The 67,294-nt window shown below is 43.9% G+C and overlaps 1 protein-coding gene and 6 pseudogenes across 1 annotated transcript; 4 read left to right on the top strand and 3 right to left on the bottom strand.

Annotated features, from left to right (window-relative positions):
- Positions 1-11,980: 11,980 nt before the first annotated feature.
- On the top strand, positions 11,981-15,385 carry LOC100410216 (PML-RARA-regulated adapter molecule 1-like). Its single transcript, XM_008991024.4, is given in 7 exon segments — positions 11,981-12,268; positions 13,248-13,721; positions 13,919-14,397; positions 14,399-15,048; positions 15,051-15,102; positions 15,104-15,210; positions 15,294-15,385. Coding segments are annotated over 7 exon segments (2,142 nt in total).
- Positions 15,386-18,271: 2,886 nt separating this feature from the next.
- LOC100409504 (peroxynitrite isomerase THAP4 pseudogene) lies at positions 18,272-18,804 on the bottom strand (annotated as a pseudogene).
- Positions 18,805-18,825: 21 nt separating this feature from the next.
- Positions 18,826-19,338, top strand: LOC100410577 (F-box/LRR-repeat protein 5 pseudogene; annotated as a pseudogene).
- A 4,317-nt stretch (positions 19,339-23,655) lies between these two features.
- Positions 23,656-24,154, top strand: LOC100410941 (glutaredoxin-related protein 5, mitochondrial pseudogene; annotated as a pseudogene).
- Positions 24,155-31,075: 6,921 nt separating this feature from the next.
- On the bottom strand, positions 31,076-31,984 carry LOC100411295 (hematopoietically-expressed homeobox protein HHEX pseudogene; annotated as a pseudogene).
- On the top strand, positions 31,774-33,665 carry LOC100894527 (tuftelin-interacting protein 11 pseudogene; annotated as a pseudogene).
- Positions 33,666-33,825: 160 nt separating this feature from the next.
- On the bottom strand, positions 33,826-36,083 carry LOC108590286 (guanine nucleotide-binding protein G(I)/G(S)/G(O) subunit gamma-5 pseudogene; annotated as a pseudogene).
- Positions 36,084-67,294: the final 31,211 nt, after the last annotated feature.

Raw genomic sequence — 67,294 nt, forward strand, 5'->3', positions numbered from 1 at the left:
CTGTTCCTGTGTCAGATTGCTAAGAATGATGTTCTCCAGATTCATCCATGTCCCTACAAACGACATGAACTCATTGTTTTTGATTGCTGCATAGTATTCCATGGTGTATATGTGCCACATTGTTCCAGTCCAGTCTATCATTGATGGGCATATGTGTTGGTTCCAGGTCTTTGCTATTGTAAACAGTGCTGCAATGAACATTCGTGTGCATGTGTCCTTATAGTAGAATGATTTATAGTCCTTTGGATATATACCCAGTAATGGGATTGCTGGGTCAAACGGAATTTCAATTTCTAAGGACTTCAGGAATCACCACACTGTCTTCCACAATGGTTGAACTAATTTACACTCACACCAGCAGTGTAAAAGTGTTACTATTTCTCCACATCCTCTCGAGCATCCGTTGTCCCAGATTTTTTAATGATCGCCATTCTAACTGGCGTGAGATGGTATCTCAATGTGGTTTTGATTTGCATCTCTCTAATGACCAGTGATGATGAGCATTTTTTCATATCTTAGTTGGCCTCATTTAGGTCTTCTTTTGTAAAGTGTCTGTTCATATCCTTTGCCCATTTTTGAATGGGCTTTTTGTTTTTTTTCTGTAAATCTGTTTGAGTTCTTTGTAAATTCTGGATATCAGCCCTTTGTCAGATGGGTAAACTGCAAAAATGTTTTCCCATTCTGTTGGTTGCCGATTCACTCTAGTGACTGTTTCTTTTGCCATACAGAAGCTGTGGAGTTTGATTAGGTCCCATTTGTCTATTTTGGCTTTTGTTGCCAAGGCTTTTGGTGTTTTGGTCATGAAGTCCTTGCCTACTCCTATGTCCTGAATGGTTTTGCCTAGATTTTCTTCTAGGTTTTTTAAAATGCCAGGTCTTATGTTTAAGTCTTTAATCCATCTGGAGTTAATTTTAGTGTAAGGTGTCAGGAAGGGGTCCAGTTTCTGCTTTCTGCACATGGCTAGCCAGTTTTCCCAACACCATTGATTAAACAGGGAATCCTTTCCCCATTGCTTGTTTTTGTCAGGGTTATCAAAGATTGTATGGTTGTAGATACGTTGTGTTGCCTCCGATGCCTCTGTTCTGTTTCATTGGTCTGTATCTCTGTTTTTGTACCAGTACCATGCTGTTTTGATTACTGTAGCCTTGTAGTATAGTTTGAAGTCCGGTAGTGTGATGCCTCCTGCTGTGTTCTTTTTGCTTAGAATTGACTTGGCTATACGGGCTCTCTTTTGCTTTCATAAGAAGTTCATGGTGCATTTTTCCAGTTCTGTGCAGAAGGTCATTGGTAGCTTCATGGGGATAGCATTGATTCTGTAAATTACTTTGGGCAGTATAGCCATTTTCACGATATTGATTCTTCCTAACCATGAACATGGAATGTTTCTTTATCTGTTTGCATCCTCTCTTATTTCGTTGAGCAGTGGTTTGTAGTTTTTCTTGAAGAGGTCCCTTACATTCCTTGTAAGTTGTATTCCTAGGTATTTTATTCTTTTTGTAGCAATTGCGAATGGCAGTTTGTCCTTGATTTGGCTCTCTTTCAGTCTGTTATTTGTGTATAGGAATGCTTGTGATTTTTGCACATTGATTTTATATCCTGAGACTTTGCTGAAGTTGCTTATCAGTTTCAGGAGTTTTTGGGCTGAGGTGATGGGGTCTTCTAGGTATACTATCATGTCGTCTGCAAATAGAGACAATTTGGCTTCCACCTTTCCTATTTGAATACTCTTTATTTCTTTTTCTTGCCTGATTGCTCTGGTTAGAACTTCCAGCACTATATTGAATACGAGTGGTGACAGAGGGCATTTTTGTCTAGTGCCAGATTTCAAAGGGAATGCTTCCAGTTTTTGCCCATTCAGTATGATATTGGCTGTTGGTTTGTCATAAATAGCTTTTATTACTTTGAGATACGTTCCGTGAATACCGAGTTTATTGAGGGTTTTTAGCATAGAGGGCTGTTGAATTTTGTCAAATGTCTTCTCTGCGTCAATTGAGATAATCATGTGGTTTTCGTCTTAATTCTGTTTATGTGGTGAATTAAGTTTATAGACTTGGGTATGTTGAACCAGCCTTGCATCCCTGGGGTGAATCCTACTTGATCATGATGGATAAGTTTTTTGATGAGCTGTTGCAATCAGTTTGTCAGTATTTTATTGAAGATTTTTGCATCTATGTTCATCATGGATATTGTCCTGAAATTTTCTTTTCCTGTTGAGTGTCTGCCGCATTTTGGTATCAGGATGATGTTGGTCTCATGAAATGATTTGGGAAGGATTCCCTCTTTTTGGATTATTTGGAATAGTTTCAGAAGGAATGGTACCAGCTCCTCTATGTGTGTCTGATAGAATTCGGCTGTGAACCCATTTGGACCTGGGCTTTTTTTGAGTGGTAGGCTCTTAATTGCTGCCTTGACTTCAGACCTTGTTTTTGGTCTATTCATAAGTTCAGCTTCCTCCTGGTTTAGGCTTGGGAGAACACAGGTTTCCAGGAATTTATCCATTTCTTTTAGGTTTACTAGTTTATGTGCATAGAGTTGTTTGTAGTATTCTCTGATGATGGTTTGAATTTTGTCGAATCTGTGGTGATTTTCCTTTATTGTTTTTTATTGCATCTACTTGGTTGTTCTCTCTTTTCTTTTTTATCAATCTGGCTAGTGGTCTGTCTATTTTGTTGATCTTTTCAAAAAACCAGCTCTTGGATTTATTGATTTTTTGAAGGGTTTTTCGTGTCTCTATCTCCTTAAGTTCTGCTCTGATCATAGTTATTTCTGGTCTTCTGCTAGGTTTTGAGTTTTTTTGATCTTGCTTCTCTAGCTCTTTCAATTTTGACTATAGGGTGTCAATTTTGGATCTCTCCACACTTCTCATATCGGCACTTATTGCTATATATTTTCCTCTGGAGACTGCTTTAAATGTGTCGGGTATGTTGTGTCTTCGCTCTCGTTGGTTTCGAAGTACTTCTTTATTTCTGCCTTCATTTCATTGTTTATCCAGTCAACATTCAAGAGCCAGTTGTTCAGTTTCCATGAAGTTGTGTGGTTCTGAGTTAGATTCTGAATTCTGAGTTCTAGTTTGATTTTACTATGGTCTGAGAGACTGTTTGTTATGATTTTAGTTGTTTTGCATTTGCTGAGGAGTGATTTACTTCCAATTATGTGGTCAATTTTAGAGTAGGTGTGATGTGGCGCTGAGAAGAATGTATATTCTGTGGATTTGGGGTGGAGAATTCTGTAAAAGTCTATCAGGTTTGCTTGTTCCAGGTCTGAGTTCAAGCCCTTGATATCGTTGTTAATTTTCGGTCTGTTTGATATGTCTATTATTGACAGTGGAGTGTTAAAGTCTCCCACTATTATTGTGTGGGAGTCTACGTCTTTTTGTAAGTCGTTAAGAACTTGCCTTATATAACTGCGTGCTCCTGTATTGGGTCCATATATATTTAGGATCATTAGCTCTTCTTGTTGTATCGATCCTTTTACCATTATGTAATGGCCTTCTTTGTCTCTCTTGATGTTTGTTGCTTTAAAGTCTATTTTATCAGAGATAAGAATTGCAACTCCTGCTTTTTTTTTTTCTCTCCATTTGCTTGGTAAATCTTCCTGCATTTGTTTATTTTGAGCCTTTGTGTATCCTTGCCTGTGAGATGTGTTTCCTGGATACAGCACACTGATGGGTTTTGGTTTTTTATTTAATTTGCCAGTCTGTGTCTTTTGATTGGTACATTTAGCCCATTTACATTTAGGGTTAATATTGTTATGTGTGAATTTGATACTGCCATTTTGATACTAGCTCGCTGTTTTTCGCATTAGTTGATGCAGATTCTTCATTTTGTTGATGCTCTTTATCATTTGGTATGTTTTTGGAATGGCTGGTACTGGTTGTTCCTTTCTATGTGTACACCTCTTTCAGGAGCTCTTCTAAAGCAGGCCTGGTGGTGACAAAAATCTCTGAGTACTTGCTTGTTTGAAAAGGATTTTATTTTTCCTTCACTTATGAAGCTCAGTTTGGCTGGATATGAAATTCTGGGTTAAAATTTCTTTTCTTTAAGGATGTTCAATATTGGCCCCCACTCTTTTCTGGCTTGTAGCATTTCCGCCAAGAGATCTGCTGTGAGTCTGATGGGTTTCCCTTTGTGGGTGACCCGACCTTTCTCTCTGGATGCCCTTAGCATTTTCTCTTTCATTTCAACCCTGGTGAATTTGATGATTATGTGCCTTGGAGTTCCTCTTCTTGCAGAACATCTTTGAGGTATTCTCTCTATTTCCTGGACTTAACTATTGGCCTGCCTTGTTAGATTGGGGAAATATTACTGCATAATATTCTGAAGAGTATTTCCCTGCTTGGATTCATTCTCTTCATCACATTCTGGTACACCTATCAAATGTAGTTTAGGTGTCTTCACATAGTCCCACGTTTCTTGGAGACTTTGTTCATTCCTTTTTGCGCTTTTTTCTCTAATCTTGGTTTCTCGTTTTATTTCATTGAGTTGATCTTTGACTTCTGATATTCTTACTTTTGCGTGGTCAATTCAGTTGTTGAAACTTGTGCCTGCTTCGCGAAGTTCACGTGTTGTGTTTTTCAGCTCCTTCAATTCATTTATATTCCTCTCTAAGTTGTTCATTCTTCTTATCATTTCCTTGAATTTTTTTTCAAATCTTTTTTCAAGTTTCTTAGTTTCTTTGCATTGATTTAGAACATGTTCTTTTAGCTCACAGAAGTTTCTCATTACCCATTTTCTGAAGTCTGATTCCATCATTTTATCACACTCATTCTCCGTCCAGTTTTGTTCTCTTGCTGGTGAGGAGTTTTGGTCCTTTGTAGGAGGCGAGGTGTTTTGGTTTTGGGTACTTTCCTCCTTTTTGCGCTGGTTTCTTTTCATTTTTGTGGGTTTATCCACCTGTCGTCTGAGTAGTTGCTGACTTTTCTATTGGGTCTCTGAGTGGGCACCCAGATTGTTGATGATGAAGTATTTCTGTTACTTAGTTTTCCTTCTAACAGTCTATCCCCTCTGCTGTATGACTGCTGAGGTCCTCTCCAGGCCCTGCTTGTCTGGGGTACACCTGTAGCAGCTGCAGAACAGTGAGGGGTGCTAAAAGTTTCTTTTTCTGCTATCTTTGTCCCAGAATGATGCCCGCCAAATATCTCTCTGATTAGTTTTTTTTGAGGTGACTCTCTGGATATACAGGGTCAGTGAGCTGCTTGAGGAAGCAGTCTGTACTTTATAAGAGTTCAAGTGCTGAGCTATGAACTCCGTTGATCATTCAGGGCAGTTAGGCCAGTAGGTTTAAGTCTGCTGCTGCAGAACTCATAAAACCCCTTTTTTTCCTCAGATGCTCTGTCTCGGGTAGTTAAGGCTTTCTTTGTGAGTATCCATTCCACCTCCCTGCTCAGCTAGGAGGCAGTCTAGTCACTATTTGCCTGTCGAGCCTCTGCCCTGCTGCCGCTGGCTCCGCCTTGTTGGCAGAGTATCTCTGTTATGGTGGGTTGCCTCAGCAATGGCAGGCTGCATCAGCAATGGGAGTGTACCTCAGTAGGGGTGGAATGCCTCAGTAATGGCGGACGCCCCTCCCTTACTGAGCTGCACCATCCTGAGCTGCACCATTCTGGGTTCAGCTGTGCCTGCAGTGAAACTCTCAACTCCGAGCGTTTTGAATCACCATTTTGTTTGTCCCTGTGTGGGTGGGACCCGCCGAGCCTGATCACCTGGCTCCCTGCCTCAGCCCCTTCTTTTTTTTTTTTCTTAAGTAGAACAGTTGACTCTCTCCCAGGTGTTTCAGTCGGCTGCTGATACGGCACTGGGATCTGTGTGATTTCCCATGCAGCACCCCACCGCGCTGGCTCAAACATCTCTTCCCAGTAATCTCCTGGTCTGGCTCACTGTCCAAGTCCCGTTTAATCAGATGGATATGCTAATCTGCCCTCCCACATCTCAGATTGCCAGTTTAACAGGGCATCCAGACCAGTGCATTCTGTGCAAAGTGCCACTGCATTGTGGCGCCAGCCAAAGTGGCTGCGTGAGCCTTAACAGCTGCACTGGTGTCCCGTGTCTCTCCTAAACCGGGGAATTTTTCCGTTCTGTGGGCAACAAAGATCCTTCTAACAGGAAATGCAGATAGAACTCACCCTCTGCGTCTTCACTGAGAGCTGCAATCCTGATTTGCCTCTACCGTGCCATCTTGGCAGTCCCCTCCCTCAATTGAATTTTTTATTGCACATAACTCAAGCTCAATAATCTGCATTGTGGTGCTCAGAGCTGAATCAGTGATTATCAGTAATTTGCATCTGGCACTTTCCTCCAACCAATCCATGGCACTCTATTCTTCCTGCCATTACTAATTTTCCTTCTAGTTCTTCAGTCTTTGGAGACACATAATTTTATTTCAGCCTAATGGTATCTATCAGTTAGACACTTTTGGTGGTAAATAACCAAAAACTCAACTCATGCTGGCTTGAGCAATGGAGAATTTATGAGCTTAAAAAACTGAGAAGTCTAGGGCTAGTGGTAAGGCTTCAGGTTAAGTTTGATCTAGCAGCTTAAGACATCAGTAACCTCTTAGTTGGTTTTCTTTCTTTTTTTTGAGATGAACTATTTCTCTGTCATGCAGGCTGGAGTGCAGTGGCATGATCTCAGCTCACTGCAACCTCCACCTCTCAGGTTCAAGTGATTCTTCTGCCTCAGCCTCCCAAGTAGCTGGGATTACAGGTGTGCACCACCATGCCTGGCTAATTTTTGTATTTCTGATAGATATGGGGTTTCACCATGTTCCCCAGGGTGGTCTCTAACTCCTAACATCAGGTTATCTGCCTGCCTCAGCCTCCCAAAGTGCTGGGATTACAAGCGTGAGCCACCAAGCCCAGCCTTAGGTTTTTTGTTTTTTTAATATTTCAGGTCTCCATTCTGCTGATGAGATAGCATGTTTGCTCTTGTAAATCCAAAACAGGTCTAGCAGCATCCCAGGCTTCAGGCTTCAGACTTCACTTTTCTCCAGTAGAAAGAAAACCAGCATCTTTTTACCAAGTTGTTCAGGACTGAGGATCATTCTGATTGAACTGAATTAGGTTACATGCCCATAACAAACCAATCGCTGTGGCTAAAAAGACAAACTGATGGAAATGGCTACATCCAGATTACAGACCCCATCCCAGGGATGGGGAGGGGCTTGAATCATTTAGATTCCCAATTGAAATGGGGGATGCCAGGAAAGATTTGGAAGAGGTGACAGAAGCTTGGAAAGTACACTTTATGGACACTTTTTGGAATCTTTTTCTTTTATTTATTTTTGAGACAGGGTCTGGCTCTGTCACCCAGGCTGGAGTACAGTGGTACAATCTCGGCTCACTGCAACCTTCACCTTCCAGGTTCAGGCAGTTCTCCTGCCTCAGCCTCCTGAGTAGCTGGTATTACAGGCACATGCCACCCAATTCTCTAATTTTTGTATTTTTAGTAGAGACCGGGTTTCTCCATGTTTGCCAAGTTTTGCTGGTTGTTAAAACCTCTATGTTTTTGAGTAGGAAAATATGCACAGGCAACTCATATCATGATTTTCTCATACTAAGGAAGACATATAACCATGAAAAAGTCACTACTTACCCATAATATTATAAATTATAAATTTATAAACAAACCTAATTACAATGAATTAAAAGTGGTCTCATGTAGGAAGTGTGCCTGACTTACTCAAAACTTACCTAGGGTTGGGTGCAGTGGCTCACACCTGTAATTCCAACACTATGAGGCCAAGGCAGGAGGATTGCTTGAGACTGAGTTTGGACCAGCCTGGGCAACATACCAAGATCCTGCCTCTACAAATACTAGCTGGCAGTGTGGTGCATGCCCGTAGTCCCAGCTAGTTGGGAGGCTGAGGTGGGAGGACCACTTGAGCCCAGGAGGTCAAGGCTGCAGTGAGCTGTGATCATACCACTACACTCCGACCTGGGAACATAGTGAGACTGTATCTCAAAAACAAACAAAAATATGTGTAGGTTATTCTGTATGGGATAGATCAGTCATACAAAAACATATGTAGGGTATTCTGTATGGGATAGATGAGAGATGGCAGAGCATTTCCAGTGATAACCCAGGGAGCCTGGGATCAAATTCCCATTCCACATCTACACGTTGTGTGAGCTCATGTTTCATTCATAACCTCTCTGTGCTGCAGTTCTTTCATTCATAAAATGTCAGCCAATAACCAGTCAACTACCTAACAGAGTTGCTAGGGAGAAAAAATAAAAACAGATATTGACATGAGAAGAGCTTAAAATGGTGCCAGAAAGTGCTGAGTATATATTAGCTATAAATTATATACATATATATGTGTGTGTGTGTGTGTGTGCTATTATTAGCAGTAGTTAAGAAAAACATGTAATTGCAATTTTTCAACAGTAAACTAACAATACCTTATTAAGTGGTAAATTAATAAATATCATATTAATATAACAATATGAAAGCTAGAGACCGCTCACCTGAGGCACTAGAGACAGCTCATCTGAGGCACGGATGAACAAAAAACAGAGAAAGGGGGCCAGGTGCAGTGGCTCACACCTGTAATACCAATGTTTTGAGAGGCCAAGGGTGGATGACAGCTTGAGGCCAGGAATTTAAGACCAGCCTGGGCAACACAGTGAGACTCCCATCTCTAAAACAAAACAAAACAAAAAGAATTATTTATGCATGGTGGGGGGTGCCTGCAGCTCTAGTTACTTAGGGACTACTCAAAGCTGAAGCAGGAGAATCCTTGGTGCCCACAGGATTGAGGTTACAGTGAACTGTCATGTCACCACTACACTCCAGCCTTAGCCCAGAGACAGTGACACCCTGTCTCTAAAAAAGAAAATTAAAAAAAGAGAGAAGGGGTAATACTCAGGGTGTAAACCAAAAATAAAATTCTAAGAACCCCCACAACCATCTGAATGGACCCCGTCCTCTCTTCCAAGGTCATTCCAAAGTTAACCTGAAAAACTAGTTCAGGCCATAATCACAAGAGGGAGTAGGACATGCGTCATCATACCCTCCTTCCTTTTGGAATTACTGATAGAACAGACATTGAAGTCTGATTTAAAAAAAAATGTTTGCAATCTATTTTCTCTGAAGTCTGCTATCTGAACACAGCCAATAGAAGAAAAACAGGATATCTGAATACAATGGGTGGACAGTATCAATATCAATATTCCTGGTTGTGGTATTGGACTGGAGCTTAGTAAGATGTTACTATTTGGGGAAACTGGGTAGAGTCCACAGGATCTCTCTGCATTTTCTTCCCTTCCTTCCTTTCTTTGTCTCCACAACCCCTTATGGTAACCCAGACATTCCTCTCTATTGATAATAACTCAACCAATTGCCCATGAGAAACTCTTTGAATCCCCCTATGACTTGGAAACACTCCATGGCTTCCATGTGTCCTGCCTTTCTGGGTGGAACTACTGTACATCTTACATGTACCAACTGATACCTTACGTCTCCCTAAAGTGTATAAAACCAAGTGGTGGGCCAGGTGCTGTGGCTCATGCCTGTAATCCCAGCACTTTGGGAGGCCGAGGCTGGTGGATCACCTGAGATCAGGAGTTTCACACCAGCCTAGCACACATGGCAAAACCCTGTCTCTACTAAAAAGGGAAAAATTAGTTGAGTGTAGTGGTGCATGCCTATAGTCCCAACTATTCAGGAGGCTGAGGCAGGAGAATCACTTGAACTTGGGAGGTGCAGTGAGTGGAGATCACAACACTGCACTCCAGCTCGAGGGATACAGCGAGACTTCATCTCAAGAAAAAAAAGTTGTGGCCTGGCAACCTTGGGCACATATTCTCCGGATCTCCTGTGGGCTGTGTCATGGGCCATCAGTCACTCACATTTGGCTCAGAATAAATTTCTTCAGATGTTTTACAGAGTTTGACCCTGTTCATTAATTGAGAAGTTAAAGAAAAATATGAAGACAGGGACAAACAGAAATGTAATGAGAAAGGAGACAAAGACGAAGTGGACAGCACTGGAAAGCCAGGTGTGAATACTTGAGGGCAGGCATTTAAATGATTCGATAGCTCTGCCAAGCCTGTAGCTTCAAAGAGAAGGAACAAGTGTCTTAGTTCATTCCTAGAGTACAGAAGAGAGATGAGACAGGCAAAGAAAGAAAAACAAATGTCCAGAAAACAGACATAGGCTGTTGGTTCAGGATAGAGGGTTGGAAGCCAGCCGTCCCTGGCACAGGCCAACCTTGGGTTGAAGTCCTCACACCCAGCTGGGATCCCAAAGGCCTGCCAAAGAAGGGCAGATGGCTTGAGCTCAGGAGTTAGAGACCAACCCGGGCAATGGGGCAAAACCAGGTTTCTACAAAAATGGTGGTGGCGCCCACTGGTAGTCCCAGCTACTTTGGGAGATGGAGGTGGGAGGACTGCTTGAACCTAGGAGGTTGAGTCTGCAGTGAGCTGTGACTGTGCCACTACTACAATCTGGGCAATAAAGCAAGACCCTGTCTCTACAGTGAAATAAAAGAAGCTTTCTCTTTCTCAGCTACACCTGCAGGGCTGCCCTGGTAAAAAATATGAGATGATTTGTCTGTGTCAATTACATAGAAGAGGGACTGATGCACAGTCTATATAAGGGCTGCTTGTGATGGCAGAAAGAAGATAAGGGCAACCGGGATGAAGCAAAGCAAGAGGAAACAGACAGTAGAGACAGGGACACAGATGATTTGGAAACCAAGGGTTGGAGGCCAGCCATCCCTGGCACAGGCCAATCTTGGGTTGAAGTCCTCACCCCCGACTGGGATCCCAAAGGCCTGCAGCCAGCAGTGATGTTCTGAAAGCCTGCCCAGGATGGGGAAGCCCAGTTGCAAACTCTTTCTCAGCCCTGCACATAAAAGCCAGCATGGGTTGTCGAGGCTCTGTTGCCCAAGTGGAGACTGCTCTGGATGCCTCCCAGGAAACAGTGGACCACACCACCTGCCACAGCACAAAGCTCAGAGGGTGCACTGCAGGGAGCAGTGAGAGCAGAGGCTGAGGCGAGGGGACTGCCCCAGCTTTCTCTCCCCCTGCGTTTGCTGCGCCATTGAGCTCTGAGCATTGCCTCTCCTTGCGAGCCTGACCCAAGGCTGAGGTTGGACCTGTGGGCCCCTCTTTGGCCTCCCTGACGTCCCTCGCCTCCTGCAGGAGGAGAGATGTGGTCGACTGTCAGGGCTGTGGTGGATGCGGGGCTGTGGGTCCTGTTTACAGTGGGCGTGTGGCTGTGGGTCATCTTTATGATGGGCGCGGGGCTGTGGGTCTCGTGCACAGTGGGCGTGGCAGTCTTGGCACTGCCTGCTCTCACACTACTGCTCGCTGAAGCCCCGGACCCTGGCGGCGGCCAAGGCGTTGAGGGACCGCTACATGAGTGACTACCCAGCCCCTGCATCCCTGGGTCCCCATGGGCTCCCACACGTCCGTCCCTGTCTGAAGGGGTCCTGCGTCCCAGTGCCCAGCAGGTTCTACCTCCTAGCACCTCACATATGTCAGAGCCCATAAATCCCACCACTAGAGCCCCAAAGGCCCTGTCATCAGCACGAATGCAGGCTCAGGGCAAGTCACAGAAGGCGCCTTTGTGGGCAGACTCGACTCCAGGTTGGGGTGCAGGGCTTTGCTTGGGGAGCGCAGGGTACAATTCAACCCCGGTTCATGCCTTCAGTGAGCTCATGGTTCAGTGTACGACATGCACAACCGTATTCAGACAGTCCCCATTCATGTCCAGGAATCCCAGACAGTTAGGGGCCCTGGCGAGGGGGCCCATCTGTATCCAATATGTGCCGCTTGTCCCGCAGGAGAAAGAGGCGCTGAGCTGGGGCCACGCAACTGCTTCTTTCGCCCCAGGAGGGATCCTCCGCGGTTTTTGTTGAGGTCCCGGACAGGAGGCGGGGGAGGCATGGTAGATCACAGCCCCCTCTAACGTCCACGCGTCCCCCGCAGTCCTGTGCTTGGCTCTGACATGTGGCCTGAGGCATCGCGGACGCCCAGGCCATGCTTAGCTTCCTGCACTGCCCTGAGTCGCTCCCCGGCGCTGGTGGGATCCTGGAGCTACTGGCAGCTGCAGGGAGTGACGTGGTGGCCTCTGTGAGTGGCAGCCGTGCCCCGCCACCCCTCACCCAGCCGGCTTCTCTGCATCCTCAGGCCCACAACGAGCCCCAGCACTTTGTGAGTCTGTCCTGCTTAGCGGAAAAACCCGTCCAGGCCCGGGTTGGGTCCTCTGGGTATCCAAAAACCAGGGCCCGGTCTGCGGCTGGGGTGCCACTGGCAGATGCAGAGGGAGTGAGGGGCTCCATCCTTCGTTTTCTCCATTTGCCCCGTGTCCCCCCTCTGGCTCTAGCTGGCCTGACCCAGCTCCTCCAGGAAAGTCCCCAGGGCTGAGAAGGCGTCACGAGCCGCAGAGAGCTGTAAGTGCAGCTGGCGGGACAGGCTTAGCCTGCAAGGAGGAGCGGGCAAGGCAGACACTGGCGGGACTGGAGGGGGCTCCTTGGGAGGGAAGAGCCTGGCTCAGCCCAACCTGCGCTCCCTCCTCGGCTCATGAAAGTTTGTCCTGAAACAGACTTTCCCTACACAGCTAAGTAGCGGCTTCTGTCATGTAACTCTTGAAGATAACAGCATCAATTAAAAAAAATAAATAAAGTTGAAATAGGCCATAAGTTTGAGACCAGCATGAGCAACTGAGCAACATGGGAAGGGAACCCCGAGATAAGAAAAAAAAATCAGGCAGCCGATGGGGGACACTGAGCCAGAGACATCAGCCAGGACGTGGATCAGGAAAGTGCTGTCAGTTAGCATGTAAGCTTCTCCCATGGAAATCCCACCATGAATGCCTTGGGAGGCTGAGGTGGAAGAATCCCAAGGTCAAGAGATGAAGACCATCGTGGTTCAAATGGTGAAACCCCGTCTCTCCTAAATATAGGAAAACTAGCCAAGCATGTTGGCAGGTGACTTGTAGTCCCAGATATTGGGGAAGCTGTGGCAGGAGGAATGCTTAGTAATGGTAGGTGGGGGTTCCAGTGAGCTGAGATCCCACCACTGCACTCCAGCCTGTCATCGCAGCAATCTGAAAGGTCGAAGTGGGAAGATCTCTGGAGCCCAAAAGGTTGAGATTGTTTCGAGATGTCAGATCACACCACCTCCATCTGTGGTCCAAGCTACCCTGGAGGGTGAGTTGGAAGAATTGCTTGAACCCAGGAGGCAGAGGTTGCAGTTAGCCAGGATTGCACCACTGTTCTCCAGCAATTCTCCATGACTGGGGAAGCATCAGCCGGAGCCCAGCAGCCTGCCCAAAAAAACCCAAAAGCCTGAATTCAGTAAACTCAAGAAGTTACCCCAGCCTGAGCTAAGCGAACACCCCAAGAAGCCCCCGCAGCCTGAGTTTGGTGCAGTGTCCTTGAAGCCCCTGCAGCCTGAGTTCCCTGACCTCCCCAAGAAGGCCCTGCAGCCTGAGGACCCTGACCTCCCCAAGAAGCCCCTGCAGCCTGAGGTCCCTGATCTCCCCAGGAAGCCATCCAATGAGTTGACTGAACTCTCCAGGAAGTTCCCACAGCTGGAGGCCACTTCATTTGCAAGGAAGCCCCTGCAGCCTGAGGCCAGTGAGGCCTCTTTGAAGGCCTTGATGCTGGAGTGCAGTACGCCGGCCCAGAAAGCCCTGCAGCCTGAGCTCAGCCACCCTTCCATAGCCCCCTCCAATTCCAAATCCAGCACATTTTCCAGGAAGTACTGGCAGCCCGAGGTCTGCAAGACTACCCTGAAGGCCTCGCAGCCTGAGTTTAGTTAGTACCATTCCCAAGAAGCCTCTGCAGCCTGAGTTCAATGTGCACCCCAGAAAGCCCCCACAGATTGGGCTCTCAGGTTGGTGGCCTCCCTAAGGAGTCCCTGCCACAGGCTGAGTTCAGTGAGGTTCCTCAGACAACCCCCTGCAAGCATGAGTCTAGTGACTCCCTCCCCCACTCCCCAAAACCCAACTTCAGCACCCTTCCCAAGAAGCCCCTGCAACCTGAGTTCAGTGTGTACCCCAGAAAGCCCCCTCAGCCTCAGGTCAGTGGCTTCCCTAAGAAGTTTCTGCCTGAGTTCAATGAGGCTGCTCAGACACCCTTCTGGAAGCCTGAGTCCAGTAAGCCAAAGCCTGACTTAAATGTCTTTCCCAAAAAGCCATCCCAGCCTCAGCTAAATGACTTTCCCAAGAAGCCCCTGCAGCCTAAGCTTGGGGACCTCCCCAGGACATCCTCAGAGCCCAAAGTAAGCATGTTTTCCAAGAGGCTGCAGCAGCCCAAATTCAAAGTGCTCTCCAAGAAACCTCCACAGCCTGAGCCAGGTGGCCTCCCCAGGAAATCCGCAGAGCCCAACTCAATCCCCAGGAAGTTACTGCACCCTGAGTGCCAGGGGCCACCCCACAAGTTCTCACAGCCAGCCTCAGTCTGAGTTCCTCGGTGATCACCCCCGAAAGCCTCCACTCCCCAGCTCTGCTTCTGAGAGTTCACTGCCAGTGGCCATGGCAGGCTCCAGCTCAGGGTGCCTGCTCAACCCTGGGTTTGGAGTGGCTGGGAAACCCCACTGGAGGCCAGGAGGCCTTGTTCACAGTGGAAGGTCCAGGCCAGGCCTCGAACCCAGCCATCTACCCCAGCAGAGTTCTCTGCCCCCTGCCAGCAGCCTGGGACACCCTCCTGTCAAGCCCCCACTGCCCCCATGCCCCATGGATATACAGAGCTTTTGGAGACTCTCGGCAGCCTCCACAGAGCTACGGAGGACCCGCTTGGCTGCTGGGCTCCACTTCCAGGCCGGAGAGCCTGAAGATACCCCACAGGACCCAGGTGAGATCTATGAGCTGTATGACAGTGAGGAGCCTGGAGATGACTCCAGCCCAAGCCCCAAGGGCAGAGGTTTGTCAGTGGCCTGTCCAGATGAAGTGCCCTTGGTTCAGCAAGCTGCCAGGAGGCCACCACAAGACCCAGCACTCAGAAAGGAAAAGGATCCCCAGCCACAGCAGTTGCCACCCATGGACCCAAAGTTGCTGAAGCAGATGAGGAAGGCAGAGAAGGCTGATAGGGAGTTCCGTAAGAAGTCCAAGGGGAGATTGTGGTGCACACGAAGATGATGATCAACCCCAATGCCAAATGCATCACGGGGTGGCAAGCACCTTGGGATCTGGTGTGGGGAGATCCTGAAAGTGATCGAGTTCACTAGCAAGCACAAGATGCTGTGCCAGGATCCCAAGGGCAAGTGTGAGTGTACCTCGCCCCACAGCCCCAGGAGGCCACCCTGCCACCCTGGGCCTGAGAACCCACCCTGCCCGTTCTCTCCACAGATGGCTATGTACCCAGAACAGCGCTCCTGCCCCTGGAGATGGAGGTGTATGATGATGTTGACTTCTTGGGTTCTCTCAGCCACCTCTGGTGACTCACACTTAACCACACTGCACCCCTTGGACTACCCATTCTCCATCTTGATGTTGACATATAGCACGTGGCCTGCACAGGGAGGGAAGAAGGAACCATCAGGCAAACCCAGAGCTCAGCCTGTCTAGGCTCCACTCAGTCCCCATCACCTGATGGATTCTGATGGACAGAGTCAAAAAGGAGAGGCCCCAGGAAGCAGTGACTGTGGCCCTGGGCCCACACTGCCATATTCTGCTAACAGAGCCTGCCCCTGCCCCGGGAAAAGCCTACAAAAAAACACAAAGCTTCCCCAGGCCGGGGGGGGTCCCTCTTCCTTCCAGACTTCGCCTCTGCTGGCTCTGCAGCTGAGTGACACCCAGCAATGACCAGTCGGGGAGTGGTAGAAGCAACCAAGTGGACAGGTGTGTGCTGAGGACAGGGCAGTAGGAGAGGGCCCATGTGCCCTGGGGGAGCCAGGAGAACTCTTGAAATCTCCATTTTTGATTCCATCAAAATCACGTCTGGTTTCCACAAAGCTGAGTTGTGTCATGGGGCAGGTTTATGTCAATAGCCCCTCTCTCTGCTCCTCTGCTCCCAAGTGTCTTCCTGGCCTGACTCCCTTTCACCTGATGTACTTGCTATATCTCAGGATGACATTTTCTATGATGGGACACCAAATATAAAACTACATAAAGAAATAATGTATGGTCAGTTCCCTATGGTTTCTGTAAGTCATCATCATCTTGTAAATTCCCCACAAAGCTGTTCACAGCCACTGGGAGGAGGGGCCGGAGCCTGGTGGGGCCAGGTTCTCATGGAGGGAGGAGGTGGCCTCCTTTGTCCCCTGGAGCCTGGTCAGCCAGTTGGTGCTACTGCCGTGGCCAGCTGGCAGGCTTCCTTTAGACCACCGGCCTCAGCTCCGGCACCCCTGTTGGGTGTCAGTCAGCCTGAGAGTCGCTACTGTGCATCAGAACCTGCTTTGCATGTTGTGGGTATCTGTGAACCTGGAAGGGTTACTTATTTTGACAGATATATCACTTCGGGTCCTTTTACATTAAGTTTCTTTTCTTTAAAGAATGGCAAAAAACACCCCACAGCTCCCACGGTGAGCCAGTGATACTGCTGTGCCCCTGGCAACAGGGCATATCGATGACACCAGGCAACTGTCACAGGCTAGTATTTGCCTCATTCTGATCTGAGCCCCTGCATGCTGGGCCTTCAGAATTAATGGCCAGCAGTGGCAGGGACGATCCTCTCAGCCTGGGCACAGGCCTGGCTCACAGCCCTGTGCACCTGCAGCCTGGGGAGCTTCAGCCAGGCAGCAAGTCATGCCCTGCCTACTGCCCCTCCCATGCCCCACCTGGCCAAGGTGATGCTTCAGGGGGCATTGGGTAAAGAATTAGGAATGGTCAAAACCAAACAATACCTGCTCATTTACATTGAGGATTCCTAGCAGGAGACAGGAGCCTTAGGGTCCTGTTAAACCAGACGGTTATGAACCAAATGTCATAACAGGGAAAGGTGCCTGCTGTCTGCCTGGGTGCTTAGGAAAGTTCCCCATCACCCCTGCCACTCTATGATAGGTGCCCTGCTTCCTCCTTCACTCCAGATGCTCAGTCTCAAAGATGCTGGCACAGCCTGGCCATCTGAGGCACCAGACACACACACCTGCAGGCCCCTCAGAGGGACAGCAGTGGCCAAGAAGTTAGGAGTGGCCCTGGGAGATTCTACCGGTGCCATGCTCCTCCCCGTGTCTTGTACAAAAGGGTTGGCTGTGTGTCTTCATCCCCCACAGGAGCCCCATAGGTGTGCACTGTAGGACAGCAGCCCCAGGGTGAAAGCCTGGCTAGGGGGCTGCCATGTAGGTCTTCCTTTCCCCCATCCCCTGCCATGTAGCCAGATGTGTTCTGAGTGGGCAGCAAGGTCCCATGCCAGAGTGACTCTGCACTCTTCTTTCACAGTGGGCTCCTGGGGGAGCCTGAAGAAACTCCCTTAGGTACCCATGCAGGGCAGTGGAAGGCAGGGCAGGGAGGTACCCATGCAGGGCCATGGAAGGCAGGGCAGGGAAGGGCATGCACAGCTTCAGCACCCAGGCCTTTTTGTCAGACCCTGTCACCTGCAATGACTACTACTGTTAGGAAGAAAAACATTGACATAGAAGAATCTGGCTGGTTTTTAAATCAGGTTTTTTGATGAATCTTTTGCCCCCACACCTCCACCCTGCCAGCCCCCAGGTCCTCGCAACCTTCGTACCATTGGGATGTGTCTACTCAGGCCCTTGTGTGGCCGCGGTTGGGGGCAGCATCCTGCCCCTGAGCTGGGGGGTGGCTTTCGATGGTGTGGGCATCACTAGCAGGGTTGGGTTGGGGAGGGGTCCTTTGCAGTGAGCTATGTTTACATGACACAGTGTGCCAAAGTGACTTACTGTGGTTGCGTTATTTTTTAGTCATTGGGACTGTCCCACCCTCCCACTCCTGTTTTTAAAACTCACAATTTTTTCCTAAGAGCCCTTTGAACAAAGTGTGCCAAAGTTAGTTGTCTTCTCTGTAGTGGTCCTTTCTTATGTCTTCATAAAAGCTCAAATGATGGTATCTGTAAGTATATTTTGCAAATTCAAAATATACGTTGTTAATTTTTATTCCAGTTGATTTTTTAAAAGAACTGCTGTACAGAGCTTGTACTTTGTCCATTTTATAGATGGGAACCATCCTTGAAAATTGTCACTTTTTAAAAAAATAAAGGCCTTTTATTTGGTTTTTCTATGCCAGTACAGGACCTTCTGGACAACACTCTTGAGCCTGGACAGGCTCATGACCACACCCACGTCTGCTGCATGGACTGTCTGCTGAGGAGCTGAACCATTGAGATGCAGTAGCCAGGCCCTTCTGAGGGCTCCAGAAGCTCTAGGTTATGGGGTCACCTTCTTGTAGGTGACATGAAGATGTTGAGTCATTGGCTGTGTAGTGGTTGCCATGGAGACTGTCTGTTCAAGTTTGCCTTCAGAATTCAGCCTGAACTTCCAGGTAAACTGTTCCACATGGGGTTCCTTGGCAAAGGAGATCCTGGCGATGGAGTGGGATGTGATGCACAGCTCCTGCTCATTCACCTCACCCTCCTCCACCTCTACCACACATGTGTTCTGGGTGCTGACAAAGGCCACCTTGTTGGTATCGGGCTTGAGGCGGATGAAGCCACATTCTTTTTGCTTGTGTGTGTCGAGGTGGAAGGAGTTGAACAAGAAGCTCAGCATGGGCTGGGCCACATGCAAGATATGCATCTCCTCCAGGTACTGGAAGGGCTGCAGTGTGGGGTAGGTCCCAGCTCTGGGAGGGTCAGACAGCCAGGTGCCCAGCATCCAGGACAGTGGCTCCACCACCGGTTTCATCTTGGGGGGCTCCATCCCTAAGTTTTCTAAACTTCAGACACTCCTCAAGGTTCCTCAAGGTTGTTTTCTGCCAATTTCTTCTGAGAATTTTACTTCTTCTTATGTGTGGATGTTAGATGCAGAATATTTGGCTGATATTGAAGATGCTGTGGATTGGAGATATAGAAATGTTGAAAGTCTTTGTGTAATGGAAACAGCATCCAACTTTAGTTGTTCCACCTCTGGTTGTTATAATAAGAATATTGTTGGACTAAGGACTAGTATCTATTGTCAGCAGCATTGTGCTTCTCCAGCCTTTGCATATTTTGGTCACTCATTTTGTTGTACAGGGACAGCTTTAAGAACTATGTCAGCACTCCCGGAGTCTTTGGTAACGTGTAGAAAAGCATCAAGTACTAGATTGCCTAGGGAAAAAGACTTAATTTACTTTGGGAGTTAAAAATATGATCAGGAGACTGGCCATGTACTTCTGTTTCTCAGTTTACCTGGATGTTATCAGGTCACAGACCATGGTCTCAGGGTTTTGACTCTGGGAGTAGGGCTGCCTTATTTGTAGCACCTTAATCTCTCTGGTTATCTTACTATAACTGGTGCAGACCTGCAGTATTTAATTTCAGCATTTCCTTCTCTGAATGATGAACACTTTTACTACTGTGACTACATTAATGGTCCTCATGCTGATACCGCCAGTGGCTACCAGAATTTGCAGTGTGGTTTTTGAGCCTGCTGCCACTCTGACGAATGACCCTTGACTTCTGACCTTTGTCTACTTCATTTAGCTGAGCAGGCTTCCTTTCATGCACTTTACTCAGCACATTCTTGTGTTAACCATCCCTTTTTGAGCGTGACTTGTTTTGACCCCATTTCTTACAACCTCAGAAATCTTCATTTACTAGTGAATTGTGATGTTGTTTCTCTTGCAAATTATACTTTTGTTTTAGAAAGGGATTATGTCTTTTCAGAAGGGTGAGAATGGTCTTAATCAGATTTCTTTTAAATAAAATGCTTTAAAAAAAGGTTGCTAATGCCATGTCATTTAAAGTATTTCATAGAGTATTTTGGGTTTTAAAATCCATGGGGGTTGTTACTTCTCTTCATAAATTAACACTGTACCAAGCTTTGCAGATCTTTTTGGACATACATTTCTGAAGACTTATTTTCAAAGATAGCACATTTTGGAAACCAATCTTTTTTTCCATATAAATTTCCTTTTATTTGAACAGTTCTCAGAAGGCCAATTCAAACAAACCCACATTTAATATTCTTTAGGATTATAAAAAAACTATCTTCTGCATATTATCTCAGTGAGCTAGGAAAGCATCAATCCATAATTATTTTCTTCAAGGATACCTTGTTCTCACCACTGTCCCTATATCATCAGATTTGGGAGAGATTTTTAAAAATACCACAATCATTTGAAGAAATGTATAAATAAAATCTACGTTGAGGACTTTACCAAGTTAAAAAAAGTGACACTTTTTAAAAATACTTTTTTTAAAATACATAAATAAGTATTTTAAAAAAGCCCTCTATCCACATGGCCCTGGCTCACCTGTATGGAGGCTGACAACACCACAGCTCCTTACAGCCCTTCAAAAGGAAAAATGTGAGGTGACCTCAAAGGCCCATATTGGGTCTGGGAACCCCAGCCCTTTCCCCAGCTTGACTCCTTAAAAAAGAATTTTAGGACAACTTTTTATTGTTACCAGAGGCTTTTATCATCAGTACACAGTACTGACTGCAATACCTTTTTCAGACTGCAAAGGGAGCTCAGGATCCAGAAGTCATTAAGAGATATAGGTATGCCAGGGAGGTAGGGGGAGTAAGTTCTAATAGCTTAACATAAAACTGGGGTACTTAATTTAGTTATGACATGTTACAGACTCAAATCGTAGAGCTGCCCCAACATCTAGACAGTCTCTCTTACTGATTATAAATGAGTGAAAACTAATCAGTTACAAAAATTTAATTTCAGTTGTTACGTATATGTTTCTTTGGTCAGCACCAGGATATATTAACTTTCTCACAAATTCTTTGATACAAGTGTCAAAAATGCTTTCAACAAATCTAAGTGTCATAATTACATGCAACTTTTAAGCATCACTTTAAGGTAAACAAAAATGAATACCATAATTTTAAATTAAAATTTGAAATGAGACACAAAATCAATCTGGTAATACAGGAAATTTTTCTGTTGCTCTCATTAATATGGGACAATATCAAAGTACCCTTTTCAAACTAATTGGAACTTGAATCATGGCTGTCACACTGAAATAATTTGCTCATTCAATTGCTAAAAAAATAATTTTGGGGTTTCCTATTCAGTGAAAATCAGAATACAGATCAACATGCATAAAGTTCACTAACTATTAAATGGAGAAGCAAACAAAAGCAATGGAAAAATTAAATCAGGATGCTGAGGGGGAAACAGGTTTGCTGGCTATGAATTTCAACTCAGTTTTTGACGGGGCAAGCTACTTTACATTATGGCAGAAAAAAAAAGTGCAACCGACATACCACAAAGTGATTTTTTAAGTTTTTTTTTTTTTTTTTTTTTTTGAGACGGAGTTTCGCTCTTGTTACCCAGGCTGGAGTGCAATGGCGCGATCTCGGCTCACCGCAACCTCCACCTCCTGGGTTCAGGCAATTCTCCTGCCTCAGCCTCCCGAGTAGCTGGGATTACAGGCACGCACCACCATGCCCAGCTAATTTTTTTGTATTTTTAGTAGAGACGGGGTTTCATCATGTTGACCAGGATGGTCTCGATCTCTCGACCTCTTGATCCACCCGCCTCGGCCTCCCAAAGTGCTGGGATTACAGGCTTGAGCCACCGCGCCCGGCCGATTTTTTAAGTTTAAAAAAAGGTTTGGATCTTTGGATTTTTTTTTGGTCTTTATGTGCTTAAATAATGTTGAATTATAATTAACCACACAAATAATGATAGTTTTTTTTTTCTGGCTTACTCCAAATCAGCCTGTTAAGGTATATTCCTTCTACAGCCTTTGCTCATTTTTCATGTTCTCATTTCCAGAGTAGTCTTACCTTAGTTTACACTTAGTGTACACTCAAAGGTAACTCTTGTTGAAACTACATGACAGAAAAAGGCTGCAAAGGTGGACAAGGAGAAGCATGTCCCTGTTATCTCAATATATCAGTGCCACTTTTTTTTTCTTCGAGGACTTTTTTTTTAATGCTTAAATTAGGATGTATTCATTCAAGCCATTCACTCTCTGTCTCAGATAAGAGTCAAGAATCAATGTTTGTTTCAACAATATACTCTATTTCAGCACAATTAGAATATCTAAACCAGCCAGGTGTGGTCGCTCACATCTGTAATCCCAGATTTGGGAGGTGAGGCAGGTGGATCAATGGAGCCCAGGAGTTCAAGATCAGTCTGGGCAACATGGGGAAACCTTGTCTCAAGAAGCCCCATGTTCTCTGCTTTCAGTGTCTGTGAAATTAAAGTCCAAAAACATATCTTTGTAGATTCGACCAACTAGGCTATACATATCTGAAGCAACTTGTCCTTCACTTTGCACCATGGGAAACATAATAACAAGAGCTTTAGCTCTGTCTCCAGGGAGATTTTGCCTATTCAGGCAAATGCATAATGAAACTTCACATGGTGATGGGAGGTCAAATCAAAGGTTGGCAGTTTTTCTAAATTCTCTACCAGCTTCACAATAGAATCATAATCCTAGATATCTCTGTAGAAAAGTAACAGCTTTATCACAATATCTGCTGTCAAGACTTCTATATTATCTACTCTCCGCAGAATTCTTGCCAACTCAGCTGACAGTTCCTTACCAGTGTATAAATTATGAGTTTTTCCGATATCATTGAGTACTGACTCTCAGAAATACTAGCTGGAACTTGCTTGTGCCACCTTCAAACAATCCATAAGAAGTAAGCAGCTGGGTCCAAGAAGCAGCTTTAAGTTCGGTTGCATGAGCTCCGTCAACCCCTTCATGAAGCTGCGGTCACAGCAGTAGACCTTGTTATGTGCAGTGATTATGTAAGGAACAAAGGTGTAGTTCCCAGTGCACATAGTATTCTTCTAGCAAATGAGTTCCTTCAGTGACTGCAGAGAGTCTGAATATCACAGTAGAGGATGATGTTGTTGGCCATGCTGAAACTTTCTCTCACCCCCAGGTAGTAAAACAAGGATGGCTGCCGGAAAGCATCACTCATCTCCACCACCATGATATCTGCATTGTAAAAGCGGTCAAAAACTGTGGTTTCTCCAAAGTCGAGTTCTCAAAATGCAGGGTCTCCAAGGTGGTACCCACTGCCTCACACACCTCCCACAGCTTCTGCAGGACCTTGCTATAAGCCACCACCAGTTGCCCCTGACTCGGTTTGCTGATCACATATGCCACCATGGTCCGTAGGCTGCCTCCACCACCAGAGCTGCCCCAGCACCAGGTGGCACTGCTCGAGCAGGAGGCTGCAGGACACCTGATGCCAGGGGCAGTGGAGCTCTCCACATTCGAGAAGCTGCCTGGCGGCAGCAGCAACTAATACTCCTCATCCTCACCTACTGTTGCTGCTCCTCCCCTCCTGCAGATGCTGCCCTCAGGAATAGTGCAGAACCTCGAGGGGGCAAAGGGTGGCCTGGAAAAAGTGATGCCTTGCCCGCCTCCATGCTGGCACTGTTGGGCGCTTGTGTCAGCGCTGAGCCCACTGGGACCGCTGTCCCGAGCAGAGCTGCCCATGCCTGGATTGCCATGCCTTCGAGTTCATGCAGTGAGCCCTGCAGGACCTGCGGAAGACAGCCTGCAGCCTGGATGCCCGGATGGAGACCCTCCTGCTGCAAGCCAAGCGCCATGCTCTGTGTGCCTCCTGGCTGGCCGGGTGCGAAGACCATACTGCTCCCTGTCAATAAATGCCTGGCGGCAAAAAAAAGGATGAGCGGGTCCCTCCGCCCAGCGGCGGCAGCTCTGCTCCACTGGGGGCGTGGCACGGGCGGCAGTGGCCTTTGGGTGTGTGGGCAGCAGACTCAGGCACGGGTGGTGGTGGCTTGGCAGAGCAGCTGGACATGCTGGTGAAGGACAAGGTGGTGGTCTTCCTCAAGGGGACGCCGGAGCAGCCCCAGTGAGGCTTCAGCAATGCCATGGTGCAGATCCTGAGGCTGCACGGCAACCCAACTATGCGACCTACAAGGTGCTGGACGACCTGAAGTTCTGACAAGGCTTTAATGCCTATTCCAGCTGGCCCACAATCCCACAAGTGTACCTGAACAGCGAGTTTGTGGGGGGCTGTGACATTCTTCTGCAGATGCACCAGAATGAGGTCCTGGTGGAGGAACTGAAAATGTTGGGGATCCACTCAGCCCTTTTAGATGAAAAGAAAGACCATGCCTCCTGCAGGCTCTGCAGGACCTTGCTTGTGCACCTAGGGGCCTGACAGACTGTGCAACGGCATAGAGGAGGGACCAGCGGGGCCAGGGGTGTGGCTCCTCTGAGGGAGGGCTTGCCCTCCACCTCAGCTGCATGGCTTTCCTGGCACTAATGGGCTGGGTACATTGCCACCATGGCCCCGGCCCTGCCCGAGCTCAGCTGAGCCCCCAGGTGGGGCTCTGGGCCCCGGGCACCTGCGGGTCAGGACGCCTCCTGATGAGGCTCGGGGGCAGCTACATTGCAGGGCGCCTGAGAGATGGCGCCAAAGCCAGGGTCACAAGGTCACGGGGCAAGAAGGGGGAGCAGGAGAAGAGGGCAAAATTTGGTGCCCGCCACAGGTGCTTTCACACTGCAGGCATCGCCAGCCTGGCTTTGGCACCTGGGGCACAAAGCAGGGGCACAAACTCTGCCTAAGGCAGCGATGGCTGCAGTCAGGGTTCACCCAGAAGATGCTAGGTGCCCGCGATGGCCCAGCTGCCTGGACCTCTCCCTGGGGTGCTCTCCCAGCCCAAGGCAACCATCTTGAGTGCTGAGTTGGATACTGGAGTAGGTGTTTCTAAGAAGCCAGTGTGCTGAGCCGTGCCAAGCCACCAGAAGAATTGGAGAGAAGAGGAGGAGGGGGAGGCAGAGGAGGTGGAAGAGGAGAATAAAAGAGGAGGAGCAGAGTGGAAGGAGGAGCCACCGGCCTTGGACCCAGCATGTGCAATGTTCTCCAAGCGTGAGCCTAGCCCAGCCCCAGCTCTGCCTCCCAGTCAGCAGGTGCCCCGTGGGCCCTAGTCCCAAACTACCCTTATGGTCTCTTCCTTGGGACCATTAGAAGGGGGATCTGGGGCTCTGAGGACTAATTCAAGACTTGAGTTTGAAGGACCCACACCCAAGGAACATAGTAGGCAGGGTGGGCTGGGAGGGCCCCATCCCATGCTCAGCAGAGAAGGGCATGAAGGCATGCTCTTGGCTCCTAGCAGCCCCACAGGGGACTTAAAAACAGGGGAAGAGATGAGGAGCCCTGGAGTCATGGCAGAAGGAGGGGCAGAAAAATAAATTAAAGGGGAAGGGAAATGGAGGGCCTTCAGCACTGTGTTGGCTGACAGATTGTCGATACACTGTGCCCCGGGCTGGGAGGTGGTTGGGGAACACTGGAGGAAGCTGGGTACTCAGAGACCCCCACCCAGTACTGCAGGAAAATCCCTGATTGGACAACACTGCCCTGTCCTGCCCCTCTAGTCTCTCCCTGTCCCCAGAGTACAGCAGGACCTGAAAGGAGCCTGGACAGATAGACACGTCCAAACTCTCCATGTCTGGTCAAATGGCATTCATCGACGTGGGCTCCTTGAGATGAGGTAAATTCTGTGCATCAACTTCCTTTACTCTCGGCAGGAGAGTGGCAAGTGGGAAACTGGGTCCTGCCCATCACAGGAGGAAAGTAAGAAAAAAAAGTCAAAACCATTATTTGCATCAATTATACTATATTTTGCACAATAACTTATACTTGAGAAAATTTTCCACAAAAATATAATTATGACATTCACATTGATAACTTTTAAAAAGACAAAGCTTAAGGGAACATTCCATCTGAAGCAGTCATCACATCCCAAACCATACCTGCCAAGGCACCTAATTCTTGATATGTTAAAAAGTCTTCACATAAATAACAACAAACCACTTCACTTTTTAAAGCTAAGTAATTTCTTATATTTACATCATTGCAAAGACAGTGTAATGAAAAAAATGTGGTTTCCTTATGCAGGAAGCCACAACAAAGGCAGTCAAGGACAGCTACCACTTTTCCCCCATCAAATGAAAATGATCTTCCCCTGCCCCTTGGGGAGAAAGCCCAGTTCAGCTGCTGTGATGATCTCAAGTGATTCTTCAGTTCTGTAAGACCATTCAGTGTTAGGAACCATGTAAGGGGATAGTGCAGAATACAGATCAAGGCCTGACACTGGTGGCCCGCTTGCCATGCTATGTAAGAATTAGCATCAAGCTTCCAAATGCTGCCAGAAGGGATAAGGCTATTTTTTTCTTACAAGAGATACAGACCTTCTGGCAGGGCAAGAAATGCACTGCAGCAATTGCCTGCTGCTTCTGTTACAGGAAGTCTTGAGGGAAGCAAGGAGAACCTAAAGCTTCAGCTCATACCTTAGTGTAGGCTGACTACTTTTCTTAATGCCAAATTTCAGGGTCTTTATTGCCAGTGGCCACAGAGGACTGGCGTCTCTCCAATCCGTGGCCCTGAAATGAGGGTGTCAAGACATTTTATACCTGTAACATGACCTCGGGAGTGAGGGTGAGGGGCAGGGGTGGGGGTGAGGGGCAGAGGTGGGGGCGAGGGGCTCAGACATTCTGAGGGCTAGTGGATTCTGTAAATCACCTCCTGGGTGGAGATGAGGGTGAGGGGCTCTGGACATTCCAGTGTATTCCTGGGCCAAGATGAGAGTGGAGGCTCCGGACACTCTGAGGGCCAGGGGACTTTTGACATTCTGATTGTTACTTAAGTGGTTCACAGAAGTCAAGATTAGCATTGTCTGAGTAGGGTGGAAATTACAGTTCTTAATTACTTATTCACATTTGGGTTATAGACAGCAGTTTCAACAGAAAGCTTAGGTATGTTTGAGGTATGCAGTTTTATGGGGCTTTTACCATGTCACATTCCCCCCTTGTTTTATTTACAGGAATTAAATTATTGATTCCTCCAACAGCCTAGTATTGTTTGTTGGTTCTAAGGGCTCATATCGAGACCTTAATATCATTATCTATGTTTTTGCAGTACCCTGGTATAGTGGAGATAGTTTCACAACCCCAGTCAGGGCAAAATAATTCATTTCAGTCTCCAGAATTCCTTCATTTTTCGGGGGGAGAGGCTGGATTCTGGGCACAGATAGTTGTTGCTCTGCCCCTGAACTGCCACACCCAGCTAAACCTCCATTTGTTCTGAAATTTAGGTTGGGGCCCAGAAGGGCTTAGAGGTCTAGGGAGAATGTAATGGGGTTCTTTGGAATATACTCCAGGGTTAAGTTGACTAGAGTGGATCCCTTCCCAGTTATGGAACTAACATATTCTCCAGTGGCACCCTCAGTGAAGACCCATTGAACCTCAGTGGGTTCTAGAGGGGGTTTGCTATAGGGATTTACAGCACTGATTAGGGTGGTGAGGGTGGTGACTTCAAAGAGTGCACAAGTCTTAGCTTAAATGAATCAGGGGATGAGTGTTTGATGCTCCATTGTCCTTCCGGTTGGGCAGTCTTGACGTGGGTGTGATAAATCCAGGCTATTAGTCCATCCACTTTGAGTGTGGTGGGTGTAGTCAGGATAACCATGTAGGGTCCTTTCCAATGGGGGCAGGGTGAGGCCGAAGGCGGTGAATCTTTTAACAAGGACAGAGCCTCCAGGCTGGAAGAGGTGTGTTGGCTGCTCTGCGAGGTCCAATAGGGTGGGACGGGTGTCCTTAATGAGCTGGTGTACTCCAGATTGAACAGACTGAAGTGCCTGTAAGGACTTAAGGAGTGTATAGTTATGGACTTCAGCATACACGGTATCCGTGGGTCTGGGGAGTAAGGGAGGGGGCATACAGAACATAATTTCAAAAGGGGAGAAATCTTTTTGATAGGGTGTGCATTGGACACAGAGGAGAAGAAAAGGAAGCAGGTTGACCCAGTTTTCACTGGTCTCTGGATAAACTTTGTCAGGGTTTCTTTTAAGGTCCGGTTCATTTGTTTTTGTTTGGTTTTATGTTTTTTTTTCTTTTTATTTTTTGAGGACCGGGCTTCAGAATTGGCCTGGGCTAAGGGGAGGAGCCTGGGGTAAAGTGGCTGGGGCTGCTTGCTGAGCAGGGGTCTGGAGAGGGTGGTGCCCGGGAGGAAGAGGGCGGGATTTCCAGATTTGGCCCAGGCTACAGTGGGGAGTCTGAAGGGGTAGAGGACAAGGAAAGCAGGTACAATCCTGAGGCAGAGCTGGGGTGTGGCCTGGGCTACTGCAGGAACTCTAGATGGGTTGTGGATAACAAACAGGGTGGGGTCTGTGGGGCAGGGCCCAGGTGGAAAGAGGGCGGGGTCCTGTAGGAAGAGGGCTGGGCTTCAGGATGGGCCTGGGCTACTGGGAGGAACCTGGGGGAGAGGAGCAAGGAAAGGAGGCAGGGCTGCTCATTGAGCTGGGGGGGGGTCAGGGTGGATCTTCCAGATGGGCTTGGGCTACAGGGCAGAGACTGAAGATAGGGGACATGGAATGGGGACTGGGCATGCGAGGGGTGCCCTAGGGGGCCAGGGCAGGGGCAGGCTCAGAATAGAGATGGTCTTTGGTGAGGGCAAGGTTCTTGAGGCCTTAGACCAAGAAGGTGGGTGGAGTCTATGGGGTTCTGGCCAGGGACTAGGGCGAGGCCTGTGAAGGGAAGCAGGGAGGCTGGAGGAGGGGCAAGAACTGGGTAGTTGATTACACAGTGAGGGCGGGGCCAGAACCTATGCCAAGGTGGGATTTGGCTGGCTACCGAGCTTGGGAGGGGGGCCTTCACCACGCTAGTCAAGAGAGTCCAGGTCTCCACCACCTAATGTCTGTCATACATCCATGCAGATCTGAGACCCAGAGAAACGGACACTGCCCGCCCTCTTCACCACCTTGAGGGGTGGTCCCAGGACCCTCACAGGTGTTGTAGGCCTTCTTGTAAGACAGGATCTCCACCACCTCCTTCTTCTGGGAGGGTTCGGGCCCCGGCACTGGCTCTGGAAAGGAAATAGCAGGTTTCTGGGTGCTGAAGTGGAGCTCCAGATAGAGGTATTTCACCATGTCACTCAGCTTATTGCAGTCAGAGTCTTCCCCAAGCTGACCCCAGATGGTGCCTTCTGAGTTCTCCACCTGCTCCCACTGCAAGCGTTTGACACTCATGTGGCTGGTCTCTGCACCAGTGGCCCAGGCCCTGGGACAGCATGGGGGACGCACAGGACACAGGTGGGGCAGGGGCGGTGGGGGCAAATTGGATGAGGGGCTTGGCAAGCACCCGAGAAGGGCCCTGGGAACCATCAGAGCTGCGGGAGCTGGACTTGGGGTCATGAAAAATCAGCGGTGGTGGGATGTGGTCAGAGATGGAGAAGTAGGTCAGGGAGCTGCTTTCTTCACTGCTGCTGATGCAGTCCCTGGCACTGCTCCGCTCACAAAGAAAAATGTGGTTTAGATGGTTTTATGTGCATAGGGGAAACTGGGAGACTTAGCATGTTTTTAGGATCTTAAAAAACCATGTAATAAAAACTTTGAAGGTAGAAATGGGAGACAGTAAGAGGAATCAGATTTGGGAGCACAACAAGCTTGAAGGCTTTCTGGAGACAGACAATTTTGAGTCAGCCCTCAGCGTTAGCCAGGACCTGGTGGCAGGCTGGTCCAACGGATCTGAGGGGCACTCCCAGTGGAAACAGTGAGCCAGGGGATTGTCTCCCCAGGAACGGGCAAGGCCTGTGCCGTGAACTGGCTGACTCTTGGAGATGTGGCTGCTGTAGAAGCCACTTGAGCTGGGCCATGGTCACAGTTCACCTCAGGCCCAACATTCAACAAAAATGTACTAAGTTCTCAGCCACTAGAGGTGATTTTATGGTTACAAAGAGAAGGCAAAAATGGGTTCTGCTGCCCAATGCACTCAAGGTTCACATATGTGGCTTCACAGTTTACAAAGTGCTGCCTGTGCTGCAGCAGCCTGGCCTTACCCAAAGCAGGGCTCCTTTCTCCATGGCATGAGGCAGAGTGACCTCCTGACTTGCCAAGGTCACAGTTGGGGTGGGGCTCCATACAATGGGATCCCTTGTCTGGCTGCTCCCAGGCTGCCTGAGTTCTAGCACCAGCTACATTGCCATCCACCTCCTCCTGCAACCTCCCTATCAAGGGACAGGGCCAGAATATGGACTGGATCCATGAAGAGAATTAGAAAACCTATTCTAATGGCAGTCTGAATGCTAACTATGGCAAGAGAGGCTTGCCATGCCAGGCCCCAGGCTTCTTTATGCCCACAGGATTCTAGCTAACTCCTTTACCTTTTGGGCTCAGTAGTATTTATAGCTATAAGTCCTCCAGCCAGGGTCCCAGGAGCTTCTTCCGTGTGTACATTCTGCTGATGGGGCACCTTTTGGAGAATGCGCGACTGAAGGGAGAGTTTTCAGCAGTGGAGGGAAATACGTCTACATCCTCATCTCTGGGGTCTTGGCTCTGAGAGAAAGGTGTTTTACCCTGGAACAGCAGCGGAGACTGGGTAGAGTCTGGAGGGCTCTGGTAGAGAGGTCTTTTTTTTTAATCAGTGAATTAAAACTCGTGATGATGTCAGTCGTCCCACATTGGACTTTATCATATAGTCAAGTTACTTACTTAAAAAAACACATTTTGGCAATTTTTTTTACAGTGAACAATTCTATATACACATTATAAACATAGTTTGATATAAAACAGTATCTGCAATCTACTTACATTTAATTAACCTGTGACTCCTAGTTCATCTGCGATTAATTTGTCAGGTCAGTTTCTCTGCTTGAATTAAAAGCTACTATCCCCTTAACAGCTTGGTCAAATAGGTATTAAGTGATAGTGCAAAACAAGCATTTAAGATTCTTATCAACTATATCACTGACAAAATGAACATACATCTTTTAGACAAGAGCTCTGAAATGGCTTTGGATTTAAGACAGCAGTAAAAGAACGTCATATAAAAGAATGTTTTTCTTTTAAAATATTCCAGGCCTGCCTAAACATAGGCCCCTCTGGATTTGGGGTACCCTTTTGCCTTACTATTAAGTGGGAGATATACAGATACAGAAAAGTCATTCAAGAAGGTCCTATTAAAACCTTTAAAGCTATAACTTAAAAATTTAAGAGAAAGTTCAAAATTACTTTTTCATAAATAGAAATAACTTACTTTTTCTTAAAACAGGGATGAATTGAATCACTGTTATGTCACTTTATCAAAACAACCTAAGTTCAGTACATAAAATATTTGTTAAGTCAAAATTAAGGTAGGTTTGTTAACTGAGCAGTGCACCAATTATTTTAGGTTTCCAGGACACGAGAAAATTGATTCCTTTTCTTATATAACCTTCAAGTTCTTCTATGAAGATTTTCTGTATCCAAATATTATTCCTAAATCGAGTTTTCTGAACATGCCAATGCCAGTGGTCATCATCTATCATTAAAATATCCTTTATCACCCTCAATGTCCACTTCCTGATCCGAATCCTCTGAAATCTCTGAATCAAGGTCTTCCTAAGAGGCAGGGGAGGGCGAACACTGAGAGCTATCTAAAGAAGCACATTTATTCTGTTCACTGGGCAAATCTTGCCTCTGGTCACAGGAATTGTCCAAACTTTCCAGTTCTTCATTTTTTATTGCTTTGAGGGTTCTCCTGTTTTAGTCTCCTCCATTTAGCATGTCGATTCTTAAACCAGGTTTTGACCTGTCTCTTGCTAAGCTGCAGCATCTTGGCCAGATGCTTTCTCTCGGGCAGAGAGAGGTATTTCTGCATCTCGAACTTCTCCAGCTTGATGGTCTGGTCGTTGGAGAACCTCACCTGGCCTCCTTTCCTTTTATGCAGAGACTTCTGCAAGAAGGAGCTCCAAAGTAGAGGTTTCTGCAGGGGGTCATGGCAGAGCAGGGCATGCATGACCCAAGTGGAAGCAAGAAGAAGCCCAAATACTCTTACAAGACTGTGGAAAAGTTGAAGACCAAGGGCAGGATTAGCAAGAAGCTCACTGCTCCCCAGAAGGAGCTTTCTCAAGTCAAGGTTATACACATGACAGGCAGGAGCAGAAGGTCTATTACAGCTACAGTCAGATCAGCCACAAGCACAACGTTCCCAATGATGGGCTGCAGTCCCAACAGCTGCCACAGTCTGGCAAGGAGGCCAAAGCCCAGGGCTTTGCGTTGCCCGAGCTGGAGCACGACCTGCAGCTGCTCATCGACCTCACCTAGCAGGAGATCATCCAGAATGCCCGGCAGCTACAGTATGAGCAGGACATGGTGGTCAACCTCTTCCATGAGCTGGAGAAGATGACCGAGGTCCTGGACCATGAGGAGCGTGTCATCTCCAACCTCAGCAAGGTCTTGGAGACGGTGGAGGAGTGTGAGCAGCAGATGCAGCCCGACTGCAGCAATCCCATCACACTGGACGAGTGTGCCCACATCTTTGAAACCCTGCAGGACAAGCACTATGAGGAATACAGGATGTCTGACCATGTGGACCTCACCATGGCTATTATCTATCCACTCATGAAGGAGTACTTCAAGGAGTCGGTTCCCCTCAAAGACTGCATATATGGCACTGAGATCATCTCCAAATGGAAAAGCCTCCTAGAGAATGACCAGCTCTTGTCCCATGGCAGACAGGACCTCTGAGCAGATGCCTTTCACAGATTGATATGGGAAATCTGGATGCCTTTTGTTCAAAGTATTGTTACCCAGTGGCAGCCAAGAAACTGTGACCTGATGGTGGACTTTCTGGATAGTTGGGTGCATATTATCCCTGTGTGGATCTTAGATAACATACTGGACCAACTCATCTTACCCAAGCTGTAGAAGGAGGTGGAAAACTGAAACCCACTCACGGACACTGTTCCCATCCACTCTTAGATCCACCCATGGCTGCCCCTCATGCAGGCATGGCTGGAGCCACTATATTCCCCCATCCATAGCTGTCCAGCACCCTGCAGAAGTGGCACCCCAGTGACTCCTCTGCCAAGCTCGCCCTCCAGCCCTGGAAGGATGTCTTCTTTCCTGGCTCCTGGGAAGCATTCATGGTCAAGAACATAGTGCCCAAGCTGGGGATGTGTCTTGGTGAGCTAGTCATCAGCCACCAGCAGCACCTGGATGCTTTCTACGGGGTGATGGACTGGGAAGGGATGATCTTTGTCTCTAGCCTGGTGGGACTTCTTGAAAAGCACTTCTTCCCCAAGTGGCTGCAGGTGCTGTGCTCCTGGCTCAGTAACAGCCCAAATTATGAGGAGATCACCAAGTGGTACCTGGGGTGGAAGTCTATGTTCTCAGACTAAATGCTGGCACATCCATCTGTCAAGGACAAGTTTAACAAAGCACTTGATATCATGAATTGGGTGTCCTCTAATGTTGGGGCCTACATGCAGCCAGGAGCATGGGAGAACATGGCTTATCTCACCCACATGGAGCAGAGGAAGGACTTCCAGTATGAGGCCATGCAGGAGAGGTGGGAGGCCAAGAACATGGCACAGAAGGGCATTGATGTGGCCACCAGCTCTGTGCCCATGAACTTTAAGAACCTCATTGAGACTAAGGCCAAGGAGTACAACATTGTCTTCATGCCCATCACTGGGAAGCGACATGAAGGGACATGAAGGGAAGCAGCTTTACACCTTTGGCCACATTGTGATCTACATTTACTAGAAAGTGGTCTTTGTCCAAGGCGAGAAGACCTGGGTGCCCACCTCTCTGCAGAGCCTGATTGATACGGCCAAGTGAACTGTTGCAGGTTTAGAGACTTGTACCTGAGAGGGATGTGTTGTGAATAAACAATATTTTAGATCACCTTAAAAAGGGGCCTTTTTAAATACTAAGTTTTATTGTGTGCTGCTGCCAGTGTACATAAAACAATTACCCTTGTGAAATAGAAATTCATGAAAGTTCAGAGAGGTAGATATCAAGGACTGACAGAAATATAAGTTTGTATATTATGGTACAAGTGTTACAGGGATAAGCTTTTGTACAGGCTTCAAATGGTGCTCTTTTGAATATTCACTGGACCATAAGAAGTGGTTTGGGAAACCTATGAAAGATTTATTTTACTAGAAAAAGGAACAGACTTTCTGGGGTCTGAACGGATTTGTACTTGAAGACACTCCAGTCAGCAGAGGAGCATGTTGAGCATTCTGCAAACAGAAATGTTTCAACTATGTAGTTGCCTGGGAAACTTTTACGTGGTTGAGCCCGGCCTCCAGCCAGGGCTGCCGAACCACTTTCTTCATAGCGGCGATATTGGAGGAGCCAGACACGGTATACTAGTGGGCTGGGCCAATTCGTGGGTTGGTAGGTCCTTTTTTAATTTTTTTCCCTTAAGTCATTTTAATGTTAATGTCATTAATATTGGTTTTTTTTCTAAACATTGTGTAAGGGGAGACTGACTTGCAGTTATACTTCCCAGGAGCACTGAAAGTATGGGAGAGGAAGGCAATCTTATGAATGTTAATAAACTTTTACATTTAATGAGGAAGTGGCCCACAGAGATGGCACTCTGAGAAGATGTTAACCCTACAGACCAAAGCCCTGGAGCCTTAGGAGATACCTGGGAGGAGGCACCTAGCTCCCAGATGGGACTTTCTGTAGGGTGTAAGGCTGATTTCCATTGCTGGGTAGATTTGATGATTTTTCAGGCATGTTTGATGTCATTCTTTTTTGTCAAGCTTCTACTCATGAATGAAGACCTGGTCTAACATCACTTCCTGAAGATGCCTTCCTAATTCTCCCAATTGGAAGAGCCCTCTGTTGTCTGCATCTCCTGGGCATTGGGTACCTTCCTCTACTAGGATCATTACCATATCAGTTGTTTTATGTGTCTATTCCTCCCACTGGACAGGGTAGAAATGTTGTCACATTCAACTTTTTTTTAATCCCTGCCATCTGGAACAATGCCTGGAAATTAACAATTTCTTAATAAATGTATGCCAAGTGTGTGAATGTGTGAACTGAAGGAAGATCTTACTTTCTAAACGAGGATTGTGTGTTTGCTTTTCAGTCATGTCGTCGAGTCCCACTGTTGGATCCTCCAGTACATCCTCCACCATCCATTTTCCTTTTCAGTTTTTCCTGCTGTCAAACAGAAGAGTGCCTTTGCCCCTGTCATCAGGCTCCAAGGCTCCCCTTCACCTGCCTGCTCCAGTGGCAATGGAAGTGGATTCAGAGGTAGGTGAGGGTTCTACTTTGGGAATACACATGACACAGTGTGCCCTAGTGTTGGCAAAGTAGGAGCCAACAGTACATCATTGTATAGCTCCAGCCATTTATCTCTGAAGAGATGCTTTGCTCTTCTCATCATGGGACATGAATGATTCACACAGCCAGGCAAGGGCTCTGTCTAAAAGCAAGATGGCACCAGGTGTGATGACTCATGCCCGTAATCCCAGCACTTTGGGAGGCCAAGGCCGATGGATCACTTGAAGATCAGGAGTTCAAGACCAGCCTGGCCAGGACTGGGGGGAGTTTTTTTGTTTTTTGTTTTTACTTTAAAAGCCATATATATATTTTAAAGATCATATGTATAATTAGTAAATTACATAGTAAAGAAACATCAAAGTAGATAAATAAAAAGGCACACTAGAAAAATTAAAAATTTGAGAGCAGAAAGGACAGTTCTTTCTGTTTTGTTTCTAATGTTGGAAGAAAGAGATACATTAAAATTAATCTTTTCAAGGGAAGGTTTCTGTCTTCATCAGACCGGAAAACTGGCAGACGGGCCCACACAGCTGGGAAGCAGCAGTCTGGAGACAGTGCCAGCATGCCTGACAGCAGCGCCCACTCCCTGACATTAGGGTGCCAGAGCTCTCAGATAGCGACCCACATGGGAAGAGCCACTGCCTGAGAAAAGCCAGGATCTCTCATGGCAAAGCCCTGCTGAGCGAATGTGTGCCCTCATGGTCAGCAGGTAGCAGTCCAAGGTACCCAAAATCTGAGAAGACTGCAGAGAGAAAAACCTTACACAGAGCACATCCCTTAGCTAACTTAGCCTCCTTCCCCTGAGGCTACTTTTTAAAATTATTATTCTGTTTTTGGAGACAGGGTCTCTCTCTTTTGTCCAGGCTGCAGGGCAGTGTTGTGATCTCAGCTCACTGCAGGCTCAACCTACCCACGCTTGGAAAAATAAAAAAGAGAGTTTTTTCCCCTTACTCATCTGCATTTTATCAGAAGTGTTGGCTGTCACCCTTGTGAGTGAAAACGTACCATATTTTTCCGCCCCATGATGCTAACAGTACAGAGACCTCAGGTGTCTAACAGCTGCTTGGCAATGCTAAGGGGCAGGTGAAGCAGTGCATGGAATTCACAAGGTGTCTACGAAGGTGGCATCCAGCAGGGCACAGTATGTGTACAGTTGAGAGCCCATGACAAACTAGAAAGCACAGACTGGAGCCTGAGCCACCCTGAGGCACGGGCAGGGCTGAGCTTTTTCCTCCCAGCCCTCACGCACAGCCCTCCATTGAACAAAGACCCCTTTCTCCACAAGCAGACTGCAGCAACTTTGTGCCACAGTGGGTGGTGGGTGCAATGGCCGAAGGAGCCTAGGCTGCCAGCTATAAAACCATGTTTAGAAAATTCACATCTACTCTCAGGACTTTGTGTTTCTGACTCCATCGCTGTAGTCAAATGAGGGTCTCCAAAAGGTGTGTGCAAGCTATAACCCCTAGAGCAAGCAGAGGCGACCTGGCATACTGTCCTTTTATACTCTCTTGTAAAGTATATACACTGTCTAGATGTACTGTTTTATAAAAAATACTACAATTCTATTTTTATTTAGTTATAAAAAATATACATAATCTGTTGGTACCCCAGTCTACAAAACCAAAAAAAAAGAACACTCAAAGTACTCTGTTATAAAAAATATACAATGTTTTTTCTACTCTCTTATAAGGTATATACACCATCTAGATGTACTGTCTTATAAAAAATATCAAAATTCTATTTTTACTCGGTTATAAAAAATATACATAATCTGTGAAACACTATATGTAATATAAAAACGCTAAAAATACTGTTATAAAAAATATACAATGTTCTTTTATACTCTTTTATAAAGTATATACACTGTCTAGATGTACTGTCTTATATATAATAATAAAATTCTATTATTACTCGGTTATAAAAAATATGCATACTTTCTTTGTGAAACGCTGTACATAATACAAAAAACACTCAAAATACTCTGTTATAAAAATATGAAATGTTCTTTTCTATTCTCTTATAAAGTACATACACCATCTAGATTTATTTTCTTATATAAAATATTAAAATTATATTTTTACTTGGTTATAAAAAAATATATCCTGAAGCAGAGAGGCGGGGACTCAAGATGGCGCTGTGAGAACAACCCAGGATTGGAGCCCACGTTGAATCCGCAAATGGTGAGTCAGTGCTGCATTTCCAGACTGATCTTTGTTGTCCACAGAACGGGGAAACTCCCAAGTATAAAAAGACACGGGACTCCAGGCAGTAGGTCTGCCTGGCGAAGCCGGCAGCCGGGGCTGCGGCGGCAGGCCCTACCCAGCAATCCCCACAGGGGGGGCGTGTCCGGGTGCCTTGTCGAACCGGCAACCTGAGACTTGAGAGGGCTGGACTTGAGACTGAACGAGACTTGCACAGTAGCCCAGCCCAGGGGATTGCAGGGACAGATCGTTTGGGATACCCAGTGGGACGAACAAAACCGCGATTTCGAACTATCCCAAGCAGACGGCCTGAGACGCTCTGTGGGGGAGGGGCGTCCACCACTACCGAGGCAACCCGCCCCAACTGAGATACACGCCCACTGCTGATGCAGCCAGCCGTTGCCGAGGCAACCTGTCCCTACTGAGATACACGCCCACTGCTGACGCAGCCTGCCATTGCAGAGGCAACACGCTACAATGAAGAGACTCTGCCACAGGGCGTGGTGGAGACCACAGCAGACCTTGCAACAGGACGAATCACACAACAGCAGGGCGGAGCCTGGCAACCAAACAGTGGCTAGTCTCCCTTCTAGCTGGGCAGGACACCTCATCGAACATCCAAAAATAAAGCCCAAACCCCTCAATACAGAGCATTTGAGAAAAAAAAAAGGGTTTTTCAATGAGCTCTGTTGCAGCACAATAAAACATAGCAGCCTAACAGCCCTGAAGGAACAACAGAGCGCACAGCTCAGCAATTAAACCCCTATAAAGTACAAACTGTCTCCTCAAGCAGCTCCCTGACCCCTCTATATCCAAAAGACTGATATTAGGCAGGCATCATCCTGGGACAAAGATAGCAGAAAAAGAAACTGGTAGCATCCCTCGCTGTGCCACAGCTGCTAGAGGTGCACCCCAGACAAGCAAGGTCTGGAGCGGACCTCAGCAGACGTACAGCGAAGGGGCTAGACTGGTAGAAGGAAAACCAAGCAACAGAAATACTTCATCATCAACATTCTGGGTGTCCACTCAGAGACCCAATCAAAAAGTCAGCAACTACGCAGACGACCAGCGGACAAATCCACAAAGATGGGAAGAAACCAGCGCAAAAAGGAGGAAAACACCCGAAACCAGAACACCTCGCCTCCTAGAAAGGACAAAAACTCCTCACCAGCAAGGGAACAAAGATGGACGGAGAATGACTGTGACGAAATGACGGAATTAGACTTCAGAAGATGGATAATGAGAAACTTTTGTGAGCTAAAAGATCATGTATTAAATCAATGCAAAGAAACTAAGAACCTTGAAAAAAGATTTGAAAAAAGATTTGAGGAAATGATAACAAGAATGGATAACTTAGAGAGGAATATGAATGAATTAAAGGAGCTGAGAAACACAATACGAGAACTTCGCGAAGCAAACACAAGTTTCAATAGCCGAATTGACCAAGCAGAAGAAAGAATATCTGAAGTCGAAGACCAACTCAATGAAATAAAACGAGAAACCAAGATCAGAGAAAAAAGTGCAAAAAGGAATGAACAAAGTCTCCAAGAAATGTGGGACTATGTGAAAAGACCTAACCTACGTTTGATAGGTGTACCAGAAGGGGACGAAGAGAATGAATCCCAGCTGGAAAATACTCTTCAGGACATCATCCAGGAAAATTTCCCCCACCTAGCAAGACAAGCCAACACTCAATTGCAGGAAATACAGAGAACACCACAAAGATATTCCGCAAGAAGAGCAACCCCACGGCACATAATCGTCAGATTCAACAGGGTTGAAATAAAGGAGAGAATACTAAGGGCAGCCAGAGAGAAAGGTCGGGTCACCCACAAAGGGAAGCCCATCAGACTCACAGCAGATCTCTCGGCAGAAACACTACAAGCCAGAAGAGAGTGGGGGCCAATATTCAACATTCTTAAAGAAAAGAACTTTCAACCCAGAATTTCATATCCAGCCAAACTTAGCTTCAGAAGTGAAGGAAAAATAAAATCCATTGCGAACAAGCAAGTACTCAGACATTTTGTCACCACCAGGCCTGCTTTACAGGAGCTCCTAAGAGAGGCACTACACATAGAAAGGATCAACCAGTACCAGCCATTCCAAAATCACACTGAAAGCTAAAGAGCTTCAACATAATGAAGAATCTACAACAACTAACAGGCAAAACAGCCACTTAGCATCAAAATGGCAGTATCAAATTCACACATAACAATATTAACCCTAAATGTAAATGGACTAAATGCACCAATCAAAAGACACAGACTGGCAAATTGGATAAAAAGCCAAAACCCAGCAGTGTGCTGTATCCAGGAAACCAATCTCACATGCAAGAATACACAAAGGCTCAAAATAAAGGGATGGAGGAAGATTTACCAAGCTAATGGAAAGCAAAAAAAAGCAGGAGTTGCAATTCTCATCTCTGATAAAATAGACTTTAAAGCAACAAAGATCAAAAGAGACAAAGAAGGCCATAACATAATGGTAAAAGGATCAATACAACAAGAAGAGCTAACGATCCTAAACATATATGGACCCAATGCAGGAGCACCTAGATACATAAGGCAAGTTCTTAATGACTTAAAAAAGGACTTAGACTCCCACACAATAATAGTGGGAGACTTTAAAACTCCACTGTCAATACTACACAGATCAACCAGACAGAAAATCAACAAGAATATCCAGGGCTTGAACTCAGACCTGGAGCAAGCAAACCTGATAGACATTTACAGAACTCTCCACCCCGAATCCACAGAATACACATTCTTCTCAGCACCACATCACACCTACTCTAAAATTGACCACATAATTGGAAGTAAAGCACTGTTCAACAAATGCAAAACAACTGAAATCATAACAAACAGCCTCTCAGACCATAGTGCAATCAAGTTAGAACTCAGAATACAGAAACCGACCCAGAACCGCACAACTTCATGGAAACTGAACAACTGGCTCTTGAATGTTGACTGGGTAAACAACGAAATGAAGGCAGAAATAAAGAAGTTCTTCGAAACCAATGAGAACGAAGACACAACGTGCCAGAACCTCTGGGACACATTTAAAGCAGTCTCTAGAGGAAAGTATATAGCAATAAGTGCCCATATGAGGAGAATGGAGAGATCCAAAATTGACACCCTATCGTCAAAATTGAAAGAGCTAGAGGAGCAAGATCAAAAAAACTCAAAACCCAGCAGAAGACAAGAAATAACTAAGATCAGAGCTGAGCTGAAGGAGATTGAGACACGAAAAACCCTTCAAAAAATCAATAAATCCAAGAGCTGGTTTTTTGAAAAGATCAACAAAATAGACAGACCACTAGCCAGATTGATTAAAAATAAAAGAGAGAACAACCAAATAGATGCAATAAAAAATGATAAAGGGGAAATCACCACAGATTCCACAGAAATTCAAACCATCATCAGAGAATATTACAAACAACTCTATGCGCATAAACCAGTAAACCTGGAAGAAATGGATAAATTCCTGGACTCCTGTGTCCTCCCAAGCCTAAACCAGGAGGAAGCTGAAACTATGAATAGACCAATAACAAGGTCTGGAGGTGAGGCAGCAATTAACAGCCTACCACACAAAAAAAGCCCAGGTCCAGACGGGTTCACAGCCGTATTCTACCAGGCACACAAGGAGAAGCTGGTACCATTCCTTCTAAAACTATTTCAAACAATCCAAAAAGAGAGAATCCTTCCCAAATCATTTTATGAGACCAACATCATCCTGATACCAAAACCCGGCAGAGACCCAACGAGAAAAGAACACTTCAGACCAATATTCTTGATGAACATAGATGCAAAAATCTTCAATAAAATATTGGCAAGCCGATTGCAACAGCAAATCAAAAAACTTATTCATCATGATCAAGTAGGATTCATTCCAGGGATGCAAGGCTGGTTCAACATACGCAAGTCTATCAACATAATTCACCACATAAACAGAACCAAAAACAAAAACCACATGATTATCTCAATCGACGCAGAGAAGGCATTTGACAAAATTCAACAGCCCTTTATGCTAATAATCCGCAATAAACTCGGTATCGATGGAACATATCTCAAAGTAATAAAAGCTATTTATGACAAACCAACAGCCAATATCATACTGAATGGGCAAAAACTGGAAGCATTCCCTTTAAAATCTGGCACTAGACAAGGATGCCCTCTTTCACCACTCCTACTCAATATAGTACTGGAAGTTCTAGCCAGAGCAATCAGGCAAGAAAAAGAAATAAAAGGTATTCAAATAGGAAAGGTGGAAGCCAAATTGTCTCTATTTGCAGACGACATGATAGTATACCTAGAAGACCCCATCGCCTCAGCACAAAAACTCCTGAAACTGATAAGCAACGTCAGCAAAGTCTCAGGATATAAAATCAATGTGCAAAAATCACAAGCATTCGTCTACACCAACAACAGACTTAAAGAAAGCCAAATCAAGAGCGAACTGCCATTCGCAATTGCTACAAAAAGAATAAAATACCTTGGAATACAACTCACAAGGAACGTAAGAGACCTCTTCAAGGAGAACTACAAACCACTGCTCAACGAAATCAGAGAGGACACAAACAGATGGAGAAACATTCCATGTTCATGGTTAGGAAGAATTAATATCGTGAAAATGGCTATACTGCCCAAAGTAATTTACAGAATCAACGCTATCCCCATCAAGCTACCACTGACTTTCTTCACGGAACTGGAAAAAACCACCATGAACTTCATATGGAACCAAAAGAGAGCCCGTATAGCCAAGTCAAATCTAAGCAAAAAGAACACAGCGGATTTCAAACTATACTACAAGGCTACAGTAATCAAAACAGCATGGTACTGGTACCAAAACAGAGATATAGACCAATGGAACAAAACAGAGGCACCACAGGCAACACAACATACATACAACTATACAATCTTTGATAAACCTGACAAAAACAAGCAATGGGGAAAGGATTCCATGTTTAACAAATGGTGTTGGGAAAACTGGCTAGCCATGTGCAGAAAGCAGAAACTGGACCCCTTCCTGACACCTTACACTAAAATTAACTCCAGATGGATTAAAGACTTAAACATAAGACCTGGCACCATAAAAACCCTAGAAGGAAATCTAGGCAAAACTATCCAGGACAAAGGAGTAGGCAAGGACTTCATGAACAAAACACCAAAAGCATTGGCAACAAAAGCCAAAATAGACAAATGGGACCTAATGAAACTCCACAGCTTCTGCATGGCAAAAGAAACAGTCACTAGAGTGGATCGGCAACCAACAGAATGGGAAAAAATTTTCGCAGACTACCCATCTGACAAAGGGCTGATATCCAGAATTTACAAAGAACCCAAGCAGATTTACAGGAAAAAAACAAACAAGCCCATTCAAAAGTGGGCAAAGGATATGAACAGATACTTTACGAAAGAAGACATATATGAGGCCAACAATCATATGAAAAAATGCTCATCGTCACTGGTCATCAGAGAGATGCAAATCAAAACCACATTGAGATACCATCTCACGCCAGTTAGAATGGCGATCATTAAAAAATCTGGAGACAACAGATGCTGGAGAGGATGTGGAGAAAAAGGAACACTTTTACACTGTTGGTGGGAGTGTAAATTAGTTCAACCATTGTGGAAGACAGTGTGGCGATTCCTCAAGGCCTTAGAAATAGAAATTCCATTTGACCCAGCAATCCCATTACTGGGTATATATCCAAAAGACACATGGACACAGAAAGGGGAGTACTAAACACTGGGGTCTATTGGGGGGAAAAGGGGAGGGCCAGTGGGAGGGGGAGGTGGGGAGGGATAGCCTGGGGAGAAATGCCAAATGTGGGTGAAGGGGAGAAGAAAAGCAAAGCACACTGCCATGTGTGTACCTACGCAACTGTCTTGCATGCTCTGCTCATGTACCCCAAAACCTATAATCCAATAAGAAATTAAAAAAAAAAGGATACAATGTCCTTTTCTACTCTCTTATTAAGTATATACACCATTTACATGTACTGTCTTATAAACAATATTAAAATTCTACTTTTACTGGGTTATAAAAAATATACATACTCTGTTTGTACCACAGTATAATAAACAAAAATACACTCAAAATTTTCTGTTATAAAAAATATACAATATTTTTCTACTCTCTTATAAAGTATACACACCATCTAGATGTACCGTCTTATACAAAAATTAAAATTTTATTTTTACTCTGTCACAAAAAATATACATACTCTATTTGTACCCCAGAATGCAAAACCAAAAAAACACTCAAAATACCCTTTTATAAAAAATATACAATGTCTTTTTCTACTCTCTTACAAACTATATACACCAGCTAGATATACTGTATTATTAAAAATATTAAAATTTTACTTTTGCTCTGTTATAAATAATATACATACTCTGTGAAACAGTATATGTATTATTAAAATTCTCAAAATAGTCTGTTATAAAAAATATACAATTTCCTTTTCAACTCTCTTTTAAATTATATACACTGTCAAGATATATTCTTTTTTTTCTTATTTTTTTATTGCATTTTAGGTTTTGGGGTAGATGTGCAGAGCATGCAATAAAGTTGCATAGGTACACACATGGCAGTATGTTCTGTTTGCTTTCACCCCTTCACCCACATTTGGCGTTTCTCCCCAGGCGATCCCTCCCCACCTCCCCCTCCCACTGGGGTTCCACTTTTCCCCCAATAGACCCCAGTGTTTAGTACTCCCTTTCTGTGTCCATGTGTTCTCATTTTTCATCACCCGCCTATGAGTGAGAATATGCAGTGTTTCATTTTCTGTTCTTGTGTCAGTTTGCTGAGAATGATGTTCTCCAGATTCATCCATGTCCCTACAAACGACACGAACTCATCATTTCTGATTGCTGCATAATATTCCATGGTGTATATGTGCCACATTTTTCCAATCCAGTCTATTATCAATGGGCATTTGGGTTGATTCCAGGTCTTTGCTATTGTAAACAGTGCTGCAATAAACATTCGTGTTCATGTGTCCTTATAGTAGAATGATTTATAGTCGTTTGGGTATATACCCAGTAATGGGATTGCTGGGTCAAATGGAATTTCTATTTCTAAGGCCTTGAGGAATCGCCACACTGTCTTCCACAGTGGTTGAACTAACTTACACTCCCACCAACAGTGTAAAAGTGTTCCGTTTTCTCCACATCCTCTCCAGCATCTGTTGTCTCCAGATTTTTTAATGATCGCCATTCTAACTGGCGTGAGATGGTATCTCAATGTGGTTTTGATTTGCATCTCTCTGATGACCAGTGACGATGAGCATTTTTTCATATGACTGTTGGCCTCATATAAGTATTCTTTCGTAAAGTGTCGGTTCATATCCTTTCCCCAATTTTGAATGGGCTTGTTTGTTTTTTTCTTGTAAATCTGTTTGAGTTCCTTGTAAATTCTGGATATCAGCCCTTTGTCAGATGGGTAAACTGCAAAAATTGTTTCCCATTCTGTTGGTTGCCGATTCACTCTAGTGACTGTTTCTTTTGCCGTGCAGAAGCTGTGGAGTTTCATTAGGTCCCATTTGTCTATTTTGGCTTTTGCTGCCAATGCTTTTGGTGTTTTGTTCATGAAGTCCTTGCCTAGTCCTATGTCCTGGATAGTTTTGCCTAGATTTCCTTCTAGGGTCTTTATCGTGCCAGGTCTTATGTTTAAGTCTTTAATCCATATGGAGTTAATTTTAGTGTAAGGTGTCAGGAAGGGGTCCAGTTTCTGCTTTCTGCACATGGCTAGCCAGTTTTCCCAACACCATTTGTTAAACATGGAATCCTTTCCCCATTGCTTGTTTTGTCAGGTTTATCAAAGATTGTGTAGTTGTAGATATGTTGTGTTTCCTCCAGTGCCTCTGTTTTGTTCCATTGGTCTATATCTCTGTTTTGGTACCAGTACCATGCTGTTTTGATTACTGTAGCCTTGTAGTATAGTTTGAAATCCGGTAGTGTGATGCCCCCCGCTGTGTTCTTTTTGCTTAGAATTGATTTGGCTATGTGGGATCACTTTTGGTTCCATATGAAGTTCATGGTGGTTTTTTCCAGTTCTGTGAAGAAAGTCAATGGTAGCTTGATGGGGATAGCATTGATTCTGTAAATTACTTTGGGAAGTATAGCCATTTTCACTATATTAATTCTTCCTAACCATGAACATGGAATGTTTCTCCATCTGTTTGTGTCCTCTCTTATTTCATTGAGCAGTGGCTTGTAGTTCTCCTTGAAGAGGTCTTTTACGTTCCTTGTGAGTTGTATTCCAAGGTATTTTATTCTTTTTGTAGCAATTGTGAATGACAGTTCGTTCTTGATTTGGCTTTCTTTAAGTCTGTTATTGGTGTAGACGAATGCTTGTGATTTTTGCACATTGATTTTATATCCTGAGACTTTGCTGAAGTTGCTTATCAGTTTCAGGAGTTTTGGGGCTGAGGCGATGGGGTCTTCTAGGTATACTATCATGTCGTCTGCAAATAGAGACAATTTGTCTTCCACCTTTCCTATTTGAATACCCTTTATTTCTTTTTCTTGCCTGATTGCTCTGGCTAGAACTTCCAGTACTATATTGAATAGGAGTGGTGAGAGAGGACATCCTTGTCTGGTGCCGGATTTCAAAGGGAATGCTTCCAGTTTTTGCCCACTCAGTATGATATTGGCTGTTGGTTTGTCATAAATAGCTTTTATTACTTTGAGATACGTTCCATCGATACCGAGTTTATTGAGGGGTTTTAGCATAAAAGGCTGTGGAATTTTGTCAAATGCCTTCTCTGCGTCAATTGAGATAATCATGTGGTTTTTGTTTTTGGTTCTGTTTACGTGGTGAATTACGTTGATAGACTTGCGTATGTTGAACCAGCCTTGCATCCCCGGGATGAATCCTACTTGATCATGATGAATAAGATTTTTGATTTGCTATTGCAATCGATTTGCCTATATTTTACTGAAGATTTTTGCATCTATGTTCATCATGGATATTGGCCTAAGGTTTTCTTTTCTTGTTGGGTCTCTGCCGGGTTTTGGTATCAGGATGATGTTGGTCTCATAAAATGATTTGGAAAGGATTCCCTCTTTTTGGATTATTTGGAATAGTTTTAGAAGGAATGGTACCAGCTCCTCTTTGTGTGTCTGGTAGAACTCGGCTGTGAACCCGTCTGGACCTGGGCTTTTTTTGTGTGGTAGGCTCTTAGTTACTGCCTCGAATTCTGCCCTTGTTATTGGTCTATTCATAGTTTCAGCTTCCTCCTGCTTTAGGCTTGGGAGGACACAGGAGTCCAGGAATTTATCCATTTCTTCCAGGTTTACTAGTTTATGTGCATAGAGTTGTTTGTAATATTCTCTGATGATGGTTTGAATTTCTGTGGAGTCTGTGGTGATTTCCCCTTTATCATGTTTTATTGCATCTATTTTGTTTTTCTCTCTTTTATTTTTAATCAATCTGGCTAGTGGTTTGTCTATTTTTTTGATCTTTTCAAAAAAACCAGCTCTTGGGTTTATTGACTTTTTAAAGGGTTTTTCGTGCGTCAATCTCCTTCAGTTCAGCTCTGATCTTAGTTATTTCTTGTCTTCTGCTGGGTTTTGAGTTTTTTTGATCTTGCTCCTCTAGCTCTTTCAATTTTGATGATAGGGTGTCAATTTTGGATCTCTCCATTCTCCTCATATGGGCACTTATTGCTATATACTTTCCTCTAGAGACTGCTTTAAATGTGTCCCAGAGATTCTGGCATGTTGTGTCTTCGTTCTCAATGGTTTTGAAGAACTTCTTTATTTCTGCCTTCATTTCATTGTTTACCCAGTCCACATTCAAGAGCCAGTTGCTCAGTTTCCATGAAGCTGTGCGGTTCTGGGTTGGTTTCTGAATTCTGAGTTCTAACTTGATTGCACGATGGTCTGAGAGGCTGTTTGTTATGATTTCAGATGTTTTGCATTTGCTGAGCAGTGCTTTACTTCCAATTATGTGGTCAATTTTAGAGTAGGTGTGATGTGGTGCTGAGAAGAATGTGTATTCTGTGGATTTGGGGTGGAGAGTTCTGTAAATGTCTATCAGGTTTGCTTGCTCCAGGTCTGAGTTCAGGCCCTGGATGTCTTTGTTGATTTTCTGTCTGGTTGATCTGTCTAATATTGACAGTGGAGTGTTGAAGTCTCCCACTATTTTCGTGTGGGAGTCTAAGTCTCTTTGTAAGTCATTAAGAACTTGCCTTATGTATCTCGGTGCTCCTGCATTGGGTCTATATATGTTCAGGGTCGTTAGGTCTTCTTGTTGTATCGATCCTTTTACCATTATGTAATGGCCTTCTTTGTCTCTTTTGATCTTTGTTGCTTTAAAGTCTATTTTATCAGAGATGAGAATTGCAACTCCTGCTTGTTTTGCTCTCCATTTGTTTGGTAAATCTTCCTCCATCCCTATATTTTGAACCTTTGTGTATCCTTGCATGTGAGATGGGTTTCCTGGATACAGCACACTGAAGGGTTTTGGATTTTTATTCAATTTGCCAGTCTGTGTCTTTTGATTGGTGTATTTAGTTCATTTACATTTAGGGTTAGTATTGTTATGTGTGAATTTGATACTGCCATTTTGATGCTAAGTGGCTGTTTTGCCTGTTAGGTGTAGGTTTTTCATTATGTTGATGTTCTTCAGCATTTAGTGTGATTTTGGAATGGCTGGTACTGGTTGTTGCTTTCTATGTGTAGTGCCTCTTTTAGGAGCTCTTGTAAAGCAGGCCTGGTGGTGACAAAATCTCTGAGTACTTGCTTGTTCTCAAAGGATTTTATTTTTCCTTCACTTCTGAAGCTCAGTTTGGCTGGATATGAAATTCTGGGTTGAAGGTTCTTTTCCTTAAGAATGTTGAATATTGGTCCCCACTCTCTTCTGGCTTGTAGTGTTTCTGCCGAGAGATCTGCTGTGAGTCTGATGGGCTTCCCTTTGTGGGTGACCCGACCTTTCTCTCTGCCTGCCCTTAGTATTTTCTTTTTTATTTCAACCTTGTTGAATCTGACGATTATGTGCCTTGTGGTTGCTCTTCTTGCGGAGTATCTTTTTGGTGTTCTCTCTATTTTCTGCATTTGAGTGTTGGCCTGTCTTGCTAGGTGGGGGAAATTTTCCTGGATGATGTCCTGAAGAGTATTTTCCAGCTGGGATTCATTCTCTTCGTCCCCTTCTGGTACACCTATCAAATGTAGGTTAGGTCTTTTCACATAGTCCCACATTTCTTGGAGACTTTGTTCATTCCTTTTTGCGCTTTTTTCTCTAATCTTGGTTTCTCATTTTATTTCATTGAGTTGGTGTTCGACTTCAGATATTCTTTCTTCTGCTTGGTCAATTCGGCTATTGAAACTTGTGCATGCTTCGCGAAGTTCTCGTATTGTGTTTTTCAGCTCCTTTAATTCATTCATATTCCTCTCTAAGTTATCCATTCTTGTTATCATTTTCTCGAATCTTTTTTCAAGTTCCTTAATTTCTTTGCATTGATTTAATACATGATCTTTTAGCTCACAAAAGTTTCTCATTATCCACCTTCTGAAGGCTAATTCCGTCATTTCGTCACAGTCATTCTCCGTCCAGCTTTGTTCCCTTGCTGGTGAGGAGTTTTGGTCCTTTCTTGGAGGCGAGATGTTCTGGTTTTGGGTGTTTTCCTCCTTTTTTCGCTGGTTTTTCTCCATCTTTGTAGATTTATCCGCTTGTCATCTGCATAGTTGCTGACTTTTCGATTGGGTCTCTGAGTGGACACCCAGATGGTTGATGATGAAGTATTTCTGTTACTTGGTTTTCCTTCTAACAGTCTAGTTCCTTCGCTGTACGACTGCTGAGTTCCACTCCAGGCCCTGCTTGTCTGGGGTGCACCTCTAGCAGCTGTGGCACAGTGAGGGATGCTACCAGTTTCTTTTTCTGCTATCTTTGTCCGAGGATGATGCCTGCCAAATGTCAGTCTTTTGGATATACAGGGGTCAGAGAGCTGCTTGAGGAGACAGTCTGTACTTTATAGGAGCTCAATTGCTGGGCTGTGAGCTCTGTTGTTCATTCAGGGCTGTTAGGCTGCTATGTTTGATTCTGCTGCAACGGAGCTCATTAAAACAACCCTGTTTTTCTCAAATGCTCTGTGTTGCGGGGTTCGGGCTTTATATTTGGATGTCCGTTGAGGTGTCCTGCCCAGCTAGGAGGCAGACTAGCCACTGTTTGCCTGCCGAGGCTGTGCCCTGCTATTGTGAGGTTCACCCTATTGCTGCAGGCTCTGCTGTTCTGCTGTGGTCTCCGCCACGCCCTGTGGCAGAGTCTCTCTGTTGTAGCCTGTTGCCTTGGCAATGGCAGTCTGTGACAGCAGTGGTCATGCATCTCAGTAGGGACGGGTTGCCTTGGCAACGGCTGGCTGCGTCAGCAGTGGGCGTGTATCTCAGTTGGGTCGGGTTGCCTCGGTAATGGTGGACGCCCCTCCTCCATAGAGCGTCTCGGACTGTCTGCTTGGGATCGTTTGAAATTGAGGTTTTTTTTCGTCCCACTGGGCTATTCCAAACGCTCTGTCCCTGCAATCCCCTGGGCTGGCCCACTGTCCAAGTCTCATTCAGTCTCAAGTCCAGCCCTCTCAAGTCTCAGTTTGCCTGTTCAACAGGGCACCCGGACATGTGCACACTGTGGAGAGTGCTGGGTAGGGCCGGCCGCCACCACCCCAGCTGCCGGCTTCACCAGGCAGAGGTACTGTCTTGCGTCCCACGTCTCTTTTATACTTGGGAATTTCCCCGTTTTGTGGGCAGCAAAGATCAGTCTGGAAATGCAGCTCCAACTCACCTCTCCGCGGATTCAACGAGAGCTCCAATCCTGGGCTGTTCACCAAAAATTTAAAAATCTTTAAAACAAATCTTTATTCCTCGCTACTCTGTGGGTTAGAAACACTTTTGTGGACTAGCATATTAACCTACCATTTGTAACAGTATGGAAAAATATATCAAAAATTCTAAAATGCATTTTTTTTGAGGCGGAGTCTCTCTCTGTTGCCAGGCTGGAGTGCAATGGCACGATCTTGGCTCACTGCAACATCTGCCTCCAGAATTCAAGCAATTCTCTGGCCTCAGCCTTGAGAATAGCTGGGACTACAGGCACGCACCACCATGCTCAGCTTATTTTTGTACTTTTACTAGAGACAGGATTTCACCATATTGGCCAGGATGGTCTCAATCTCTTGACCTCATGACCCACCCACCTAAGCCTCTCAAAGTGTTGCAATTATAGGTGTGAGCCACTGTGTCCAGCTAAAATTTTAAAACAAACTTTTAGAATATAATTTGTTTGTAAATTGTGTTTTTTTTTTTTTTTGCAAATATAAAGCAGAAAACTCCTAGCAATCTATAAACCATTGCAAAGATATATTTGTCTCTTCGGTGGGGAACTGATAAATTTTGAAACATAATATGTGAGTCAGATATCTTCTGAAAATTAGAAATTAAAGAAGAGAATTTTAAAAGCAATATCTTATTTTCCTTTTTCCTCTCTTAAAGGAAACCTTATCCTTTTCATGAGGAATAAAACTCCACTTTACCTAAGGATGTACTATGCAAATAGTTTTATTACATTGTAAAATCTTAAGGCAAAACATTCTATGTCTATTTGAAATAGACATTCTTAAATTCAAATATCATTTGAATTTAAGAAATAATACCATAGATTTTAGAAATGATAAATAACTACTTAATTCAGCATGCACATTTGTTATCCGACAGGTATATTTTATACAACCACTTCCTGAAAACATCTAATAATAATTTTGCAAGTTTTTCTTTAGCTACTTTTATAATATTATAATGTCTTAATTATCTTCAGTCTTCTGATTTACTATCAGTTTCTAATTTACCATTTCACAAATAAAAGTTTAAGTTTTAATTCCTTACATTTCAGGAAGAGGATTAGAAATAACAAGTAGCTATAAATAAATATTTAGCTTGCCATTATTTCCATTTCCTATATCAAAAAGCACATCTTTATGTCATTATAGCAGATTTCAAAATATCACTCTCAGGTTACAGAATTTCCTAGTAATTGACATTTTAGTTATCTTCAAGAAAGTCAAAAACTAAAAGAAATATAGAGATTAAATATAGAAAAATGCTTCCTAATCTACTGAGAAAATTAAGGCTATAGTCATCTGCCTATTAATAAAAGAAAATACTCTAAAACCCAATTAAAAAGTTAAAGATAATACAAATATAACCCCTTTAAAAATTAGTCAAGATTCCCCTCCCTCTCATGCCCGGGATGCTAGGTCCACCCTCAAGAGCCCCCCCCCACCTCTGAAAAAAAAAATTAATCAAGATTATGAAATTTTTATCTGTATTCAAATAAAAAATTTTTTTTTCTTGGAGATGAAATTTTATAGAACATGCTACAAATCGCAGATGTATTACCAGTGAATGAATAGCATTTTATGTTCTTCCTTAAGGCAAAAACAAAATTTTAGAAGGAAATAAAAATTATGGTCATAATACAGTTAAATCACAAACCATAGTACTCAACATGCAGTCAGTGTAACTGATACAATATATAACATTCAGGCACCAGAAAAACATAAACCCTTTTTGTTGTTTTGTTTTGTTTTCCGAGACACAGTCTGGGTCTGTCACTAGGCTAAAGGGCAATAGTGGGATCTCAGCTCACTGCAACCTCTACCTCCTGAGTTCAAGTGATCTTCCTACCTTAGTCTCCCGAGTAGCTGGGGCTACAGGTACATTCCATCATGCCCAGCTAATTTTTTGTATTTTTAGTAGAGATAGGGTTTTGCCATGTTGGCCAGCATGGTCCCTATCTTTTAACATCATGATCTGGCCACCTCGGCCTCCCAAAGTGCTGGGAGTACAGGTGTGAGCCACCTTGCCTGTTCTATAAATATTTTATCCTTTTAAGTGATGTAGAGTCATTGATACTCCATGAAGTCATCCTTTTCAGATGATGTCTCCCTACAGTATCTCTCATTAATGAGGGTACAGATGTGTCAACATCCTTAGGATTTTTTTTATTATGATTAAACTAACTATAACCATCTCTTGGGTCTCTTCTTTGCAAATCTGCATTTCTCCCTTTCCTCCATTATCCACAGTGTTAGTAATGCTTAGAACTAAAACAGACAATTATAGTACCTTTCAAATAGGTACTAAATATAGGTTTTTGTTCAGTCAACTGTGATTGTCTATGAATTACAGGAGTATTTAAAACAAAATGAGAAAAATTAAAAATAAAAAAAAGAAGGCCAGTCGTGGTGGCTTATGCCTGTAATCTAAGCACTCTGGAGGCCAAGGCGGGCAGATCACCTATGGTTGAAAGTTCAAGACCAGCCTGACTAACATGGTGAAACCCTATCTTAAAAAAAAAATAAGGGGGAGGACTCAAGATGGCGCTGTGAGAACAACCCAGGATTGGAGTTCTCGTTGTGTCTGCGGAGAGGTGAGTCTGAGCTGCATTTCCAGACTGATCTTTGTTGCTCACGGAACGGGGAAATTCCCAAGTGAAGTGGAGACGCGGGACGCCAGGCAGATATTCCGCCTGGCGAAGCCGGCAGCCGGGGTGGCGGCGGCCGGCCCTACCCAGCTCTCCCCACAGGGCGCACTTGTCCGGGTGCCCCGTTGAACCGGCAACCGGAGACGTGAGAGGGCTGGACTTGAGACTGAGCTAGACTTCAACAGTGGGCCAGCCCAGGGGATTGCAGGAACAGAGCGTTAGGATTGGCCCAGTGGGACGAACAAAACCGCGATATCAAACAAGCCCCGTGCAGATGGCTGAGACGCTCTGAGGCGGAGGGGCGGCTACCATTACCGAGGCAACCCGCCCCAGCTGAGATACACGCCCATTGCTGACGCAGCCAGCCGTTGCTGAGGCAACCCGTCCCTACTGAGATACACGCCCACTGCTGATGCAGCCAGCCATTGCCGAGGCAACACGCTACAACAGAGAGACTCCGACGCAGGGCATGGCAGAGAACAGCAGAACAGCGGAGCCAGGGCGAGCCTCACATTAGCAGGGCGGAGCCGCAGCAGGCAAACAGTGGCTAGTCTGCATCCTAGCTGGGCAGGACCTCAACGGACATCCAAAAATAAAGCCCAAACCCCTCAACACAGAGCATTTGAGAAAAAAAGGGTTTTTTTAATGAGCTCCGTTGCAGCAGAATCAAACATAGCAGCCTAACAGCCCTGAATGAACAACACAGCTCACAGCTCAGCAATTAAACCCCTATAAAGTACAAACTGTTTCCTCAAGCAGCTCCCTGACCCCTCTATATCCAAAAGACTGACATTAGGCAGCCACCATCCTGGGACAAAGATAGCAGAAAAAGAAACTGGTAGCATCCCTCGCTGTGCCACAGCTGCTAGAGGTGCACCCCAGACAAGCAGGGTCTGGAGCGAACCTCAGCAGTCGTACAGCGAAGGGGCTAGACTGGTAGAAGGAAAACCAAGCAACAGAAATACTTCATAATCAACATTCAGGGTGTCCACTCAGAGACCCAATCAAAAAGTCAGCAACTACGCAGACGACCAGCGGACAAATCCACAAAGATGGGAAGAAACCAGCGCAAAAAAGAGGAAAACAACCGAAACCAAAACACCTCGCCTCCTAGAAAGGACCAAAACTCCTCACCAGCAAGGGAACAAAGCTGGATGGAGAATGACTGTGACGAAATGACGGAATTAGACTTCAGAAGATGGATAATGAGAAACTTTGGTGAGCTAAAAGATCATGTATTAAATCAATGCAAAGAAACTAAGAACCTTGAGAAAAGATTTCAAAAAAGATTTGAGGAAATGATAACAAGAATGGATAACTTAGATAGGAATATGAATGAATTAAAGGAGCTGAAAAACACAATACGAGAACTTCGCGAAGCATGCACAAGTTTCAATAGCCGAATTGACCAAGCAGAAGAAAGAATATCTGAAGTCGAAGACCAACTCAATGAAATAAAATGAGAAACCAAGATTAGAGAAAAAAACGCAAAAAAAAATGAACAAAGTCTCCAAGAAATGTGGGACTATGTGAAAAGACCTAACCTACGTTTGATAGGTGTACCAGAAGGGGACGAAGAGAATGAATCCAAGCTGGAAAATACTCTTCAGGACATCATCCAGGAAAATTTCCCCCACCTAGCAAGACAGGCCAACACTCAATTGCAGGAAATTCAGAGAACACCACAAAGATATTCCGCAAGAAGAGCAACCCCAAGGCACATAATCGTCAGATGCAATAGGGTTGAAATAAAGGAGAGAATACTAAGGGCAGGCAGAGAGAAAGGTCGGGTCACCCACAAAGGGAAGCCCATCAGACTCACAGCAGATCTCTCGGCAGAAACACTACAAGCCAGAAGAGAGTGGGGGCCAATATTCAACATTCTTAAAGAAAAGAACTTTCAACCCAGAATTTCATATCCAGCCAAACTGAGCTTCAGAAGTGAAGGAAAAATAAAATCCTTTGAGAACAAGCAAGTACTCAGACATTTTGTCACCACCAGGCCTGCTTTACAAGAGCTCCTAAAAGAGGCACTACACATAGAAAGGATCAACCAGTACCAGCCATTCCAAAATCACACTGAATGCTAAAGAGCATCAACATAATGAAGAATCTACAACAACTAACAGGCAAAACAGCCACTTAGCATCAAAATGGCAGTATCAAATTCACACATAACAATATTAACCCTAAATGTAAATGGACTAAATGCACCAATCAAAAGACACAGACTGGCAAATTGGATAAAAAGCCAAAACCCAGCAGTGTGCTGTATCCAGGAAACCCATCTCACATGCAAGGATACACAAAGGCTCAAAATAAAGGGATGGAGGAAGATTTACCAAGCAAATGGAAAGCAAAAAAAAGCAGGAGTTGCAATTCTCATCTCCGATAAAATAGACTTTAAAGCAACAAAGATCAAAAGAGACAAAGAAGGCCATTACATAATGGTAAAAGGATCGATACAAGAAGAGCTAACGATCCTAAACATATATAGACCCAATGCAGGAGCACCCAGATACATAAGGCAAGTTCTTAAGGACTTACAAAAGGACTTAGACTCCCACACAATAATAGTGGGAGACTTTAACACTCCACTGTCAATACTAGACAGATCTACCAGACAAAAAATCAACAAGGATATCCAGGGCTTGAACTCAGACCTGGAGCAAGCAAACCTGATAGACATTTACAGAACTCTCCACCCCAAATCCACAGAATACACATTCTTCTCAGCACCACATCACACCTACTCTAAAACTGACCACATAATTGGAAGTAAAGCACTGCTCAACAAATGCAAAACAACTAAAATCATAACAAACAGCCTCTCAGATCATAGTGCAATCAAGTTAGAACTCAGAATTCAGAAACAGACCCAGAACCGCACAGCTTCATGGAAACTGAACAACTGGCTCTTGAATGTGGACTGGGTAAACAATGAAATGAAGGCAGAAATAAAGAAGTTCTTCGAAACCAATGAGAATGAAGACACAACGTGCCAGAACCTCTGGGACACATTTAAAGCAGTCTCTAGAGGAAAGTATATAGCAATAAGTGCCCATATGAGGAGAATGGAGAGATCCAAAATTGACACCCTATCATCAAAATTGAAAGAGCTAGAGGACCAAGATCAAAAAAACTCAAAACTCAGCAGAAGACAAAAAATAACTAAGATCAGAGCTGAGCTGAAGGAGATTGAGACACGAAAAACCCTTCAAAAAATCAATAAATCCAAGAGCTGGCTTTTTGAAAAGATCAAAAAAATAGACAGACCACTAGCCAGATTGATTAAAAAAAAGAGAGAGAACAACCAAATAGATGCAATAAAAAATGATAAAGGGGAAATCACCACAGATTCCACAGAAATTCAAACCATCATCAGAGAATATTACAAACAACTCTATGCGCATAAACTAGTAAACCTGGAAGAAATGGACAAATTCCTGGATTCCTGTGTCCTCACAAGCATAAACCAGGAGGAAGCTGAAACTATGAATAGACCAATAACAAGGTCTGAAGTTGAGGCAGCAATTAAGAGCCTACCACACAAAAAAAGCCCAGGTCCAGACGGGTTCACAGCCGAATTCTACCAGACACACAAGGAAGAGCTGGCACCATTTCTTCTAAAACTATTTCAAACAATCCAAAAAGAGGGAATCCTTCCCAAATCATTTTATGAGACCAACATCATTCTGATACCAAAACCAATGGAACAAAACAGAGGCACCGGAGGCAACACAACATACATACAACTATACAATCTTTGATAAACCTGACAAAAACAAGCAATGGGGAAAGGATTCCATGTTTAACAAATGGTGTTGGGAAAACTGGCTAGCCATGTGCAGAAAGCAGAAACTGGACCCCTTCCTGACACCTTACACTAAAATTAACTCCAGATGGATTAAAGACTTAAACTTAAGACCTGGCACCATAAAAACCCTAGAAGAAAATCTAGGCAAAACTATCCAGGACATAGGAGTAGGCAAGGACTTCATGAACAAAACACCAAAAGCATTGGCAACAAAAGCCAAAATAGACAAATGGGACCTAATCAAACTCCACAGCTTCTGCACGGCAAAAGAAACAGTCACTAGAGTGGATCGGCAACCAACAGAATGGGAAAAAATTTTTGCAGTTTACCCATCTGACAAAGGGCTGATATCCAGAATTTACAAAGAACTCAAACAGATTTACAGGAAAAAAACAAACAAGCCCATTCAAAAGTGGGCAAAGGATATGAACAGATACTTTACGAAAGAAGACATATATGAGGCCAACAATCATATGAAAAAATGCTCATCGTCACTGATCATCAGAGAGATGCAAATCAAAACCACATTGAGATACCATCTCACGCCAGATAGAATGGCGATCATTAAAAAATCTAGAGACAACAGATGCTGGAGAGGATGTGGAGAAAAAGGAACACTTTTACACTGTTGGTGGGAGTGTAAATTAGTTCAACCATTGTGGAAGACGGTGTGGCGATTCCTCAAGGCCTTAGAAACAGAAATTCCATTTGACCCAGCAATCCCATTACTTGGTATATATCCAAAAGACTATAAATCGTTCTACTATAAGGACACAGGTACACGAATGTTCATTGCAGCACTGTTTACAATAGCAAAGACCTGGAATCAACCCAAATGCCCATTGATAATAGACTGGATTGGAAAAATGTGGCACATATACACCATGGAATATTATGCAGCAATCAGAAATGATGAGTTTGTGTTGTTTGTAGGGACATGGATGAATCTGGAGAACATCATCCTCAGCAAACTGACACAAGAACAGAAAATGAAACATCGCATATTCTCACTCATAGGTGGGTGATGAAAAATGAGAACACATGGACACAGAAAGGGGAGTACTAAACACTGGGGTCTATTGGGGGGAAAAGGGGAGGGCCAGTGGGAGGGGGAGGTGGGGAGGGATAGCCTGGGGAGAAAAGCCAAATGTGGGTGAAGGGGAGAAGAAAAGAAAGCACACTGCCATGTGTGTACCTACGCAACTGTCTTGCATGGTCTGCTCATGTACCCCAAAACCTATAATCCAATAAAAAATTAAAAAAATAAATAAATAAAATAAATAAATAAATAAAATTTAAAAATGCATTAAGATTCTATTAAATTATTGCTGGGACTTAGGCCCAGTGCATTGGCTTATGCCTGTAATCTCAGCACTTTGGGAGGCCAAAGTGGGTGGATTACTTGAGATTGGGAGTTCAAGATCAGCCTGACCAGCATGAAGAAACCCATCTCTTCTAAAAATACAAAAAATTAGCTGGGCATAGTGGTGCAGGCCTGTAACCCTAGCCACTTGGGAGGCTGAGGCAGGAGAATGCCTTGAATCTGGGAGGCAGAGGTTGTGGTGAGCCAAGATTATGCCATGGCACTTCAGCCTATGCAACAAGAGTGAAACCCTGTTTCAAATAATAAAATACAATAAAATAAAAAAAAAATAAAACTTATTGCTGGGACTTAAGCTTTTTATGTAGGTATTTATAATACAAAGGCAATTTATATTTGGAGAATAAATGATACTTTTAACAAACTGAACTTTGTTCTGCCACATCAGTATCAAACTGGCAGTACTCAAAACCCTGAGATTGACAAGTATAGTATATATATTGTGCCCATTCATTTTGAAACAAGAAAAAGCATTGCTTCTGTAAGGGCCAGGCAAAAAAAGATCAACCCAAACTTGAGACCTAATAGTTTCAGCCAAGATCAAGTGGAAATCCTCTGACTCACTTTTTGTACATTTCTCAAAGTGTCAGTCTGTGCTTTCTTTCATTGGTTCTTTTCCCTGAACTTTCCTTTTTCCTTCCTTCAGAAACCTAGATGCCTGCCACTAATTAGATACATTAATATGGACACAAATACAATATGCTAGTTAACATAGAATATATGTTACTTAGTTATTGAATTATTTGGTGAATAATGTTCTGTTTTTCAGGCTCATTATAATAATTTACTAGTCTAAAAGAACCTAGAAAGTAAGTCTTTCAAACCTTCCATATTTGTATTTACAATTATCCAAGTAAGGGAAATTACATTGTTATTAGAAATAATGTTTTTATGAGTTAAGAGGACACACTCCAAATTAAAGAGAGGTTGCCTCTTACAGGAAGAGAGGGAATAGAAAATGGGGCAGGAGGGAAGAAGATAAAGGCTACTTTGAAGGCTTTTTGTATTACTTTTATATAAAATATTTATATTTGAAAATTTTTCAAAATAAAAATGTAATTAAAAAAACTGTAGACACTCAAATATGATTTCCTCACAGCCAACCAGTTTCCTCTGTATATTCTCTACAAATAATTGCAATGTGAAGAGTTTCCAGTGGTGATATACTAGTAACTTTCTTTCTTACATCTTTAAAAGTCCCAATTATTGGCTGGGTGAGGTGGCTCATGCCTGTAATTCCAGCGTTTTGGGAGGCTGAAGTGGGTGGATGACGAGGTCAGGAGTTCCAGACCAGCCTGGCCAAGATGGTGAAACCCTGTCTCTACTAAAAGTACCAAAAATTAGCTGAGTGTAGTGGTGGGCACCTGTAATCCCAGCTACTCAGTACGCAGCAAGTTGAGGCAGAGAATTGCTTAAATCTAGGAGGTGGAGGTTGAAATGAGCCAATATCGGGCCACTGCACTACAGCCTGGGTGGTAAGAGGCTCAAAAAAATAAAAAAGACCCAATTTTCCAATAAGTCATGGAGAAAATGACCAATCTTTCTGAGGTAGTCCAGATCAGGTTATCATTTCTCAAAAGACCCCATAAGTATATATTACCATTATAACTGATACATCTTTGAAGTCCAGAATCCAGTTGTACCTGTATAACAAGACCTTCACAAAGATATCTTACAGTATAAACATAATTCATCTTATATTCTCAGACATGAAATATTTTCATCTGCAAAGATTTCTGTAACTATTAGACTCTTCAAATCTCTCAACGCTACATGAATATATTCTTCCATAAAATTATAAAACATTAATCATTTTTATTTGTTCTTCAGTAGTGAGAGATGAGAGGATATATAAATGGACAACGACCAGACCGTATATGAAGACAGAACTCTGACCTACAATCTCTTCAGCAACCAGCCTGGAAACCCAAATTATAATCTTGGCAGCAATCACCCCAGGACAGTGAGGATTTCATTAATGACTACCAGCTTCCCTATTTTTGTGCCCCAGCCCCTACATCCTTTCAACTTAGGGCCAACCAAAGACAGCCAACTATGTTTCCTCAATTAATTCCCAAGATACTCTGCTTTTAGATAGTTGGCCTTCAACTTTCCCATGCCAACAACCTCCAATCAGAGCACACCTTAGTGTCTTTTCTTTTTTCACTATAAAACTTACCTAACTTCTTTTTGAGTCTACCCAATGAAAGTGACATTGGCTGACTTCCTTGTTAAAGCAAGATTTGAATAAATTAATTATGCTGGTTCTCATTTGGGTGGCCTTTGTTTATTTTCATAGTAGTGTAAAAATCACGCAAAAAGAAAATTAACACTAGGCTGGGCATGGTGGTTCACACCTGTAATCCTAGCACTTTGGGAGGCTAAGGCAGGCAGATTGCTTGAGCTCAGAGTTCAAGACCAGCCTGTGGCAAAACCCCAGCTCTGCAAAAAATACAAAAATTATCCAGCATGGTGGCGGGGACCTGTAGTCCCATCTACTTGTGGGGGCTGAGGGAGGAGGAGTCACTTGAGCCTGGGAGATCAAGACTGCAGTGAGCTAAGATTGTGCCACTGCACTCCAGCCTGGGTGACAAGTGAGACACACACACACACCACACAAATTAATACTATGAGTGTTTTGAGCATTTTATTCTTCTCCAACCAAGATCATGTTTCAGTCTTGCTACCTCTACAACAGTCTTATAGCTCTTGTTCTGTTTGCCAGCTAGCCCACCTGAACAAACTTGCTTCATTAGATACATGATTTTCCACTGCTTAGAAAATAAATTTTGTATTCTTCACTGTTTGATATTTTAGACTCAAATTGGTGTAATTTCTTCTTTGGGAACTGTGATCATTTTAAAACAAAGAAAAGATTCTGCTTTATTTTAGAAAAGCATGAATCCTGATGGCATAACATAGAACTAAATAGTGCAATAAAATATTTGCTATCAATCTGTGGATATATATGCAGCAAACATCAGAGGGTAATCCCTAAGTTTCATTGATATTAAAGAGATAAATCATACCAACTTACAGAGTTACTAAAATTTATCTATATTACGTTGAAGTTGTTTTGAATAAAATGTGAGCTTAGGCCTATGATGGTGTGAAATTAAACAATTCAAATTTAAAGCTGTCAGAATTTTAAATAATTTTGAGCCCTGAGAGGACTGTGGTTATGTGACCTGACTCAGTAGCATGCAGCTAGCTGCAACTCCTGATTTTCCTGGTAAATGACTAGGAAAAGCCTTGCAGCTCCACAAATCTCTTTAGATTATCACCCTGCTCAACTAATGTTAAATCAAGCTTCCTTGAAATGCTAACAGGCTTTAACCAATCACTATAATACATGCAATGACCTTGTTTGAAAAAATGTTACAACCATGTTAACTGCCTATGTCAGTGAAACCTTAAGTTCCCCACTTTAGAACACTCACCCCCATGTGCTTGGAGTCTGTTTTTCCTGGATGGCTGTCATTTTTAATTTGTTTTTAGTAGGAAGAGAGTGAAGGATATACAAATGAACAACGACCGGACGATATATGAAGACAGAACTCATTCAACTATCAAAGTGCTGGGATTATAGGCATAAGCCATTGTGCCTGGCCAGACTTTTTTTTTTTTTAATACAAAATCCTTTTCATTTAATGCAATAATGTTCAACATTACCACTTGCCAATGAAAGAAAAGGAAGAGCTAGTGGATTATTTACACATGATTTCAACTGTTGCAAAATTCTGAACGACTTTGAAAAAGGTTTTGTATTTTTTTTCTTATTTTTTTATTGCATTTTAGGTTATGGGGTACATGTGCAGAGCATGCAATAAAGTTGCATAGGTACACACATGGCAGTGTGTTCTGTTTGCTTTCACCCCTTCACCCACATTTGGCATTTCTCCCCAGGCTATCCCTCCCCACCTCCCCCTCCGACTGGCTCTCCCCCTTTCCCCCCAATAGACCCCAGTGTGTAGTACTCCCCTCTCTGTGTCCATGTGTTCTCATTTTTCATCACCCGCCTATGAGTGAGAATATGCGGTGTTTCATTTTCTGTTCTTGTGTCAGTTTGCTGAGAATGATGTTCTCCAGATTCATCCATGTCCCTACAAACGACATGAACTCATCATTTCTGATTGCTGAATAATATTCCGTGGTGTATATGTGCCACATTTTCCCAATCCAGTCTATCATCAATGGGCATTTGGGTTGATTCCAGGTCTTTGCTATTGTAAACAGTGCTGCAATGAGCATTTGTGTGCATGTGTCCTTATAGTAGAGTGATTTATAGTCCTTTGGGTATATACCCAGTAATGGGATTGCTGGGTCAAATGGAATTTCTATTTCTAAGGCCTTGAGGAATCGCCACACCATCTTCCACAATGGTTGAACTAATTTACACTCCCACCAACAGTGTAAAAGTGTTCCTTTTTTTCCACATCTTCTCCAGCATCTGTTGTCTCCAGATTTTTTAATGATTGCCATTCTAACCGGCGTGAGATGGTATCTCAATGTGGTTTTGATTTGCATCTCTCTGATGACCAGTGACAATGAGCATTTTTTCATATGATTGTTGGCCTTATATATTTCTTCTTTCGTAAAGTGTCTGTTCATATCCTTTGCCCACTTTTGAATGGGCTTGTTTGTTTTTTTCCTGTAAATCTGTTTGAGTTCTTTGTAAATTCTGGATATCAGCCCGTTGTCAGATGGGTAAACTGCAAACATTTTTTCCCATTTTGTTGGTTGCTGATGCACTCTAGTGACTGTTTCTTTTGCCGTGCAGAAGCTGTGGAGTTTCATTAGGTCCCATTTGTCTATTTTGGCTTTTGTTGCCAATGCTTTTGGTGTTTTGTTCGTGAAGTCCTTGCCTACTCCTATGTCCTGGATAGTTCTGCCTAGATTTCCTTCTAGGGTTTTTATCGTGCCAGGTCTTACGTTTAAGTCTTTAATCCATCTAGAGTTAATTTTAGTGTAAGGTGTCAGGAAGGGGTCCAGTTTCTGCTTTCTGCACATGGCTAGCCAGTTTTCCCAACACCATTTGTTGAACAGGGAATCCTTTCCCCATTGCTTGTTTTTGACAGGTTTATCAAAGATTGTGTGGTTGTAGATATGTTGTGTTGCGTCTGTTGCCTCTGTTCTCTTCCATTGGTCTATATCTCTGTTTTGGTACCAGTACCATGCTGTTTTGATTACTGTAGCCTTGTAGTATAGTTTGAAATCCGGTAGTGTGATGCCCCCCGCTGTGTTCTGTTTGCTTAGAATTGACTTGGCTATGCGGGCTCTCTTTTGGTTCCATATGAAGTTCATGGTGGTTTTCTCCAGTTCTGTGAAGAAAGTCAATGGTAGCTTGATGGGGATAGCATTGATTCTGTAAATTACTTTGGGCAGCATAGCCATTTTTACGATATTAATTCTTCCTAACCATGAACGTGGAATCTTTCTCCATCTGTTTGTGTCCTCTCTGACTTCGTTGAGCAGTGGTTTGTAGTTTTCCTTGAAGAGGTCCCTTACGTTCCTTGTGAGTTGTATTCCAAGGTATTTTATTCTTTTTGTAGCAATTGCGAATGGCAGTTCATTCTTGATTTGGCTTTAAGTCTGTTATTGGTGTAGAGGAAGGCTTGTGAGTTTTGCACATTGATTTTATATCCTGAGACTTTGCTGAAGTTGCTTATCAGTTTCAGGAGTTTTTGGGCTGAGGCGATGGGGTCTTCTAGGTATACTATCATGTCGTCTGCAAATAGAGACAATTTGGCTTCCTCCTTTCCTATTTGAATACCCTTTATTTCTTTTTCTTGCCTGATTGCTCTGGCTAGAACTTCCAGTACTATATTGAATAGGAGTGGTGAAAGAGGGCATCCTTGTCTAGTGCCAGATTTCAAAGGGAATGCTTCCAGTTTTTGCCCATTCAGTATGATATTGGCTGTTGGTTTGTCATAAATAGCTTTTATTACTTTGATATACGTTCCATTGATACCGAGTTTATTGAGGGTTTTTAGCATAAAGGGCTGTTGAATTTTGTCAAATGCCTTCTCTGCGTCAATTGAGATAATCATGTGGTTTTTGTTTTTGGTTCTGTTTATGTGGTGAATTACGTTGATAGACTTGCGTATGTTGAACCAGCCTAGCATCCCCAGGATGAATCCAACTTGATCATGATGGATAAGTTTTTTGATTTGCTGTTGCAATCGGCTTGCCAATAAGTTCCTTTTAATTAATTAATTTTTTTTTTAAGATTGAGTCTCGCTCTGTCGCCAGTCTGGAGTGTAGAGGCACGATCTTGGTTCACTGCAACAATCTCCACCTCCCAGGTTCAAATGATTCTCCAGCCTCAGCCTCCCAAGTAGCTGGGACTACAGGCGCATGCCACCATGCCCAGCCAATTTGTATTTTTCAGTAGAGATGGGGTTTCACTATGTTGGCTAGTATGGTCTCGATCTCTTGACCTTGGAATCCACCTGCCTCAGCCTCCCAAAGTGCTGGGATTACAGGCATGAGCCACCATGCCCAGCCTGAAAAAGTTCTTATTATTTACTTATTTTTAGAGTCATGGTCTCACTTTGTCACCCAGGCTAGGGTACAGTGGCATGATCATAACTCATTGTAACTTCCAATTCCTGGGCTCAAAGGATCATCCTGCCTCAGCCTCCTGGCAAGAGCCACTGCACCTGGCTGAAAAAGTTCTTTTTAAAAGGGTATATTACATTCCCAAAAGTACCAAATATAAAGGTCCATAGAATAACCAAAATATTATAAAACCTATGTCTAATACACACATTACAACTAGTTCACTTAGCAACTTTAACACCATTAAAAACAGATTAAACAATTCTCTAGAAATAATCCGGCTGGGCGCAGTTGCTCATGCATGTAATCCCAGCACTTTGGGAGGCTGAGGCAAGTGGGTCACTTGAGGTCAGGAGTTGGAGACCATCCTGGCGAACATGGTGAAACCCTGTCTCTACTATAAATACAAAGATTAGCTGGGCATGGTGGCACATGCCTGTAGTCCAGCTACTCCAGAGGCTGAGACAGGAGAATCTCTTGAACCTGGGAGGCAGAGGTTGCAGTGAGCCAAGATCGTGCCACTGAACTCCAGCCTGGCAACAGAGTAACACTCCATCTCTGGAAAAAAAAAAAAAGGGAATAATCCTGACAGGTAGAATTTCTATCTCTGCTAAAGTAGTACTCATTTTTAAACAACTCAAAATAGCACCAGAAGAAACAAAAGGAAGAATATTTTTTATTTCTTTAAAAAATAAAAATGTATAGCTTCTTAAAACATTCACTGATGTTTTCCCTATTATAATAATGTGTGATAATTTAATGACAAAAGAAATGTCACCAATAATGCCACTATCCACAGATACCAACAGATACCAGTCTTCTCTCTCTCTATATATATATATATCCATATCTATATCTATATATACATATATATGTAAATGAAATTAGGATCAGAATGCGCATAACATTTTATATCTTACTTTTTGTCATTTTTAATATTGGCATTTCCTCATCTCATTCAGATTTATTTGAAGACATTATTTTATTTTATTTTATTTTATTTTATTTTATTTTTTATTGGATTATAGGTTTTGGGGTACATGAGCAGAGCATGCAAGACAGTTGCGTAGGTACACACATGGCAGTGTGCTTTGCTTTTCTTCTCCCCTTCACCCACATTTGGCATTTCTCCCCAGGCTATCCCTCCCCACCTCCCCCTCCCACTGGCCCTCCCCTTTTCCCCCCAATAGACCCCAGTGAAGACATTATTTTAAATGACTTTAAATACACATCTTATATGAACATATCATTGTTATCATTCCCTTTCATGATTTAGATCATTTTCAATTTATTATAAACAATGTTGTAAAGAAAACATTTATGTCAAACAAAACATGTCTAAGACTTTTCTGCATTTATTTTTTATAATAAAGAATTAAAAGTGAAACAACCAAATCAAAGAGTGTGAAAATTTATTAGGTTCTAAACAAGTGTTTCCATATTCCTCTCAAACTGTGTTTCACTATAGCAAGGTGCTCCTTTCTGAGTTAAGACCTTGGGCTGATTTTGAAATTAGGAGGCAAAATAAAAACCAACCAAGTCAACAAACAACAATAATGCCCACAAATATTAGTATAATCTTCAAGTAGGTATAGTGATATAAGAATTATCACACAATCCTTCTGTGTCATATTTGCATAACCATGGTACTGGAAACAAAGACATCAGCTGATCTATCATAACATATAACATAAGCACCAATTACCAACCTGCCATCATTGCTGATTAGACCTTGACAGTCAACTAAAATTTAAATTTTTCTGCCAAGTAGAGGAAATATTGTTGCTTTGTATAAATTAATACATTGTAATTTTTAAGTTCTGGACTTGAGTGAAGAAAAAAGGCAAGTGACAGGCAAAGGAAACAAACCTACTTCTGTTTGTATTAAATGTTTTATTAACATTTAATAGAAAAAGAAAAGAAAGATAACAAAATAGTTATTAAGCTGCCAAGGCTCATATGGATCCAATTTGGCAGACACAAAGATTCATGAAATATAATTCCAGCTACTTTCCTATCTCAGAGAGCAAGATTTTAAAAAGAAAATCACAGGAAATGAAAAAACTGCATCAGCCTTAATTTTTCCTTTTATGTTTGTGTTGCTTCAGCATCATAGTAATGTGAGAACTTAATACCTTACTTGATTTTGCTACAGAAATAGCTGCTGCTGCTATTGTTGTTACAAAACAGCTTTATTGAGAGATAATTTTTAATAGTATTTTCTTTTTTCTTTTTTTTCAAAAGATGGAGTTTCACCATGTTGGTCTTGAACTCCAGACCTCAGATGATCCGCCTGCCTTGGCCTCCAAAGTGCTTGGATTACAGTTGTGAGCCACTGCACCCGGCCTTCTTTTTTCTTTTTTAAGAGACAGTCTCACTATGTCTGTCACCCAGGCTAGTCTCAAACTCCTGGTCTCAAGCAATCCTGCCACATCCACCTCCCAAAGAGCTGGATTACAGGCATGAGCTACCGTGCCAAGCCTAATCATTTTCTTTTTTTGCTTATATGTTTATAGAATAACTCTGGAAGGTCATACAAAAGACTGACTTCCTTGCCTTCATGGAAGGGAACTGAGTATCTGGGATACAAGGATAAGAAGGACATTTTTATTTTCCCAATCCTGAACCATGTGAATGCATTACCTATTCAAAGAACATAAAATAGTTCCCTTTCTGTTGCAAATTTGTGCACTACTCTAATCTACCAGAGATATAATTAGAAATATATCAGAAATTCTCCTTTTCTAACAGAACCATGACGGTGTTTGTTTTGTTTTTAAAATCTCACTGACTCTCC

This window comes from Callithrix jacchus, chromosome 5 (genome assembly GCF_049354715.1).
Source record: "Callithrix jacchus isolate 240 chromosome 5, calJac240_pri, whole genome shotgun sequence".
Classification (NCBI taxonomy): Eukaryota; Metazoa; Chordata; class Mammalia; order Primates; family Cebidae; genus Callithrix; species Callithrix jacchus.